Source organism: Hemicordylus capensis, chromosome 2, assembly GCF_027244095.1.
Source record: "Hemicordylus capensis ecotype Gifberg chromosome 2, rHemCap1.1.pri, whole genome shotgun sequence".
NCBI lineage: Eukaryota > Metazoa > Chordata > Lepidosauria > Squamata > Cordylidae > Hemicordylus > Hemicordylus capensis.
The window spans coordinates 382,051,089-382,123,177 of record NC_069658.1 but is presented as its reverse complement, the minus strand read 5'-3'; the positions used below and the strand labels follow the sequence as shown (position 1 = coordinate 382,123,177).

Genomic DNA, 72,089 nt, shown 5'->3' with positions numbered 1-72,089 from the left:
AGTTGTTATGAATATATATTTTAATGTTAGCAACATTAGATGTTTAAAAAAAAAAAGCAGGATACCAGTGTTTTACACAGCACATATCTTTGTGCCATACTTCTGCTCAAGGAAAGTAGTTTTGAGTAAGAAAGAATAAAATCCACTATCGGCAAGCATGCTTGAGTACAGGTAACCTTGCTCCAAAGCTGCTACGAGCAAGATACCTTTGACTTAAGTGCCCATATGACACTGCAAATAACACAGTTGCCCTTGCACAGGTATGTCAGTTCACACAGGCTGGCCAGTTTCCAAGGTAAGAACTGCATCCAGGCCAGAGCTAAAAACAATCTCTTCCTGCTCTATGACAACTGGAGTTGATCTCCAATCAGATCCCAGTCAGAAGCTCCAACAGTCCATGCCTGTTCTGAGCCTCTTCTGACCTCATTGGCCAATGCACAAGGATAAATGGTGTATAACTGTAACCCCCTTGGGGCAGGGACGTGTCCTCTTGCACTTGGTAAAGCACCATGCATATGGCACACACTGCAGGTGCTGGAGATAAAATACTTCTCTTTTGCAGCAACAGCTATATAGATTTTGTTTTTTATAAGCCATGCTTTTATTTTGCTCCAAACTTCAGCCGATTCAACTGAACACCAGCAAAAGTAGAGCAAAGTTGAGATGATCTTCCTGCAGGGCAGAATGAAAATAATTGCACAATTAAGAGTGGAATTATTTCTAAACTTGAAATCAATAGATTTTAGTAGGAACTGTCCATGTCTTCTTCTACCCCTCACCCCATAAATTTGCATAGTGATTTAAAAAAAACAAAGCCCTCCGGTTCCAGATAAGTACATCCATGCAATCTGATGTTTTTTAAAAAAACAAAATTGCCTTCCTTCTCAACAGGTGGCAGCATCAGTTGCTTCTACCTTCTGTTTTTGACACACACTAATTTGAATGGCACAGGAGGGGGCTAATCCAGTGGGGATGCTGGTTCTGGAGGTCCATATTCTTTTAATGCAAGAATGTAGACTTGCCTAAGGTTATCCAGCAATTTTAAGGCTGACAGTTTGAGAACCAGGACTTTTGAACTTGAAGGTCATGCTATTAATCAAGAAGCTGTATCATTCCGGGGTGCTTTTTTCCAGATCACCAGCCCAATCAAAGGCTAGGGAGACTTGAAGAAAAGAAAAGAAATAACACCACCCTGGCATTTTTCACAAAGGGCTTTTCATTCACATCTCCTTCAGAATGGAGATGTACATTCATGTATCGGCCAGATTTACTCCAATGTCCCCTGTGAGCTATCGGGGATCACTTCACACATGATTCGGGCTTTTCATTGCATGTTAAGAGTGTAGCCCGATTTATATCCAGGGTAAAAAAAAATCCACTCTTTGTGTTGGTTTTGGGGGGGGGGCAACTTCGATCTCACAGTAAAGCCTTGCAGTAAACTCACAGTAAAGCCTGCTGTGTGAAAAAAGCCCTGGAAAAACAAGACTTTCATGCTTTAAAATGGAACCAGAGATCTCCAAAGCAATTCAAAACTACCTGATGCATTTTTGCTAAGCAAAGAGAAATAGAACTGGACAAGATGAGAAGTAGTATTCGGTTTCCCCCAAAATCAATATTCCACAGAAGAAAATGGGATGTATGTGCAAAGTCTCTCTTCCCGCACAAGGTTATAGGAAAAAAAGAGAGTAATGCAACATGAAACCAGCCTTTTCAAAAGCAGTAGCACCGAGTCCCTACCCTGCTTGCCCATGAGGTTAAGAATGAGGCACAAGGCACAGCATCTCAGCTGAGGATGAGCTAGCAAATATTTGCTTACTCAGTCCTCTCATTTACATATAGGCACACAGCCTAAGGCAGTTCCTCTTGCTCAACTATTTTCGAGTGCCAATGAATGTGGTTTTTAAATCGGTTAAAGTGCAGATTTAAAAGACAACTAAAGCTATCAATTGCATTTGGGCAGCCTTGTTCAATAGGTATCTTAAAGTCTAGCACTGGTTACAAGATGAAGACAGGCAGAAGCAATTGTGTGCTCAGAGAAACAATGCAGCATAAAGGGGAGGACACCCATGTTCACGACACTCTTCTTCATAATCAAAACAAGAATGATACTGCCTGTAAGCAGCAGAATCTGTCTGCTGTGGCCCCACCCTAAAAAGCAACACAAAAATACAGCCCAGATGAGTAAATGAAGACATTTCATTCTTGTGTTGTAAGGTCATGTGAGCTTCAAATGAGTCAAAAAGGAAGAAACTCTGATTCAAAGCCTGTGTCAGTACAGACCATATACTTTTGCAAGTTTGAGATACAACAGCACATGACCTCTGTGTACTTGTATATGACACAGTATTTGAAATAGCATTACTGGGTAAATGAAATATACATGGCATGATGCAGCCCAAATGAATAATGTTAAGCATTTCTATAGCACTTGACTTGCAGGTGTTAAAAATGCTTCACATGAATAGTCTTGTCAATCACAGAGTTTGCATCCATTTTTATGAACCTAATTTCCAGTGCAGACTGTTTAGTGGTCCTTTATTCAGTCATTTAAGATAACAGGAAATAAGCAGGGGTAAGGAAGGGAAGTGTGTGTCATTCTTGCACACAAGCTTCTGCCCCTGCAGTTCCAGACACATGGTGAACGTAGAGGTTTGAAAGACACATCAAGGAACATACCAGGAAGAAAGCAGTAGAAGCTGAATCAAATCCAGCACGATCAAAGCAGCTCAAATCATGATTGCTGAGTAAGTCCTTTTTGGCATCTTTTGGACAACCTAAACTTTGTGGCAGATCCATAGTTGGATCTCCAGAAGAGAAATAATGGCCACCCACCACCCAACTGTTTGCTCAACTTTGTGCAACTGTGCACACGTTTTGTTCAAATACACATAGAACATCGCGCAGTATGGCAGCCAGTGCTTTCTCCTCCTTCTGTATCCATACCTGGCGGAGGTGTCAGTGGTTGCTCCTGCTCAGGTTGGGCCTCTCCTCTTCATCAGCTGCTTCTAATTTCCCAACACTCCCTGCCTCTTGAAAAGGCAAGGAGCAAGGAACAGAGCAACAAGAAGGGCAAGCCCACATTTCCTGTTGTGCTGTTCTTCACCATCTTTTCAAAAGGCAGGGAGAGCTGGGGAATTAGGAGTGGCTGGTGAGAAGACAAGCTCCACTTCCAAGACAGGTAAGTGGCAGTGGTGGTGCCTAGGCACCCTGGCCTCTGCCTTCTCCAGTCTGCTGTCTGAGGCAACTGCCTCACCGGGGCCTCTCTGGAGGATGAGCCCTGATAAGTGCAAACAAACTGAAGCTTAATCCAAACAAGATGGAGGTCCCCTTAAGCTGGGAGTTCCGCTGATTTGGTTGGTGATGCAAGACCCATCATGGATGGAGCCATACTCTCCTTGAAAAGATCAAATATGCAGTTGGGGGGGCACGTTCTCCTGGATCCAGGGCTGACTTTGGAGACCCAGGTTTGTTGGGGCCTATCAGGACCTGGACCCCTAAGAAAGCCTCCTCTAGGAGGGTGAAGAATAGGCCCTGGCTTGGCTTCCTAGCACTGGTCAGAGTCCCATAGGACAACTGGAGCTTGCCCTTACTTGCCCAAGAGTAAAGTAAAATCCATTGAATTCTAGAAGATAAGTGCAGCACAGAGAACAGAAAAATCAAGCAATACCTACCACACTGGGAGAAAGGCAGTCTAAGATATGCAACTTAGCATTTGCATAAAGCATAGTGCCAGAACTATGTACCATCCAAATGTAGCCAAACAGATCACCCACAAATAACCAGAAACAGAATTTTTTAAATATAAAAAATACTTTATTATAAAAAGTCCTGTATTTCATTTTTACTTTTCTTGTCAAGCACACATTTGAACGCATTCATCATACTCAAGTCCATACAAAAAGAGATGCCAAGGAGACTGCCTGTTCACTTGCACTTGTAGATCAACAACAGTCTCAGCTTTTAAAAGGCAGACCCAACTGGACAGAGAAGCTATTCTACAGTGTTATATACAACAAACGAGCCATGCCTATGGCAATTCTTCATGAATTCTTCAATTCTTTAGGATGACAAGTTGTCCCAGAGTTCAGCGTGTATCTCTACTGTGCAGGTATGTTCCTTCTTCTCCATAGGCTATTTTTTATGCAAACAGTACTCAGAGAGATGGAGATATAATGGCTTGGCAGCACAGTCTTTGACAAAACACTAACACCAGTCACAGAAAACCAGGCTTTCCCAGCAGTTGTGGCACAGAAAGCAGCTCCACCAGGCAGCTGGAACATGATTTACCTACCATGGGAACCTCCATACAGCAGTCCCACGTTGACCTTGAGCTAGGAAGAAAGAGAAAACATTACTGGCTCATGTCCACATCTGGAATTTACAAGAGTATATCAGAAAGCTGAGCGCTCATTTGGATCAAAGCCTAACAGGTGGCGACGAGCATTAGTGACCACCCAGTCCAGTCCACCCACCCAATATGCAAGTCAGGCTGTGTACTGTTTGCACAGTGCAGACATCAGCTCTCACATTCACTGCTAGTGATGCTGCTTCAGTAAACAGGTTCAGAAGTACTCCAAGGTTCTTGTTTTTCTAGCTTCACTGTCTGCCTTCAACTGTGTTTATCAGGGGTTGGTCTAAGCTGCCCAGTCTGCAAAGAGAGCCCTGCTGGTACAAGCTAGAGAACTTTGCCCCTCTAAGCAAAAAGGATATAAACAGTTGGATTCTAGCCAGACAACCCCAAATATTCCCACCACCTTCAGGTGTTGACCATTGCCTCAGACAAGTTAAAAAAAAACCTACCACTTCCTTGCCCACTCTTCATGCCTTAAAAGACCCTGCATTGCTATTAAGTGGCACAGTAATATGACAAAAGTAATTTCCAGCAATTGCCATGGGTGAGCTATGCTATCACAGGAGTTTAAAACTTGAACAATAAGGAGGAGATAACCTTAACTGGGGTTTTAAAACTGTTCTTGTCAGCTGGTTTAATTCACTAAACAGACAGGCTGCCCCTCACCCCAAGTTATCAGTGTATTTTTTTGCACAGAACATAATCAATCTATGGAATTCTCTGCCACGAGGTGTGGTGATGGCTGCTAGCTTGGATGGCTTGAAAAGGGGCTTAGACCTGTCCTCCATGAATTTGTCTATCAATGGCTACTAGTCTGAGGGCTATGAGGCCACCTCCATCCTCAGAAGAAAGATGCCTCTAAATACCAGTTGCAGGGGAGCAACAGCAGGAAGAGGGAATTCCCTCATCTCTTGCCTGTGAGCTTCTCAGAAGCATCTGGTGGACCACCTTGGGAAACAGGATGCTAGACTAGATGGGCTTTGGGCCAGATATAGCAGGACTGTTCTTATATCTATACCTGTCCTTCAATGAAACTATCTCAGTGTTTCTGGGTGGAGATACCATCCTCTCCCCAGAACTGTGTGAGAGAGAAAGTCTTCCTGATAGTATGGCAATGCATAGGAAAATTGCCTCTTTTTTTTTTTTAAGGCTGGAAGACAAGAAAAGGATGAAGTGAGGGCCTATTGCCAGGATAGGCAATGTGCAGCTTTCTAGATGTTTCTCAACTTCAACTCCCATCAGCCTCAGCCACAGTTTATTACAGCTGGGGATGATGGAAGTTGTAGTTCAGCAACATCCGGAGAGCCAAACATCATCATCATCATCATCTTTACATTTATATCCCGCTCTTCCTCCAAGGAACCCAGAGCAGTGTACTACATACTTGAGTTTCTCTTTCACAACAACCCTGTGACGCAGGTTAGGCTGAGAGAGAAGTGACTGGCCCAGAGTCACCCAGCAAGTTTCATGGCTGAATGGGGATTTGAACTCGGGTCTCCCTGGTCCTAGTCCAGCACTCTAACCACTACACCATGCAGGCTCACATTGCCTACCCCTGGCCATTATGTTATGCTGGTTTTGGATGTTCACAGAGGGCTCAGATTTTCTGCTAGGTAAGAGATAATTCAGCCTTTTCTTGCCTTCCACCCCTACCACACTCCTTTTTTAAATTATTAAAATGTTCTGAAGCCATTTTCCTATCCATTATAGCTGTAGAAGATTTAAGCCCAGCCTTTGTCTCAAAGCAAGCCCACGTGGGGGAAAGAAAAATGCAGAAGCATTCCCTCCATGTTTGCTCTACAAAGGCTGTTCCTTTTAAAAACTTAAACTGCTTCCTCAGTAGCTGATTCGCTGCCACCACACCCTAATTATTACAGGGTTTGCCCCCCGTGGATTTGGGTGAATGTCCAGGGAGAGCCTCCTTCCCTTTTCTATGAGAAAAGTCCAAAAACCCTTCCACATGCAGGCTACATGTGATTAACACACTTGGTAGAGTGAGTTGCTGAGCAATCAAACTTGAGATGTGTTTGCACCAAAGTAAAAACCCCTTTCCTGAGCTAAAAACCCACTCAGAGGCAGGCAAAATACAAAGAATACAAAGAGAAAACTTTATTCAAAATACTACAGACTGCTTCAGTCTGAGGCTTCCTCAGCTTTTAGTTACAGGAAAAAGGAACACTCAGTAATGACAAGAATACTTCAAAAAGCACCCTCAGATGATATTGGGGTGGCACCCTTGAAAATGGTGGTAACCCAGTTGCAAAGAACATAAATGTAAGAAAATTCCAAAAAGCACCTTTGAGTCTACAGAGACTTTTGCAATGCCCTAGTTGGAAAGGGGCGCTGGCTTGTTTTCCTTGTCTTAGTTACATTACAAAACAAAACAAAACAAACCTACAGAAGAACAATTTGTAAGGATTTGCAAAGCACAAAAAGAAAAGCAAGATAACATGCTCTAACTACAAATCAATCCTTGACTAAGCCTTTCCAAAGCCAAAGCCCTTGCTTCCTTCCCCCTTGAAATTCACCCTGAACTCCAAGAGAGATTCAAGCTTCCTGCAATCTTGTCTCTCAGGGATTTGCAGATGTCCTTCCATGAGATAATTCTTCAGGCTAGCTTTTGACCACGAGGCAGCAAAAGCGCCATTGCTCTTCCTCACTAAGCTTTCCGCCATCCTCTCTCATCCCCCTCCTAGCTCCTTCTGAGCACAAAGACATGCTTCTCTTCCCACTGCATGGCCCTCAAAATCTCACCCACCATGTGCTGAGTTGCTGTCTTCTAGCCTGTTAATCAGGCTCTTTACTCTTACTTTTTAGGGTAAGGGAGGGCCGATTGCTACAATAGCAATATCAAGAAGACTGTGTGTGCCCCCCATCTTTCAGCATAGCATCTGCACACTGTGTCTAAAAAGAGAGTGACCAAAATACAGACTAACGAGGTGCTGTTGCAGCAACAGTGCACATGTGCATTGGGGAGGGACAATTTGTATCAATCTCCTCTTCCCTCTGAAGCCAACTGTGATTCCTGAAAGTATGTCCTTGAGGGTCACACAGCTCTCAGGGATATATTTTTGGGAGTTATAGTCTGCTTCAGATACAAGCACAGCATTAACTGCATCAGCACTTCGATAGTGGCTGTTGCCCAGTCAGCCCAGTTCCCTGAAGAATTTTGCTGCTACTGTGATGTTGAGGAAAACCCTCTCTGCACTAAAGTGGTCTTGAAAGATTAGGACAACCTCAAGACACGTGGAACCTAGATCCCTTTTGAATCAGAGAGACTACGATATTCAAATCCCAAAAAGGTAAGCCCAAAGCAATGAGACCAAGGTAAAGGTAAGCCCAAGGGACAAACTGGATGTGACAAGGGTATGACCCAACTTGGGAAAGACTTAAGGGCAGCAGGTGAAAGAACCAGAGCTGAAGCCTTCCTTGACTTTCACACTTCTCATGCTCCACAGGGGTTACTTTCCATTTCTGAGCCCTACTGAGAGAGAAAAGGGCAAAGCAGCGGAGGTGAAAGTGCAGGCTCGAAGAGGATTCAGCTCCTGCTGCCATCCACGCTTAACAAAACAAAACAACCCTCACCCCAATTTACATTAATTTGGCAGCAACCTGAATCTTGCCCACCACTGCCACAATGGCTAGTTTGGGCACATGCTGCCATTTGTTACAGTCTGTGCAACCTCTTGGGAACCAGTCAGGGAGACATAAAGCTTTGTGCCTCTCAGAAGCAGGAAAATGGTTTGTTTGGAGAACATTACATACTGCTCAGGGGACAGCTGTCCCACAAAGAGCACTGCCTAAGTGCTTTTATTCTATTATACAATGACAGCCTGTAATAGGGGAGTGAAGCAAATGGACAAACACAGCATGGAGCACCCATGGGACAGTACATCCAGAACAGACGGAAGCAAAAGTCTCAGGAGCAAAGCAGTGTCACCACAGCAGGGTCATGAGAAAGCATCTACAGCCAAGCATATAGGCACAATCCCCTCTCAGGAACTGAAATCAGCACAAAAGGTGTCAACAATTATCTCTGTACTATTTTATAATATTATAAAATATTGACAACCATTGCACATATAATGCATGTCTCTGATTCGAGATGCTAGTATTTTTAAAGTAGGAGTGCTATTACACCACTCATTCACCCACAACATTCAGCACTGAACTGCATAAAGCAATGTTTGTCAACCTTTTAAATAACAAGTACCACCTAACTTCTGAAAAATTAAGAACTACCCAATTTTTGCAGTGGCTTTTAAATTTACAGGGATGTTGTGTTTTATGTTGGAAGAAGGACTGTGTATATAGCATGATGTGGCAAATGGCCAATCTAACATGGGTGGGGTTGCCACCTTTTACACCAGGGGTGCACAACTCAAATGTACGTATGTATTTCAGCTAGAGATTATTATATTGACCAAAGCTATGAGGGCTGAACCCAGTGTTGTGCAAAGCACAACATGCCAAATTATTGCTGGAATATGTAGAGCACTGTGTATTGCACAGTGCACTAAATTTATTTGAAAAGGAGGAATGGGCAAGGCAGAGAGACAGGAAAAGGTGGCGAGAGAGAGAGAAAGAAAGAGTAATTCTGGGCAGTACCCAGCAAAAGACTAAAGCAAAGGCAAGCAGGCACTCTTCTCTTCATCCTCCTTGGTGGGCTTTCCCCCACCCTCCCTCTTGTCTGGTGCCCCCTCCTTGTGTCTTGCGTACCAAGGATGTGTACCACACAATGAGAAGCTATGGCATAAAGGATCTCAATACCTCACCAGTTTGTAACTGAAATCCACTACACTGAGGGAAGAGTTCAAAGGCTATCTCTTACACAAATCACTCTGAATGGGGGCCTGTCCCTTGAAAGCCAGTCCTTTATTTTGTTATTTTCAGACTGGCACAGACTGAATATAACATGCACTCCATGGATCTAAATATTCTCTATTGTCCAGGTGGTACTATAAACCAGGATTAAATGGATGTACATTACAGCTTCAGGTAATGGCCTAGCAGTTGCAAACGCAATGCGTACTTGATGGGAGGGACCATGAGAAGATAAAGAAATTGGTATTGGAAATCATAGCAAAGATAACAGGGTACACTTGGCCTTAGTCATCAACTTACTGTAAACAAACAAAGCAAGAGCAAGCCATATTGATCTTGTGGGGAATTTGATAACAGCTGGAACATGTATAGCTAAAACTTGAAAATCAGTAAATATAACTTTGGAAAGAGTGGTTGCAAAGATAATAGGAAATTATGTTTATGAACAAACTGAAATCATGAAAACTAGAAGAGGAAATCAGGAGTTCAGTGAGTTCTTTTGAAAAGACATGGAAAACATTTCTTTGTTACTGGAATGTGGCAGTCAAAGAAGGACATGAAGCCCTAATGTTGTCATTATTAGATGCGTGCAGACCACATACCATGTTTATACTGTGTCTTTAAATAATAAATTATGGATTAAAAAAGAAAATGCAACCTGCACCTCATACCGTGCAAGTGGCAGTGCAAGAGTCTTCTCCACCCTAGCTACACACAGATACCAGAGCTATGATAGCTTTCTTCAGGCATTATTGAGATACTGTTCTTGTACAGTGTTCTGGGAGTGCACCAGCAAGCCCCACCCTGGTGCTGATGCACTGAAAAGCTTCACCCCTGCACTGTCCATGGTTACAGTGTTTGTCCGAAGAAGCAAATGCTGTAAGTGTGAAGGAGGAGGTTTCTGTGATAGAAACAACCTCCTTTACACTTGCAGCCTTTGCCTAGAATAAAGAGCTCAGCAGGAAGAGAACATGCAGGCCACTGTTTATCCAGGAGGTAGAAGTCAAGAGACACACAATTTGGTTCTGAAACAAATACTTAAAAATCACACCCAACTGAAGGAGTGCTTGAAGAAGAGCATGCGCAAGAAAATTAGTGCTTGCGTGTCTATCTCCCTCCTGCCCTTCAGGCAAAGCTTCTCAGGGACGCTTACAAAGATTAATCAAAACAATAAAAATAGCTCAACAAAAAGACAATAAAAACTGAGCAGCAGCATAAAAACACAAAACCAGTAAAACCACACACTAGAAGGAAAGAAAAAAGGTTCACATGGCACTGAAATGAATACAAATTCAATGCCAAGCATAGCTCCCTAGCGAGGCCATTCCATGGAATATCTCCCTAAGGAGGCCATTCTCTGCGCACCCACAGAGTCAAGGTCCTCTCATGAGTCTCCTCCACCAGTTGAATCTCAGATTCGGTGAGTACCAGAAGCTTGAGTCTATGGAGAATTTACTGCTCTTAAAGCACTTGCACTTGGTGAGGGCAGGGGAAGGTAGAGGGGAGACAGATCTCTATTCAGTTGTGGAAAAGAAAGCACAGAATTGCAAAGTCACTAGCAAAACATTTAACATCTGGGTGGTACCCGATAACAGGAGACGCTCTTAAGCAGCCTGTGATGTGCTATAAAGGCAATGGAAGTGACTCATGCAACTAGAGACCTTTCGCTGAGCGTAAAAGACAATAATGATGGATTTAGTGAGTCCCAGCAGATTTCGGATTCTGTTCTGATGAAGTCAAGCCCATTTAGAGGTCAGCATTGTCCCCAAATAGAGCATATATTCAAAAAGTGGTTTTAACAAAAGTATATATTAAAGTTTCCACACAACTTAAAATATAGAATTATCCCTAGACAAGGACTAGGTTGGGAATCTCAATTTTTATACAAAAATGGGTTGACATCCAGACTAAGTTACTCATGGGTAGGCCCACTAAAATGAATGGGACAAGTCAGTCATGATTAACTTGTCCAATTAATTTCATGGAACTGCATATGAGTAATCTAGTCTGCATATCAACCACAGTTTGCACAGTTTCTAACTTCCTTATTCCAGATCCTTAAGTTAGTTTCAGGATTTCGGTACCCTGTGGACAGCCACATCTTGATTCTCAGAAAACAGAGTGGTTCAGTGTTGTCTCCAGAAGACCTGGGGCCATTAGCCTGCCTACAGTTGCTTGGGTTGAACATCTGAAGAAGCCAAGTGTGACATCAATAACGCAAATCATCATCCAGCAGGGGAAGAGGCAAGGCAAGACCAAGTTATTTAGAAGCAGGAAACTGCTGCCTAGGGAAACTGACAATTTACATTCACTAAGCTAAAAGGGCTTAGCATTTTCTTCCCAGAGGCAATGAAATTTTTCACAGGAAGAGAGTGTGTAACTACTCTGCAGAAGCAGAAGCTGTGTCTTCTTTGATAGCAGTGCCAGTTGTACTTGCAGGGAAGAGGTTAAGTGCTAGATATGACAAAATATTACTGATTTGCTCTAAACAGTGGTAATAAACACCTTTGTGGCTATGTTTGCCTCAAAGTGGGGAAAATTAGCTTCAAATAGGTGCAAACCAGTATACAGCTATGTTAACCTTGAAGTGCTAGGGAAAGTTGAACTTGGCATAGATGCACTGGAAAGAGACAAAAGAATATAGACACTTGCCTTGAGAGTTGCTTTATTGAGGGGTAAAAGAATGAGAAAAGAGGGTGATTAAAGCAAAGATTAGCACCTAGCAAATTAGCTGAAAGCATTCTTCGCATAACGGGGTTTGTGGACTCTCTGGTAATGGCTTAGGTTGCCCCTAATACAAAGCACATATAGAGGCCATTCTCATGTGCAGCCTAACCCGGGGAAGGGACACCCAAGTCGGTTTAGGCTGCGTGTGAGAACCACCATGCTTGATCCCAGTGGGGCAGCACTGCCTATTCACTATTTACCCCAGCTGTTAGCCGAGGTTAGGGGAACGAGCACAGACGGCTTCCAGGCCAGCCCGGCCACACACAGGCCGGGGAAATCCCCCAATGCAAGTGTCACACGTTGCATTGCGGGATTCATGGCGGCTGGGACAACAGGTTCCGGTCGCGGATCCCTCCACCCTGCTCCGTGCTTCCTGGATCAGGACTGCTCTTGTGGGAGCGCACTCCCAGCACCAATCCATCAGTTGTCTGCGGGGAAGGTCAACATTTTGGAGCTTTCCTCACCCACCCGCCCACCTGTTCTTGGCAATCATGGGAATCACCCCATACTGTGCAGGGAAGGCAGCCCTATTTAATATAGTAGGGGACTAGGCTATTTTTTGAGTGGTGTCAGCTCCGGGCCACTCAACCCTATTGTCATATTTATTTATCTGAAGCCTTTGTATCTTGCCTTTTCATCCATATCAGCGGCTTACAAGAAGTCACTACAATAGTAATGTTATTTACCTCTCTCTCTCTCTCTCTCTCTCTCTCTCTCTCTCTCTCTCTCTCTCTCTGCAGGCTCTTCCAAATAGGACAACCAGATTTTATTTGTTATTCTCCTTCACCCCCAATAACATCTCTTCTGAATTGGCTGCAAGCAAAACATAGCATCTGATAACAGGAACATAGGAAGCTGCCTTATACCGAATCAGACCATTGGTCCATCTAGTTCAGTATTGTCTTCACAGACTGGTAGTGGCTTCTCCAAGGTTGTAGGCAAGAGTCTCTCTCAGCCCTGTCTTAGGGATGCCAGGAAGGGAACTTGGAACCTCCTGCATGCAGATGCTCTTCCCAGAGTGGCCCCATTTCCTAAGGGGAATATCTTACAGTGCTCACACATGTCTCCCATTCAAATGCAAACAGATGCATTCAATTGCAAAAAGGCAGAGGAGAGCTGGTCTTGTGGTAGCAAGCATGACTTGTCCCCTTAGCTAAGGAGGGTCTGCTCTGGTTGCATATGAATGGGAGACTACATGTGTGAGCACTGTAAGATATTTCCCTCAGGGGATGGAGCAGCTCTGGGAAGAGCAGAAGAAGGTCCCAAGTTCCCTCCCTGGCTTCTCCAAGATAGGGCTGAGAGAGACTCCTGTATGCAACCTTAGAGAAGCTGCTGCCAGTCTGGGTAGACAATAATGAGCTAGATGGACCTATGGTCTCACTCAGTATATCACAGCTTCCTATGTTCCTATGTTCCAAACCAGGGTGAACCCTGCTTATCAAAGGGGCCAATTCATGCTTGCTACCACAAGACCAACTCTCCTATGGGGCATGGGGAGAGAGAACAGGGCCATCTCCTCCAAAGGGCAACAGATCTAAAAGCAGCTCTTCCTCCCCACCTCTTATTCTGACAGCTGCAAGGATAAGATGGCAAAAAACCCTACATAACCTGTGACAAGCCCAAGAGTCATGTCAAGCTAGAATTCACTGCTCCTTGTCACAGTTTAAGCTAGCTGGGAACTGCCTACATACATATGATCAGATAACCTGTACCGTACTAGGCCTTTTGTCACCCAGGCTTTGAGCTTGGAGGATTCCTTAGCTCAGGGTATAATTAATATTAATATGACCAGTAAGGGCATTGCTTAAGTAAGGCTTAACAGACCCAGTATAATGGAACAGAGTGCCTGCAGCCTGCCTGGAAACTGCCCTATTACCAAGAAGCCATGGCTGAAAAAGGGAGTATAAATATACGAAAGACATTAAATAAAATAAGACATGCCCCTAATAATCCAAACATAGAAGGCAATACATCAGTGGTGACAAAGACACCTGATAAACATTCAGGGGCATGGACTGCTCTTTATTTCAGGGCCGCAGTGAACACAGGGTCTGAGTTCAGAGGTGGGCAAACCTGGCCCTCCAGCTCTTGTTGAACTACAACTCCCATCAACCCCAGGGAGTTGTAGTTCAAACACAGCTGGATGGACAAGTTTGCCCACCCCGGCTTAAGCCCTGCTTAGCTACAAGGAGGCCCAGCCAGTGAGGAGGAGCCTGGAAAACCCCCATGTTCACTCTTGTACAAATAAAAGTGCCGAAGCCCCTGCGGCTTGCCAGGTCTCCGCTCCCTTCGCCTACAGACCTCTCCAAGGCTGTGTCTGTAGGGGCTCCATAACGAGAGAAGGGCATCCCGCACATGCTCAGAGACCCGCCTCTCCTCGGAGCATGTTTCTGAGCACCTGCGGACTGGAGTACCTTTCCTACCTTTTCCTCTCCTTTACATTTTCTCACAGCTGAGAAAGGCGTACTTTAAGCTCGTATTAGACGACTCCCCCCCGCCCCCCAACGAGGAGAGCTCAGAAGAACTGAGCTGGTTACCTGGCTTCTGTCCGGATGTTTCATACCAGCCGCTCTGCCGTCGTCCCTTGCCCGGGATGCGCAGCCGGGCGGGGGCTGCTAAGCTCCAGAGGGCCCGCCGGCCCGCCTGAGGCTGCTACCGCAGCGCCCGCGCGAGGCAAAGAGGGCGCAGGCGCAAGCCAGCGGCGGCGGCGCTGGGACAGGCGCTCGGAGAGTTTGGCTGCCAGGCGAAGGAAGCTAGCGCGACTCCGAGTCGCGGCTGGGCTGGGGCGCACCCCGAGAGGCAGCTCTTCGTCCGGCACCCCGCGCAGGTTCCCCGAATACCAGAACAGCCAGCAGAGCAGCGACAGGAAGAGCAGCAGCGCCCCGGACAGCACTAGGAAATCCTCATAGGAGTGTCCGGCCAGCTCGGGTTGCCCCACGGCGCCCGCCAGCACCAAGGCCAGCCCAGCCGCGTCCAGCACCAGCGCAGCCACTAGGAAGACCGCGCAGCGCCCGTAACAAGCGGGGGCCATGTCCGGACCGGCGCCCCATGAGTATGAAGTGACAGGCGGCGGCAGCCAAAGTCCTGAGCCACGCCCGCTCAGGTGAGGCCCTTGGGCCACGCCCTTCCACCTGCCTGACAGCCGACCCACCTGTACACTTCAGTTTGGACCAAGGGCCGCCTTCTAGTTAATATTCCTGGGGGAGAATTAGTCCGTCTCCACGACCGCCGCCGATGGGCTAGTAACAATCGCGCACATGTTTATGTTCATCCGCACGTCTTCCTCCAGGGTGCCTAGGAACAGGCTCCCCCATGTTAGCCTCACAACACCGCTGTAAGGTAGGCTAGACTGAGAAAGTCTGGCCCGAGGAGGTCGCGCAGTGAGCTCTTAATGGGAGCGGAGAGGAACAAACTATTTATTTAGTATGTTAGTAGGTGCTAGGCTGTTTGTTTTTCATTTCCCAAATAGCAACAACGAGGGTTGCTAGGAGGAGCGGGATCACAGACAGGATTGTAACAGGGGGCCTTGGACTTTTTGCCCCCTCGCCCCCGATCCGGATTTCCAGTCCCTCACCACTCCCCTGCTGTTTGTCCCCAGAGGGAAATTCTCATCGGTACCTGGTGACTCTGGTCCAATTATCCACACACACTGCAATGATTAGCGCCAGTTAGAATCTTCGCGTAATCTCATTCAAATATAGGAAGTGGGCGGGCGCCGTGGAAACACCTCGCATTTTTGCCGCTTTTAGTCTCTCTGTTGTAAGACAGGCTTGACATCATCAAGTACACAGATCTTCAGAGTTTATTTTGGGGAGCAGCTGCCTAGCCCACACTTCCTTTTATTCACTGATCCATGCCACAGTCTTGGTAACCGCCGTTCTGTGCTCACCTTTGCAAACATAGATCAAGAATCTCCCATAAAGTGAAGTTGTTAAAGAAGTGTGGAAAAACCACTCCTTTGTCGTTTTTTCATCAACCTTGTTAGATGTAAAATTAGAGTGCTGAAAGAAAACTAATCTGTGTTAAATAATCTTAAATGTGTATACCTTGGAGGAAGAGCGGGATATAAATGTAAAAATAATAACAATAAAATAATAATAATAATATACCCTTAGTCATTCTTGTGTTGTGCTTCTGTTTAAACCAAAACTTTTCCTATCTGCCTGGTGAGGGTGGCTAACCTCTCATTCCTAACCATAGGTGGATAAGTTTCTTAATTTTCATGATGGAGAAAACCTGGAAAATACCTAAGGTTCTCACATCCTTTGCTGATGATGAGTCATAGAAGTAACTGTGTTGTCATATCAGATTGTGAGGAAAAATGTTTTTGTGAGGGAAACATTGCCCTTTTTTAAAAAGTAAACAGATAACATAGATTAGTCTCATCATTGGCCTGACTTCAGATACCTGTGTATTTTATTTTTTAAAAAAATACAATTTAGCTATCATGATGATGGCAGTTATTATCCCTTGCCCTTTGACGTTGTGAACTTCTTTGCCTTTCCTCGGGGCATAGACATCTCTTCGGTAATGTTTATTTCTACTGGGTTATTCAGGAGTGACTCTAACCAGGTGTCACTGGAGAGCACAGGAGAAAGCCTGTACAGGTGATTTCCTGTCCCCAAAGTCCAGACAGAAGAGATTTGCACACAAAAAGATAAGCTGGGAGAAGCAATGTTGACAAGCTGAACCTTTAGCACAGGGGTGGCCAAACTGAGGCTCGCTCTTCTGCTGTTGCTGGACTGCAATTCCCATCACTCTCAGATGCAATTCCTTGCAGCTGGAGGGGTGGGACTTGTAGTCCACAACAGCTAGAGAGCCTTAGGGTTGGCCACCCCTGCTTTAGAACTACAAAGCAAGTTAGGTTCACTCAAGGCACCCACTGCTCCAATTGGTGCCTTGCTAATGGATCTGCAGACAGAGCTTCTTTCTGTTCAGTAAAAGCACTGAAAAGTTCCTTCTCTGCTGTTTTTGGTTGAAATATGATCTTCCCGTGTCTCCATCCCTTCCTGTAACATCTTCCTCTGGATGGAGGGTATATTTCCAAGAAGTGTGCATGTGATGTGTGGGCTGTTGGGGGAGCTAACCAATGTGATTGATCTGTCATACACATTCCTCACTTTTACTCTTACATTTTACCTCTCAACTGTTTTTGTCTTGCCTAGAAAACCTTAGTCTGTCCCTAGCATTTAGCAGGAAAACATGAAGAACTAGCTTTTCTGGGGGAAGGGCATTGAACATACTTTGAAGTAAATGAAGAGAAAGAAATACTCAAGCCTTTTGCTTGTTTTAAGCAACACTTAGATGTGGGACTCCAGCACAGTCAGTTTTTTGAACAAATATTCTAACTCCAGTGTAATTAGAGGTAACATTGTGAACTGGTTGAAAATAGTTTCCTACTCAGGCCAGATTCAAGGTTTCTGGGGACTGCAGACAAGAGACAATGGTTGGATCATTTTAACCAGTATGAGGTGGAAGAAGATATTATTGAACCAAAACCATGGGGGTATTGTAGAGCCCTTTGCTCGGATTATGTATGTAAGTGAGAGTGTCACTGTCAGAACTGTGGATGCTGTAATCCCTTTTATTCAAATCCAGAACAACAAGCTGAGACTGACACAGTCAAGGTGAAGTGTGCCCTCGAGTGGGTGTCGACTCCTGGCGATCACAGAGCCCTGTGGTTGTCTTTGGTAGAATACAGGAGGGGTTGACCATTGCTTCCTCCCGCATAGTATGAGATGATGCCTTTCAGCATCTTTCCTGTATCATTGCTGCCCAATATAGGTGTTTCACAGTAAACCTGCCTGACTGATTGGCAAAGCAAATGAATCTTTATTGATTCAATAATCACCCTGTTGCAAAGCAAACTGCCTCAAAAGTATTCTTTGCGATAGCCATGGTTCTGAAGTTTGTTTCCAGGGATGGCCTTATCCAAAGGGATAAGTCTGTACAGTTGTGTAATTGCATGCTATCAAATGCTCAGAGTATTATACTATTTTGCTTAATGAAACTAGCAGTCATCCAAAAGCTGTTCCAGTATTGGGGGTCATTGAACATCTGGGGATGTTAGGGCATGAATTATGGTTTTCATGGATAAATTATTGACTTTAGTTTCCTTTCTAAAGAATACCAGAGGTCTGCACGATACTACTCACATTGTTCTAGTTCTGAGCTGAGAAATCAATAACAGATCACTTGAAGGCTATTTGCTAGATCCTGGTCTCTTTGATTGAGAAGGAAACAAAAAAGAAATGTATCCCTGATTCCTTAGCGAAGCTTTTTCTTTCTCCCATGGTTGCATTAGCATAAAAGTTTTAGTTAATAGCTGACAGGGCACCAAACACTGGGAAAATTTATTCAGAATGACTCCTATTGTGCTAATGTTCTGCCTGCCAATAATTTGCCACCTGCTAGGGAGCATTCAGTTTCATGGGGAGCATTTCACGGGCTACAAACCTAGCCATATGCCAAATACAATATTGTTACTTCTGTAGGTTTATATATGAATTTGGCATCTCTTTCTCCATGGCCCCTGAGTGAGGGTTTGTAGTCAAGATAAGCCAATGTCCCACAGAGCAAGAGCACAGTGAAAACATTTCTCATTTCTGCCATCATCCTGTGATTTCTCTATCTCATGGCAGTCCCTGTGCATAAAGGTCTGCATAAGTTGAGTGACAGAGAACCTGTTCTCATGATCAGCCAAGCCCAGGCTCAGGGCTTGGGTGTCCGTGAGAACTGCTGGGATCCACATGGATCCTGGTGGTACCGTGGCACCAAACCCAGTGCTGAAGCCTGGCTCTTAGATCCACTGCTGGGATGGTGTGTCAGTTCAGGCTACTTGCAGCTTGTGGTGACACAGAGATGGGCCTAGAGTTCCTGTCCCCTGGGGGAATTCCCCAGTGAACTGTTCTCAGCACACGGTGCACTGTGGGATACCTGGAGGCCATGCTGACGAGTCCCAGCCACAAAGTGATCTGCCCTGCTCCACGCATACAGGATGATCATCTTGGGGAAGGCAAGTTTTGAGAAGCCTCCCCCACCCAACCAGTAGGTTGTGTGAATGGCGCCAGAGTCTTTTAGAATGTAGGTGTCAAGCTGAGGGGGCTCACACTAGGGCACCATAGCACAACACACTGAGAGGTCATGGAGTCCTAGTGATCCACCATTTCTCAAATCAAATTAAATGTTTATTATGGTCAATGACCAGCTTCATGTAGTGAATACAATAACAGCACCAATAGTAACAGTAGTAGCAGCAGAGCAAGAAACTGTGCATACAAATATATAACACAAATATTTATACTAAAAATCAAATTAGCCAGAGTTTAATTGACTGCAGTTGTTATTAACACACAATTTACAAATTTTGCAAGCTGCTGCACAAAATTTAGTGATATAAGACTACTCATCAGAAATAATATATAAATCATCCGTTCTTCCTGGATACTTATAATGGAAGGTGATGATAATTCATATCATAAATCCCAATAGAAGGAGCAGTATAAGAGAACATGTCCCACTGTTTCAGCCTCCAAGCTTTCACATGGGCATGTTCAGTTCACATATCGGATGTTCTGATACCTGCCTTCCAGAAGGGCAGAGGGAAGGACATCAAAATGTGCTTTTGTGAAGGCTCTCCTCAATTTTGGTATTGTTAGATTGTAGATAGTTAACTGTCCTAGTGACCCCCAGTCTTACAAACCTAGGAACCAAATGTATCTTTTTGGCGGTCTACATTGTAGAACCATTTCTTGGGAAATGCCTGCAGAATATGGACCAGACTTGCAGCCTATCTCATGGGAGGAAGAGCTCTGTGGTTGATTGGTAGCCCTGGATCTCAGCATGTAGAAGGAGAGAGCAGTCCTTTTGTTCATGAGTCACAATCTAGAGATAGATGTGTAGGTATTGTGTAGGGATGTGCAGAACCAGTTTGCAATCAAACCGGACTGCTGCAAACCGGGCCAATTCTAGTGGTTCTGTCATTGACTGCTTTGAACCAGTTCGAGCTGGTTCATTGAACTGACTGGCCCAGCCAATTGGTTCGACTGAACCAGCTTGCATATTCGGACTGGATTTGGACCGAACCACCTCAACCTGTCTGTGCACACCCCTAGTACTGTATGCATCTAGGAATGTGTCCTGTACAAGGGCCCTGGAAAGGAATGGGAACACATCCCTTTTTTATCTGCATCAAGCTGAGAGGGCACATCTTCATCCATGTCATTTGGCATTCATGGGGATTGTATTCATGCAGATATGAACCATAAAGCCTGATCCTATGTGCATTTTGCCAACCACCATGAATATGTTTATATTGAAGGACAGCACACACTTTTTTTCAAAATGAACAAATTAACTTGCAAGTAACTGTTTAAAATGTGGCTTATACCTGGGTAAATGCATCTAGGATTGCAGCTACAACACAGATTGAATCTATGCACATCACTGTAATCATAGATTGGATTCTGCATGTATGATAGTCCAATGATATGTCCTAAGAGGCCAGAATCCTTCCTGCTGGGAATAACCCAAGGAGAGTTTTCCAGAAGAAATTTAACATTTTTTATGTATGCAACCATGGCGGCTAGAATAGTATATGTGCAGAAATGGAAAGACACTAAAATGCCCTCAAAAGAAGACTGGTTGATTAAAATTTTGGAATATGCTGAGATGGCAAAGCTTACAGCTGTTATAAGGTATGAAAATTTGGAATCTTCCAAAGAAGATTGTGAACCATTTTTACTTTACTTAAAGAACTATTTTTCTAATATGACTTTTCAGCAGGGTTTGAAATATAGTAATAACAGCAGTTTGGGTTGGGTAAAATCGAGTAGTAATGTGAAGTATCTGTGTTTTGAATTATTATAGCAATGGTTTATAGCAATGTGAACCATGCAGATAGGTAAGCGGGAAGTCAATATTTACTTAATTAGCTATTGTAAAAGCCAATAAAAAATTAAAATGCAAAAAAAGATTTTAAAAAAAAGATAGTCCAGTGATATGAACTCAGCCCAGATCACAGACACAGTATCCTACTGAGTGTAGAGATTCTAGTCTAGTAATGGGACCCACACATTAACCTCCCTTGCTGGATAGAATATTGGTGTAGAAGAATGGCCAGAAAAAAATAGTGGTGGAGCAGATGGATGGAAATGCCATCTTTTTTCTTATCGGCTGAATATGCCATCAGTGGGAGATGCATCGCCCACCTGAGTTCGGGGGGGGGAGAGAGGGAGAGAGAGAGAGAGAGAGAGAGAGAGAGAGAGAGAGAGAGAGAGAGAAGGGACAATAAGATTTCCTTTACTCAAGAGATGAAGTAAATGATATTCTGACTACTTTTAAGATTTAGGAGGACCAAGTGTGGTAGTGATGGTGGACACTCACTGAGCCTCAGTATCATGCTTTGAGATTTTTCTGAAATGGGGTGTGCAGTGTTGATGACTGAGAATATGAAACCTGTAAACAAAACAGGCAGCACTGAAGGTGCCATGTCAGGGTCCCAGAAGTTGCAGCTACTGGCATGAACAAAATCCTTGCTGTGTGTGGTTTTGGTCTCGCAAGCAGCTCAGGCTACAGGATGCATCTCCCTTTGCAGATGAGGATACAGGAGGGCCCCACACAATCCTCTCCACACAGATACCAAGAGTACAAGGTTTGTCAGCAATAGATTTTATTACTCATGTTCTCGAAACAACCACTGCACAGATACAAAACAAACATTTTTAGTAAAAGCACCAAACAGAATTGGTTCAGTGGGGAACACATGAAGGCTTTCCCATTTCCTGTTGAAAGGAATGGGAAAGTTGATGGGGCATGTGGTGGGGGGTAAAGAAAGGGAAAAAAGCACAGTGGTGTGCCAGGATGCATGCCAGTTCAGATGTCCAAATGTGTGTGTGTGGGGGGGGGGCGGGGGTCTTTCCCAACCTTGTCTCTGCAGCAAGAGCAACCTTGTCTGAAACACACACATTGGTGATTCTAATCCAGCAATTGTGCTACTTTGGAGTGTACAGTGGGACAAATGAGTGGGAGGAACTACTAGCTATGGTTTGAAGATACTTGGCAGAACTAGGAGATGCTCCTTAATATGTCTGTAGGGACAACTTCAGTAAAGCCAGTAACTGACCTGATGACGAAAATGACTCAAAGAAGTCCTACTGAAGCTAAAAGAGCAAGTGAGGCATTGCCTAATTTGTCCTTTAAGTTCAATGAGACTACTTTAAGTCATTTCCTTCATCATGTCAGACAGTGCTGGTTAGTTGGAGATGTGGCCAGAGAATCTGTAATGGGGAGGAATGGTTTAATTAGTGTTCCACCCCTGCATGGGTCACAGTCAATGGTTTCAAACCAGAGCTGCATTTCATTTTTGCTCAAATGGCCTGTCAGCTGCCATGCCAAAGCAAACATGACTTCCCTAGGATGCACAGTATGTCGGATGCCCCTGGCTCTGAAGATGCCCATTTCCGGAAGTTGTCTATCAGACTTGTGTCTTCTTGGGGTCGTTGGGAGTCCTGTTTGCTCCCTCCTCAAAGCATGGTTCTGGTGGGCCTGTGTATTTCTGCAAATCCCAGAAATGAAGAGTCTTCCTTAGCTTGATTTAATAACAGTAGACTTCACAGGCTGAACAGTGCAGTAACTCAAAAGCACTGATTCCCTGGAGGAGGGCAACAGTGCCAAGGCGATGAGTGTCAGGAAACACTTAGCGTGCTCAGATTTCAGCTACTGCTGTCCTATTGGATGGAAAGGGTCTCTAAGGGCCAAGTCTCATTATGCTTTCCAAATATGTTTCAGTAAATGCACCATGTACTCCCATTAACCTCAACCCGTTGCGCACCACAGGAGATATGTGTGCAGTGAGATCAGCTCCTTTAAGGGGTGATCGTAGAGATTGCTCCAGCACAGCACAGCTTTATAACAGCACAGGAGAAAGGACACACAATTATAGAATCACTTTTGAAAAGACAAAAAGTCATTATCAGTGTTAGGTGATCTGATGACATCCTGCACAGATCATTCCCTCCTTCTGCCCACATTTTGGAGTGTCTTCCGGGCCTTGAAGGCTATTTGCAACTAAGCAGGGCTTTGACGAAAAAAAACTTAGCTGTGTCTCCTTGGCAGCCATTTTGTCTTTGATGGAAATTGCCATGTATCAGGTGTACAGTTTTTGATGCTGTAATGGTCTTGGTGCATATTTAACAACAGACCATCTGTGGTTGGTGATGTCTAGACTAACAAAGCACTGGTGCTAAGGGAGAAGCAGTGGTGCTTCTGAACAGCCCAACTAACTCAGCTCCACTACTAAAGCAGCAGGGACGGTACATTTCAACAACCTCCCCTTCCCCTTGAAGCACTCTGTGCCACCCAAAAATATTCTCTCTCCCCACACAAGCACCAGTACAGCATTAGTCCGGTGTTATATCAGTGCCGAAGCTCCTCCTACAGCACCAGAGCTTTGCTAGTTTGCATGTCAGTCTGTCCTGATTTTTGGTATCCCTATTAAATCATGACCAAGGCTTGTAGTTCCTTTTTGTGCACAGTCTGGACATTTCCCTTTGTGGTTGTGCTTCTGTTGTGGAGATATTACACTTCCCCAGCTCTGGATACACTTGATTCTTCTCCCACCCCCACCCCACTCCCACAGCAGATGCAATCAGCATATAAAATGTGGTTCTATGAGTGTCATCAGTGCATGCTTGTTACTGTGTTTGATATCCTTAGCAACAAGGAACACACACACACACACACACACACAGAGTGCTGTTTTGTGCATGTTTTATTTACATTTGATTTCAGTGTCCATTAGCTGTGACTTCCCAACCTACATATCTTTTCAGTACCGTCTTCTTATCCCTGGCACTGCTGCATAATGATATTTGCAAGGTTTCCTTCCAGCTAGACTCTTCCCTGCTTTGCAAAAATGGTGCTAGAGTGCCCATCAAGACCACTTGTTTTTTTAAGTTGTTAATAGCAAAAGGGCTATTGTCCTGCAGCAAGGCTACCCATCCTTCAATTCATGGGTGGCCCAAGACATTTTGCTGCCTGAGGCAAAGGCCAATGCGATACCCCACCCCCCCACCCCCCAGTCTGAGGACAAGTGCTCAACCTGCTTAGGCCATAATGCCAAGGCGGCAGCAACGACACACGGACACACTCAGGCTGTGCCACCAAACCAGGCAGCAGAGATAGTGGCATTCCTAGCTCAAATCAGAGGGGAAAAAGAAGAGGTGCGCCCAGCAGGGTGAGGAAAATGGACAGTGTGTCCTGGCAGTGTATAGTGGGGTGACATGAGTGGCAGTGGGGACCCAGGACTTGCTGCCCCCTGCGTCCCTTCCCCCACCATGCCTGAGGCAACTACCTCACCCTGCCTCATGAAAGGGCCACCCCTGCTTCAGTTCCAGGAGGCTGGGGTATTATGCTATGTCATGACATTGCATCAGGGATTACAGGTGCATTGTGTTGAAGTGTAAAATATAGCTGAGGCACACTTGTTTGGTTGAGTTTCCGCACATGTGGAGAGGCCCTTATGACCCACTGACAGCTCTGAAATGAGGGGGGCTCAAGTAACATTGGTAAAACCCTAAGTAGGGTTCTGATAGTCAACTGGAGATGCCCAGAGACTGGGAACTAGTAAGTCTATGTCACTTAGACCTGCCACTCTCTACCAACTTGAAGAGGGAACATATGTTACACTGCAAGGGGGCAACTCAGTTCCTTCTGTGATGGACAGAGTAAGGCCTCCCTGGTATCCACATTATCTACACAGTTCTTGAGAAATACAGCCTGATTGCACAAACCAAAGTCCATCCTAAATGCGACTCAAGGGATAATGGAACAGAGATGATCCTCAAGTGAACAGGCTCTCCCCCTTCCCTATGCATGCACTATGCAAGCACAATCTAAAATGGATTGAAATGCAGAATGGCTGCTTGGAATCAGCTAGCATAATGCCAGGAAATCAAATGCTCTATCTCTGTGTGGCTCCACTAATGCCAGCAGGAATGGCTGAGAGATGCTGTTTGAAAGGGAAAGAATTCACAAAGCAGCTTTGCAAGGAGGCACTTTGGTTGAATCTGGGAGGCAGAGTGATAGCATTTCTGAAAGTCTGCTTCTGAAAACAGTTGTAAAATTAATCTAAGGCTTCTGTAATGAGTCATCTAAGGCCTCTGAGGTTTAGCCTCAGACTTGTTCTACATACATATCCAAATGCTTCCTCATAAGGGCTGTATAGTCAGCATAGTCCAGAAACCTTTGAAGCAGCTTCTGAAATAGTTCCAGTGATAATATGCGTGTGATCTCTGGGCAGATCAGTTTTCACTCCCATCTTTTTTTTCTGAGGCCTATAATTTTGAATTTCCTTCCCCAACACCAAACCAGTGCTTTGCTTACGCCTTGTGTCTGTTCTTGGTGCAGTGAAGTCTTCAGAGACTGAGGAACTTGGCTTGATCATCCCTTCCATAAAATATGCTTCACATATGGCCACAACGACATGGCCAGTGATGCTCATTCTCCCTGGCTAAGGGCATGCCCCACTAATAACATAAAGGTTGGGTTCCATGACAAACAGTCATGCCTATGGATGGAGCAAGCTGTTTTAAATGCTGGCACCTATACCTCTTAAGGTGCTTATGATTTCAAATGTTGACGTGTTCATGATTTGAAAAATCATTCCTATGTAATTTACTGCACTTGGCCAGTTCCTGATTCTTACTAGTTGTCCTTGAATTTACCCCACTCCATCAGCATTTGCCCACAGTTGTATTGCATAGTTACTAGAGACCATTTAGTGGTTGCCACCAGATTTGCAGTTAAAAAGGCTTTGTTTAGATGCTTTCCCCAAACAGGAAGCAAGGCATGAAGAAATACTATCAGTAGTCAAATACGATGGTTGCAATCGCTTATAACAGCAAGAGGGATCCTATACACACACCTAAGTTCCTTAAAGGCCAATCATCTGCCTCTTCTCCCAGTAGTACATCTGTATGGCAACCATTTCAAGGACTTTTGTCCATATAGTCTCTCATTTTGCTAACATTTGCTTCTGATCTGAAAGTTGGGAGCTGTGCCCAAAATCCATCTAAGAAACTGCGAACACTATCCTCTCATCTCAAGCCTGAGGCAATTAATATTTACTCATATACAGTTTGCTTGCAGTATGGCTTCTTTTCATGAAAAGTATAGTTAAGAATTTTTTAAAAAAATCAATGAAATGGTCTTGGAATCATCTGACTGCCATATTCTGGAAAGAGATGTGCCTTTTAAACAACCCCCTGCCCAAGCTATGAGTTGTAGGAAAAATATCAAATTGCTTTCTTGGAGAAGTTTACAACCAATAGGAGGCCCAGTGAGGGTAGCAGAGTGTCTCACAACTGAGGGTTTTATGGGCACAGGACTCAGCTTTCTGGTAAATACTGTTCAAAATCAGGTTCATGAGATACAGACAGTGTAGCCTACAAAGCAATATACTGTACTGAACAATGAAATACTGTACACAGCCAGGCTTAGTCCAAACAACTGTTCCGGATTCTGATCTGCTGATTTTAGCTCCTACTTTTCTAGCAACGTATATCCATGTGGAAAATGTGAAATTCATTCACTGGTAGAGAGCCCAGTGTCCTCCAATAATGTCGATTGGGATGGGTGAATCACAGACACACAGGAGGAAGAGGAAGCAATCGGAGTGGGCCCCCTTTTAGGACAGCGTTTATTTTACTTGCAGATCACCAGAGCAAGGCACGACCCAGCCCTGCTAACACGTCCCTCTTCGTCTTCTGTCTGAATCCGAGAGCTGTCTTCAGTGGATGAAGAAAGACTTAATGCTCTGGAGGAAGTGATACTGATGCCTTTGCCGCAGCTTTTTGCGGATAATGGGGATCCAGACAAGCCCACACACTAGCAGCATGAGACCCATTGACAGGAAGGCTGGTCCACAGAGTTTAAAAGCATTCTTGGTCATGTTGCTTGTGTCACTTGTGTTTGTTTTGTTTACGGTGAGGCAAGTCAGGCTGGTGATAGCCACACCGAAGAGGAAAACAGCCCCACCCACCGACAATACAATAACTGGCTTGTGATAAATATCCCACTTGTTCCGGGGGACAGCATTCCAGCCAGATTCACTGCGTGAGCTGATGCAGAGAGTGCTGGCTGTTTGGCTGGGCAGCAAGTCCTTGGATTCAGGGGTCTTCTCTCCCTCCTCCATGTCTTTGGGTTGGGTTTCCATGGCTGCCAGTTTTACAGTTTCAGGAATTAACTCCTATAGAAGAAAAGAGAGAGAGAGATAAAGCAGCCAGTTATTTGGACAGCCACAGATATGATTCATGATTAATCTATGTAACTAATAGATGAGACTGTCTCATGGCATTAAATATTCTTTGTTTTTATCACACATCAGGTCTGGCCAGCAGCAGGATTGGGCCAAATTTGCTGCCCCACAAGTTGCCTCCTTACAGCATCCACTTGGCCCCATTTGGGCATCAGTACTCTGATGTCAGCACCTCTGAGGACAGCTCCATATGTGCGTCATTTCAGGGATGAGTCTATTGTGAAAGAGCACACACCACAGTTCTGACACATGTACTAGGCCCATTCATATATTGAAGTCATTCACATAATCAACAACTGTGTTCTACCTGGGTTTGGGAGCTGTGTATGCTCCCAATTTTCAGTAGTGTGGAAGCAAGGTAGGAGGAAAAGCTACTCAGGTTTTCCTCCTACCTTGCTTCCACACAATCACTTTTACTCACGTTTTCCTCCTTGTGCTTCCACACAATTGAACATTGGGAGCTGACAGCTCCCAAACCAAGGTAGAACACAGTTTTTGATTGTGTGAATGACCTCATTTTGTTCAAGACTTTGAGCGTACCATGTACACAGGTAAAGATCTGTACCTAGGTACAGTCATTCACATGTTATGCTGAACACAGGTACAGAAGTACACTTCCTATCTGTACCATACATTTGAAGGGCCTATATCCAGGTTCACTTTTAAAACAAATAGAGGTACAGTTATTCACAGAAACACATGTATGAGTAAAAAGATATCTATGCACTTGCACAGCTACTGTCTTCCTCCCACACCGGGCTTGGGGGAACTGCTCTTTCTGGTTTGGAGCAGATTTGCACAGCCCAGACTGGATGGCCTTTGTGTCAATAATAAAGCACATTCCCTGCTTCTTGAGCTGGACTGTTCACAGTGCTGATTGGCTGGCACCTGAGTCAGTCATAAAGCTGCTTCTCCCTCTCCTTGCAGTAGTTTTAATAGCATTAAAAACAGAGTTAAAAAGTTTTCTTTTGAAAGTGTTGAACAAATGTTGCCCTTGGAAAAACGAATGAAACAAGGCAATCTGCTTGAAGAATAGGGGGGGGGGCAACAATCAGCTTTCAGTCTGGGGCCAGGAATGTCAACACTGGAATAAGGCAGATGGAAGCAGAGCTAGGCCTGCAGCAAGCTGCCTTCCACATGATGCTCTTTGTAGGTATGTCTGTACACAGCCTGAATGTTAAGCAAGTTGCTCTCATCACTACTGTGCTGGCCTTTACTTCTGGGGAACAACAGCATCGCCTTCTCTGACCCCAGAACTCTTCAAGTTGCCTAGGAAGAAATTAGGCAAGACCTGAAGCCTCTCTAAGCACAATACTAGCAAAAGTTGACTTGTCCGCAATTCTCTGATGCCACACTACACTTGGCCTCATCTGAATGAAATGGAGATGAAGGGGTCAATGAGAGATACCAGTTAAGTGGCCTGAGGAAAGAAGATGGATTATATTACTCAGCAGCACAGTGGAATGAAACCATGACCTTCTGGCCTACACTGCTTTGCTAGACTAGAAGAGCAAGCATTTCCTCCCAGAGAAGCAGCTCATGGAATGCTGGGCTATTGTTTTATGATGTACTGCCTGTCAAGGCCAGGATCCAAAACCAAGGTTCTCACTCAGATTTTTTGTTTTTAAAACCAAACACTGGTGGTTTCCGCCCCCATGAGGTCATTTTGTCTTCTGTGGGGAATGTCTGCCTCCAGCCTTTCAAACCAGTTCTGTCCAGGCCAAACATAACAGCTCTTTTACTCTCCTTCGATATTATGCTGAATGGCAGCTGCTGGAGGAACTTACCAGATACAAGAAATGCTAGTTTGGTCCAACTGCTGCAGGGCTGCGGAATGAATTTCTGGCCTGGTGCTTGCGGGGAAGCAAGGAAACCTACAGGATGCTGGATATACAGTAGAGGCTGGCCACACTTTCCCATCATCCATTCCCATAGCTCTAGGTCTTGTGAGTCTCAGCCAGTCTTCCCCACAGTCAAGATGATGCCAGCTGTGATTCTTAGCAGCCCTAGAAAGAGATAGCACTGTACTGCCACTGCTGGCATATGTTTTTGGGGGGCTCTCAGGCAAGATGTCCTCAGTGATGCTCCCCTTAAAGGGCTTCTCCAGAATCTTCTGGGGACGCTTCCCATTGGGATATAACGGCAGCAGGATGTGACATTTGGTGGCAGCAACTTCTAACTGTGACAGCACTAGCCTTCTAGCTTGAAAGCACTCTGAACAGGACCGTTCTCAGCAATCTTGGGATTGCTCTGCTTTTCAGGCTAGCTGGCCCTATACCATCTCAGTAGCCTCTCAAGTAATCTCCCATTTCTCAATGGATGGGGCATCTAGGCTGGCCCAGTGCAGCCACACTAGCCTGAGATTTGTGGTCTGCGGGGGGCTGGCAGTTTTTTTGGTGAGGAACAGCAGTGCGTTCACACCTCACCCTGGCATCTCACGTTGGCGGTGAGCGAGCCCCTGCTGGCCCATGGGTCTGGGCAGGTGCCTAGTCATGTCAGCCACTGATGCAGTGTCTGCTACTGCTTACAGGTCTGTTTCTTTGTTTGTTTATTAAATTTCTGTGCTACTTTTCAGCTGGGGTTCCCCAAGCAGGGTACAAAAGCAATCAGATAAAACCATAACAGTGGAACTGTTTGATACCTTGTATTATAGGACAGCTTCAGAGCCACCTAGTGATAGGCCTGAAAGCTTTCTTCCAAACACAACATGGGGTCACCTTGGCCTGCTCCAGAGAGATGAAGATACCGTGATGTGTCACCCATGACTGCTGCCCAAAGGAAGAGCCCAGGAGCGGCTCTTCCTTGCAGGGTGGTGACAGTGGGACTTTGTTTTGCTTTGTTGGTATAATAATTACATCTCATTCTGACTGCATTGCCAGCCAGGTGGCTGCTTTGTGCCTCATCCCCAATAGGGCTTCCATTCCCCCTGACATGGTGCCAGCATCAGCTGCTCAGTCTTTGCAGGAGGTACAGCAGCCAAGCCTTAAGGAAGTCGTCAGTCTAGTCTTTGCAGGAGGTACAGCAGCCGAGCCTTAAGGAAGTCGTCAGTCTGTTTCGCCCAACCACCTGCACCTCACTGCATCCTGTCCCACCTAGTGCTCTTCAGGCAGGATGCACACAGCAAGATTCATATTATCAACATGACCGCATAGGATAGACAATGAGACCTCATACCGTGAGTGTAGAGTATGTCAGCTCTCTAATAGGGAGCCAACGTTCAGGGTGCATTTCTGTGGGCCAGGAGCATAAAGGGTCTTTCCAGGCTAATACACAATGGACTCTTCAGACTCTCCAAACTGAGCCTCTATCTGCCTTGCAAAGTCTTTAGTTCCCTGAACACCTTAGTGTGCATAAGAGACCTCCACATACTCCATCTCCATACCATAGGGTTTGATAGGAGAAATATCAGCTACTGTACCACCTGTCTCAGCAATAGTCATCCATGATTCATAGCCCTTCTTCTCTGCCTGGTTAGCTTTAGAGCTTAGCTTTCTATACTTTGCCGCTCTGCCCTGCAGTTGTAGATTGATTCAATATCAAAGCAAAGGTGGCTATTCAATGGGGCTGGGAAATCATCTTTATCAGAAGAAGATTAATTTAATCATGCACACAGGCACACCTATTTTAGTGAGTATGTAATATGCACAAACACATATTCTTACACGTACACACCCTGCCCAACAGTAGCACACTAGTCTGTACACTAACAAATGCTAAAACCCTCTCCAGTGTACAAAACAGAAGAACAGTCCCTACTACAACTACGAGGTATATTTATATACCACTTTTTAACAGCAGTTCTCACAGCAGTTTACGTAGAAAAATAAACCATAAAAAGGTTTGCTGTCCCAAAAGGGCTCAGAATCATAGAAACACAAGGTAGACGCCAGCAACAGCCACTGGGAAGATGCTGTGCTGGGACTGGATAGGGACAAATGCTCTCTCTTGCGAAAGAGAAGAGAATCACCACTTTAAAATGCGGCTCTTTGTTCAGTTAGCATGGGTTCCTGCTCTCATTGTCCAAGACTTTAGTCTTTAGACTTTAGGTGAGGCTCCAAATAGAAGGCACTCTCCACCTTTTTGTGGCTTCCTTCATAGAACCCTGGGAAGAACCCTTGTAGGGGTGAAGGATGTCTTACAAGGAGTTCTCAGTCTCAATGCACTCATAAAACCACAATTCCCAGGATTCTATGAAGGAAGAAGGTAAGGTAAGAGGCTACCATGGGAAGAGGCTACTTCCATGGAAAGGAGAGGCTGCCACCATTTAGTGAAGACAAATGTAGTGCCTGACCGAGCAACAGCAGAACATCTAATGTGTGTTTTGTAGCTTTTTGGTGAAGAATCTTCCATCTGAAGAGTTTTGGTGAGGAATTTTGAAATTGAATCTTCCAGTATGGGGTAGTAGTTAGTGTGCCAGTCTAGGACTGAGAGGCTCAGGTTCAAATCCTCAAGCTCACTGAGTGACTAGTCACTCCTTCTCTGCCTAATCCACTTCAAAGGGTTATTGTTTCTGGGTGAAATACAAAGTGCTGGTTATTACCTATAGAGCCCTTAATGGCTTGGGTCCAGGCTATTTAAGAGAGCACCTCCTTTGTCATGAATCCTGCCGCCTGTTATGATCTTCTGGAGAGGTCCGGTTATAGTTGCCACCGGCTCATTTGATGGTGACCCATGACCGGGCTTTCTCTTTGGCTGCCCCGGGGCTTTGGAATATGTTCCCTGCTGAAATAAGAGCATCTCCTTCTCTGTTTGTTTTCAGGAAGACCCTCAAGACTCACCTATTCTCACAGGCTTTTAATTAGAATTAATTTTCATAATTTATTTTAATAATTGTTTTATGCTACTGTTTATATTTCTGTTTTATGCTACTGCTTTGTTTCATGTATTTTAATCTGTGCTGATTTTTAAATATGGTTTTAAATTTTGTACACCGTCTAGAGATGTATATATCAGGTGGTATAAACATATGATAGATAGATAGATAGATAGATAGATAGATAGAGAAGATACATGGTCCTAAGCTCCTTGGAGGAAGGGTAGAATGACATGTAATTTACATAGCCAAAGGAATGAGAAGATGGCTCCCGGTCCCAAAGGAGCTTAAAGTCTAAAAGGAAACACAAAGGGGGGTGGGGGGGACCAGGAGAGAGTTGCCACCTAGTGACTTTTATAGAGGACATGCAACCATTTTGGGGATCAAATGACTTTTTTTTTGGCATTAAGAGGAACAGAGACTATTTGGAGGACCAAACAAAGTTTTAAAAATTTGTTGTGGTGTCTGAAGTTCTGGGGAGCAGTTGCAACATTGTATTCACTCTGAATACCTTGCTCTCATGAGCGGTTTCTCTTCCTTTGTCTCCTTCCCCTGCTGGCATCCTACTGACCATCCATCCAATGGGGAAGCCAGAGGGGAGGTTCTGCTTCAGTGGCAGATCGCAGAACCATCTTATTTATTCATTATTTCTCTCTGTAAACTGCCCTGAGCCATTTTTAGAAGTGTGGTATAGAAATCGAATGAATGAATGAATGAATGAATGAATAGATAATAACAACATGGATAGGTGGGCCCAGCAGCTGCAGCTTGCTTCCTTCGTGTGGTGGCAGTGGTGGTAGCAGTGAGAAATTAGCAGTTCACTAACTAACTTTACTCACCAGTTACCCCTGCTAACTGAGTAAAAAAGCGTAGGGATGTACAGAACATTTTGATGGTGAAACATTCACTATTCAACATTTCAACTTGAAATAGGCCATTTTGAGTGTTTTGAGCTCAAAATACCCTTTAAATAAAGGACCTGTTTCGAGCTCAGGGCAAAATAACCGCATTTCAATCGAAACATTCCGATGTTCTGAGCATCATTTTGGAGGCCTGTTTTCACACCCATCCAGAGAACTGCCACTGTCCATTTCTTGCCACAATATTATCTCACAGACAAACCAAACCATTACTCAAGGAAGGCAAGCACCCAAGTTCTGCCTTTGTCAAATTGAGAATCGCAAAACCAGATAGTTAAAGAAGCAATAGCATAGCTTATTAGACTCAGTACTGAGAAAAGAAAACCACAAAATCAAACCTTCTTTCCTCCTCTCCTAATATATCCTCTTCTTCAAGGGAGGCACAGTATAAGGGCTCTGCCTCCCAGTCCCTTTGAATACATTTTTAATTTGAAATCCCCTTCTTTGCGTTCCCCCTCCCTTCTCCCTCCCCTCAGCCAATGGAGGCACAGTTGCCCATGACAACACTTGATTTGTATGATAACAAGTCAACCAAGAAGCAAGGAGATCTCAAGCCAATTGGATGTCAGTGCCAGAATACCAATCAGCAAGGGAAAAAACAGGCCTCCAAAATGGCGCCCAGAACATCGAAATGTTTTGATCAAAATGAGGGTTGTTCTGCTTTGAGCTCGAAACAGTCCCTTTATTTAAAGGGTGTTCTGTTTTGAGCTTGAAACAGCCTGTTTCGAGTCAAAACAGACCATTTCTAATCAAAACATTTCACTGCTGAAACGTTCTGTACATCCCTAATCATAAATGATTGAAGAAATAAATGAATAAAATAAACAGAAGAGAATCACCGCTTAAAATATGTCTCTTGTGTTCTGCAAAAAGACACATAACATTGGCCTTAGGGGTCTTATAGATTTATTTGTTTAGAGGGTGGGGTGAAATTTGTCCATTGTGGGAATCTATTCCACAGGTGTCTTGCTGAGGAACCTCATCTCTTTTGTTCTTGCCAGCTGTGCTGAAGAAGGGTATCCTGTAGCAAGACATGGTGTGCATGTCCTGAACATGCCTAATCAGAGACCAATTCACCCAGGAACTAGAACGGAAACATTTTATAGGATTGGGATTGAAGCCCTCTAGAATTAACTATTTTCTACACCAGGGATTCCCAACCTGTGGTACTCCAGATAGTGGTGGCTGGTTCGGCCGCCACCATGGGGGCGGCGGGAAGCACCTTTAAGTGTAAATTAGTAGGTGCTTACCTCCCATATTGCCACACCTGGAAGCTCTTCCCATCAGCGCCATGCCACCCAGCACCTAGTGCGGTGGAGGATCGGCTCTGCCACTCAGCTGGTGGAGACCATCTGAGTGGCCAGCATAGAGGCTCCATGCATGTGCCGAGGCCAGCTGTGTGGCGATGCTGTTCCTCCGCCGCAGCGGGTGCAGGGCAGTGCGCCGCTTCTAGGAAGAGCTTTCAGATGCGGATGTATGGGAGGTAAGCACCTACTAATTTACACTTAAAGGTGCTTCCCATCGTCCCCCTGGCAGTGCCTGCACTAGCCGCCGCTGACACCAGAAACAGCAACAACTGAACTACAAATCCAATCATTTGCAGCTACAATTTATTGTGATTGGGGATGATGGGAGTTGTAGTTCAGAAACATCTGGAGTACCACAGGTTGGGAACCCTGTTCTACATGATATTCAGCAAAGCAGTGGCCATGTAAACCTTGTAACAAAATCCTGGTTTGTTGCCCTACAATTAGACTCCATAAATTGATGATGATGATGACCACCACCAGGCGAAGCAAGGCCCAGGTGAAGCAAGAACTGGGTAATCACTTTAATTTCCCTTCTCCAGAACTTATTTGACACCATTTAGCTCATCTGCTTTGTTAATCCGGAGTAATGAATTTGGCATGCCCTTTATTATTTGTGGCAGACTTGTAGTCAGAATTGAATTCCACATCTCCCAGGTTCACAGCCTCAATACACACACAAGCAACTCTGGAGGTGGTCAGTTCCTCACATTGTACCAGGAAGTATTCACTGAGTTTGAAAACTGCAGGAGTTTCTTCTCTGTTGTTCAGACTTCTCCAGAAGTCCTTCATGAAATCAGAATGCCTTGCCCCCTGCTCAGTTCTCTCTAGTAGAGTTCATGGTTCAACCAACCCCTTATGGACTTCTGGGCTGGGACCCCCAAGTTCTGGTTTCATGGGGGGTGGGGGTCAATGGAACATAGAAAACTGTCTTATACCAACTGTTGATCCATCCAGCTCAGTTTGGGCTACAATGACAGGTAATGGTTTTCAAAGGTTTCAGGCAGAAGTCCCTCCCAACCCTACCTGGAAATGACAGGGAGAGAATCTGGGACCTTCGGCATGGAAGCAGATACTCTACCCCTGAACTACGGCCTCATCCTCTAAGAGAAATATCTTACAGCAGACAGTGTTAACATGTAATCACCCATCCAAATCCAAAAGGACCCTGCTTAGTAATGGGGGCAATTCATGCTTGCTACTGCAAGACCAGCACTGATGGAGGAGATGCTCTCCATGGTGCCCTCCCCTGAACGGGTCCACCTTCTCTTCACCCTGCTGCCCATTTATTTATTTATTTATTTGATTTATATACCATCCTTCCAAAATGGCTCAGGGCGGTTCACAACATGATAAAAACAATTAAAACAAATTACCAATTAAAATCAAACTATTAAAACACAATAAAACCAATAAAACATCTAAAAGCCCTGAAAATCAGGGCAACAGTTTAAAACAGTTAATCATTTAAAACTTTGGAAGGCCAGGCCAAAAAGGTAGGTTTTAAGGGCCCTATTGAAGGACAGCAATGATCTCAAATTACGAATTTCTGCCGGGAGTGCATTCCATAGCCCAGGAGCAGCTACAGAGAAGGCCCGCCTCTGTGTCGCCACCAGACAAACCGGAGGCAACTGGAGACGGACCTCCTCAGATGAGCTTAACGTGCGGTGGGGAGCATGTAGAAGAAGGCGCTCTCTTAGACGGGGTGGATTTGATTTAAATCAAACTGATTTAAATCACGATTTAAATCACGATTTAAATCACTAGCAGGGTGGATAAAAATCAAAAAATCCGATTTAAATCAAAAAAATCGGATTTTTTTGATTTAAATCAGATTTTTTTGATTTAAATTGGATTTTTTTTTTATTTTTATCCACCCTGCTAGTGATTTAAATAGTGATTTAAATCGTGATTTAAATCAGTTTGATTTAAATCAAATCCACCCTGCTCTTAGATAACTCGGACCTAAGCCGTTCAGGGCTTTACCAGCACTTTGTATTTTGCCCGGAAACATATCGGCAGCCAGTGTAGCTGTTTCAAAACAGGCATAATATGGTCTCTCTGGGTTACCCCAGAGACCAATCTGGCTGCCGCATTCTGAACTAACTGAAGTTTCCGGACTACGTACAAAGGCAGCCGCACGTAGAGCGCATTGCAATAGTCAAGCCGGGAGGTTACCAATTGATGCACCACTGTTTTGAGGTCATCCTATCTGAGGAATGGACGCAGCTGTCGAATCAGCCGAAGCTGATAGAAAGCACTCCTGGCCATGGCCTCCACCTGAGATACCAGGGTGAGGCCTGAGTCCAGGAGTACTCCCAAACTGCGCACCTACTCCTTCTGGGGGAGTGTAACCCCATCCAGCACAGGGAGATCTAATTCATCCCTCAGATTCTGAGCCCCCACAATGAGCACTTCCAACTGGCTTGGATTAAGCTTCAATTTGTTCTCCCTCATCCAGCCCATTACGGCCTGTAGGCAGGCATTTAGAGAACGAGTGCCATTTCCTGAAGATGAAAAGGAGAAGTAGATTTGGGTGTCATCAGCATACTGATAGCACCCAGCACCAAATCTCCTGATGACCTCACCCAGCGGTTTCATGTAGATATTAAAAAGCATTGGTGACAGAATGGAGCCCTGGGGGACTCCATATAACTGCTCCCGTTTTGAGGAGCAACTGTCACCAAGCTCCACCATATGGAATCTACCCGAGAGATAGGAGCGGAACCACTGCAAAGCAGTGCCCCCTATCCCCAACTCCCCCAGGCGATCCAGAAGGATATCATGGACGATGGTATTGAACGCCGCTGAGAGATCCAGAAGAACCAGCAGAGTCACACTCCCTCTGTCGATTCCCTGGTAAAGGTCATCCATCAGGCCGACCAAGGCTGTCTCAACCCCATATCCAGCCCTAAAGCCAGTTTGAAATGGATCTAGATAATCAGTTTCCTCCAAGACTGCCTGGAGGTGCTGGCCACCATCCTCTTAATCACCTTGCCCAACCAAGGGAGATTGGAGATTGGCCTGTAACTGTCCATCACTAAGGGATCCAGAGAAGGCTTCTTTAGGAGTGGTCTAATCAATCCCTCCTTCAAACAAGGGGGCACCCTGCCCTCCCTCAGTGATGCGTTTATGATATTAACTAGGCCATCAACAATCTCCCTGCTAGATAGAAGCAGCCAAGTCAGGCAAGGATCCAGAGAACAGGTGGTAGGCCTCACCGCCCCAAGCAGCTTGTCCACATCCTCAGGAGTCACAGATTGAAACTGATCCAGTCTAATACTACAAGAGGGATTGCTGGACACCTCCTCCATAGACCCTGCAAAAACAGTGGAGTCCAAGTCGGCCCGAATACAGGAGATCTTGTTTGTAGGGGTGTGCACGGAACTGAGGACGTGCGGTCCGGCACTGGGGTGGGGGGTCCCCTTAAGGGCGCGGGAGGGTTTACTTACCCCTCCCGTCGCTTTCCCCCCTCCGGTGCCCGTATTTCATGGAATAATTTCTCACTATTTTTTTGAGCGCCCCATCTCCAGCGCTCTGCTGCAGCAATTCTTTTAGTAATGGGGCGGTAGGATACCTCCCTGCCGCCGCTTCCCCCGCTTGGCGTGCAGTGCAAAAGGCTTTAAGAAGCCTTGTGTGTCTGCGCGCACACATACTTTCTTGAGTAAACGGAGTGGCAGGATATCTCCCTGCCACCCCTTCTTCTGCTTTGCTGCAAAAGGCTTTTAGAAGTACTAAAAGCCTTTTGCAGCAAAGCAGAAGAAGGGGTGGCAGGGAGATATCCTGCCACTCCGTTTACTCAAGAAAGTATGTGCGCGTGTGTGCACACACACACACAAGGCTTCTTAAAGCCTTTTGCACTGTATGCCAAGCGGGGGAAGTGGTGGCAGGGAGGTATCCTGCCACCCCATTACTAAAAGAATTGCTGCAGCAGAGCTCTGGAGAAGGGGTGCTAAAAAAATATAGTAAGAGAAATTATTCCATGAAATATGGGCACCGGAGGGGGGAAAGCGACGGGAGGGGTAAGTAAACCCTCCCACACCCTTAAGGGGACCCCCCACCCTGAACCACCCAAATCCGAACCGCCCATGTCCAGACCATTCCGGAGGCCTGTAGAATGGCCTCCAGACCGGTCCGGGCACATCACTACTTGTTTGCAAGAAACCCATTAAAGGCATCACAGCAGAATGACCCCAGGGACTGATTTGAAGTAGAAGGAGCAGAAATCAAACTCCTCACAACCCAGGATAGCTCTGCTGAGCGCAAACCTGCAGCCACAATGCGCGCAGACCAAAAGCTCTTTTTTGCCAAACTCACCGCAACCACATAACTCTTCAAATGGGTGACATGCTGTATCCTGTCAGATTCGAACCGAGTTCTCCTCCACTTGAGCTCTAGTTGCCTACCCAACCGCTTCAGCCCCCGCAATTCCTCACTATACCAAGGGGCCATTTTTGCAGCAGGTCGGAAGGGATGCTTAGGAGCAGTCATGTCTACTGCCCTGATGAGTTCCCTGTTCCAGGTTCCCACCAGGGCATCGACAGAATCACCGGCTGCACCAACGTCAAAATCCTCCAAGGCCTTTTGAAATCCCACTGGGTCCAGCAGCCTTTTCGGATGGACCATCCTAATAGGTCCACCACCCCTGCAGGGGTGGATTGCGGCTGTGAGACCAACCTTAACCAGCTAGTGGTCCGTCCATGACAATGGGGAAGCCACTGGATCCCCCACCCACGGAACACCCCCCTGATCCAAACAAAAGACCAAATCGAGTGTGTGCCCGGCAACGTGAGTTGGTTCAGAAACTAATTGGGATAGGCCCATAGTTGTCATGGCCGCTATGAACTCCTGAGCCGCACCAGACAAGCCAGTCCCAAAGTGGATATTGAAGTCCCTCCAGCACTGAAAGTCTAGGAGACTCCAACACCAACTCTGTGACCAGCTCCGTCAGCTCAGTTAGGGAGTCGGTTGGGCAGTGGGGTGGACGGTACACCAACAGAATCCCCAATCTATCCCTAGTTCCCAGCCGCAAAAATATGCACTCGATATAAGTCAGCTGTCTCACAGGGGCCCTGGTAAGGGAAATGGTATTCTTATGGACCACAGCTACTCCACCCCCCACCCACATCCTCTAGCCTGCTCCATGACAGAATAACTTGGTGGGAGAAGCTGAGCCCACACAGGACCACTTGCCTCCCCCAACCAGGTCTCAGTTATACATGCCAGGTCAGCTCCCTCATCCACGATCAAATCGTGGACAATTTTGGTCTTATTCTGAACTGACCTGGCATTACAGAGGAGCAAGGCCAGACTCTGCGGGTCGTTGGGGCTGCTCCCCGAGGCCTGAGAGTTGACAGCGCAGTTGGAAGTGGAAACAGTCACTAAGTTACTACTTTCCCTTCCCCTGTAACGGCCAGCTGCTCTGCCTGCGCCAATCCTTCTATTCCCCACCACAACAGTAATAGCTGCCCCAGAAATGCTGGGTGCACTCCCAGCACCATCCCCCTCAAGAGAGCCCAAACACATATTTGATAAAGGCCTGGCCCAACCCAACCCCCCAGCTCTCAGTCCCACCCTCGAAGGCCCAGCCCCAAAGGCCGGCCCCCTTTGGCGGCCAACTTCGGCGGCTGCCTAGAGGAGGCCCGATCGCTACGCCTTTGGCGAGCTTCTCTGCTTTTGAGCCAACAAGCCCTGAGAGCCACACCTCTCACGTGTAGATTTGCCCTCTTTTCCTGGGTCCAATCCACATGGCCAGCTTGAGGGATAGGGCAAGGCAAGCAGAGGCTGCTACTCCATCTCATTCCTCTCACTGCTCATTCACTTAGAAGGGGAAAGCAAGGAGGAAGCAGCAGCAGAGGGTCAGGGGCCTCAGGGGTTGGCAGTGGGTTCCTGCAGATGTGTGGACCTCAGCAGATGTCCATTGATCCCTAATGCCAATTCTGCTGACCTTGAACCTTAACAACCAAACCTTAACTAGGGAAGGTTTATGTAGGAAAGGGACGGATTCTAGTGGCCTGGCTGAATCTACCATGGTTAACTGCCCGCCCTATTGAGAGTCAGGGAGCAAAATCCACAGACATTCTTTTGCCCTGCCTAAGCCCTCCATGTGGCAGAGCATAGGAGAAATGAAGGATCAAGGACCATGGCCAGATGCCAATGCATGTGCACAAGAGACAACATGATGATAATTGGGGTGCATAATATGCATGAATGCTTTGCCTCATCTGCATGCCATAGAGCTGCCAAGCACATGTGAAGTACATAGGAGCATAGGAAGTTGCCATATACAGAGTTAGACCATTGGTCTATCTAGCTCAGTATTTTCTACACAGACTGGCAGTGGCTACTCCAAGGTTGCAGGCAGGAATCTCTCTCAACCCTATCTTGGAGATGTCAGGGAGGGAGCTTGGAACCTAGATGCTCTTCCCAGAGCAGCTCCATCCCCTGAGGGGAATCTCTTCCAGTGCTCACACATGTAGTCTCCCATTCATATGCAACCAGGATGGACCCTGCTTAGCTAAGGGGACAAATCATGCTTGCGACCACAAGACCAGCTCTCCACCCTATAAGGGATGGCTAAGACCCGAGTTCAAAGCAAAATGTTCTTGGCCTACACCAGGATAAAAGCTAATGAGAGCTCTCTGTGGTGCTGAGCAAGGTCTGGATGATTCAAAAACCCTGTAACAATTCTAAGGTCTGAGGCTTTCCAAAGGGGAATGCAGGCTATGTCTTAGAGCTGGAGAAGATCCCCACCCTTAGAATGAAGGCAGTTGCCTTTATCTGTTCCCTGCTCTGTAGCCCAGGATGCAGCATCCTGCTTAATCCAATCTTGAGGTGATGACATTAGAGCCAGAGCCAGAGCCAGGCAGTATTACCCCAACAAAGCAGTTCTATTATGGCAGGAGACTGAACTCTCTTAACTTCAGCATTGTCCAAAAGGGTCCCATTTGTGGGATCGTGAGTACAGTTTGGCACCTCCACAGTTCAGAAAGGCAGAGTTCTGTGCTGCTCTCTATGGACCCACACAGCCTCCACTAATCCCAAGCTAAGGCACACGTGCAAGTAAGGTAGACTGCACCCATAGCTAGTCTCCCATGCTTTCTTTGAGGGTGCCTCAGGAGGAAGTGCTCCTGTGTCTTCCTGGGATATTTCCTGTGCTTCTAGTGGAGCCCTGATGTGTGGGGTAACTCTAGGATAGGGACTACTTACACACAGGCTGAGCCCCTTGCTGCGGAGGTCTGCCTGCACTGAACACCACCGTGATGCCAGTGACTACAGGCAGTTCTCAGAGGCTGCAGAGCTGTTTATTTCAGTGTTTCCCCTGTGCTGAGAGCACTCCCCATCCTTGACCCTCTCAGCCTGTGTCCTCTCCAAACGTAATGTAATGGTTCCCTGCAAAAGAAAAAGTAATCAACTACTTTGGGTGGTGGTGGTGGTGGTGGAGGGCTAATATCCTATAGGATTCTGTAGGGGGTGAGATGAAGGCTAGTATTTTGGAAGGGGTTTCAAGGCCCCTCTCCTGCTCCCTGTTACAAGCAGCCCCAGTTACAAGAACAGCAAGTTTGACTACTTACATGACCAGGGGCTCCCTGCTGCCGTTGGCTGGCTGTTCCGCACAGGCATGGAATGTGCCCTAAGTGGATGTCGTGCTTTCCTAAGTAGCTTCACTCCCAGCCTCAGATATTCCCTCTGCTATCATCTGCACTGAGTGGCTCATAAAGCTTGGAGCATGTTCCAGCTCAGATGAGCTCACCCGCCTAGCAGCCAATGGCTTGCCTTAACCCTTCCCTTGCTGGAGCGCCAGTACATGGGATGAGCTGCAGCACAAGCCTTTGTGTAGAAAACCACGGCTGCACACTGCACAGGAGGATGTTCAGGGCTTCATGGTACAGCCTGGACAAAGGAGGGCGCATCAATAACATTGTGGGGAGTGGCTCTGAGGAATCAGGATTATTGAACCTGAGCACACGTTCTCTGCTTCTTTGCAAGTGATCCAAATCATGACATTCCCCATGTAACCACACATTCGTCTTTCATGTTTATAAAATGAGAACAAAGTTGATTCCTGTTTCACATAGCCGGCTAGAGTATGTGAGCTTTTGTGATGAAAAAGCATAATGGTTTAATGAAATACAAATGGGGAAATCTGTTTCAACTGACCATTTCTGGAGTGGAGTCAAGCAGTTCTGTCTAGATCTCAAAAAACAAAACAAAACAAAATAAAATGATTGAGCTCTTCATAACCAAACTTTCTCAAAGTCCAAATTACGATTAGCATATTTTGACTAATTTTGGAGATATCTCCTTTTTCCTTTTTTGTTTGTTTGTTATTAATAGTCAATTGTATTTCCATTACATTGTACAAAATGTAATTTATTATTATTTTATTTATTTATTTAATACATTTCTATACTGCCCAAATGCAAGTTCTCTGGGTGGTTTACAAAACAATAAATATAGCCAATACAAGAGTAAAACATTTCAACAATTAAAATTAAAAAGTTAAAACTATTAAAACAGTATCTAATTAAAAGGCTGGGTGAACAAATGCGTCTTGACTGCCCTTTTAAAAGTTGTAAGAGATAATAACGAGGAAGGTGGAAAACATATACAAAATTTGGGGACATTGTCTTTCTTCCCCAATCCCTGTCCAGCTCAAGCTTAGGGTTCAACAACTCAGAAGAAAGAAAGAGGGGGAAAGTAGGTGGAAAGTATTAATGTACCTGTTCAGATATTAACACTTCCTTTATTTCATTGACCCCTAGGGGAGAAGCATTTCAAGAAAGGTTGCCAAAAGCATTTGAATGCTTCCTGAGAGCCCTTAAAAAAATGTTATCCAGCATCAATAAGTAGAAACATTTCCACTCCCCAAGTCCCAAGAAGTTTTTTTTTTTTAGTTTTCCGTAAAATATGATGCATTCAGACTTGTATTTCATGAAAGTTCAAATTACTGGAAAATAGTCCAATTTTAAATAGAGAACAGAGTAGAAGCTACAAGGGCCACCTAATGGCGCAATGGGGAAATGACTTGACTAGCAAGCCAGAGGCTGCTGATTCGAATCCCCACTTGTATGTTTCCTAGACTATGGGAAACATCTATATCGGGCAGCAGCGATATAGGAAGATGCTGAAAGGCATCATCTCATACTGCAAGGGAGATGGCAATGGCAATCCCCTCCAGTATTCTACCAAAGACAACTACAGGGGTCTGTAGTCACCAGGAGTCGACACCGACTCGAAGGCACACTTTACCTTTACCTAGAAGCTACAAATTGAACACAGAAGTAGATTTACACACATAATAATTACTTCCTGCTGCAAAGTTCTGTTACAGGAAAAGCCCATTGGAAATATAATTTTACTTTCTCTGCATTATCAGCTGTAAGCAGAATGTCTTCCTTCTAGTTTGGCCAGTTGCATTGGGTGTTCACACATTTTCAGGAAAATTCTATACTGTATCAAATGTAGCTGAAGACAAAGAGATGAGAAAAGATACCCTTCCTGAGCAAGGTTGTCCTTAGTCCCTCCATTTTTATGGGTAGGAAGATCATCCAATGATTGTCTGTAAAGGCATTTATTTCATACCCATTGCATCTCATACGATTCTCAACAGCAAGAAGGGAACTGTATTTTACTGTCTATTTAACTATAATGACTGCTCTCATTTACCTTGTCCCCAATTTATAATCCACTGAGAAAGCATTTGAGAAAAGATGGGTGCATTTTATTCATCTGTTAAAACACTCTTGGGGAGTTTTTATTGTAAGCTGCCCAGAGACACAAGTTTTGGGTGGTATAGAAATATTTTAAATAAAATAAAATAAAATAAAAAGAGAGAGTCTGAACTGGGATAGAGAGGGGAGAAGATTTGAGCTCCAGGACTGAGTACCAAAATTTGGCAGCAGTAGAAGAATTCTGCCTGCAGAGCACTGTGAGAGGTGTAAGGAAAGTAGAGACGAGTGACTGGACCATTCCACATACAAATATATATGTATTTAATGTGTAACCCTCTCTGAGCTCTGGGGATGGGACAAGGTATACACAGAAAGAAGTGTTCCGTCCATGTATCCCTCCACAGGTTAAACACAGCCAGTGACAGTCCCTCCAGAATATCTGCATATGACTTGCACTGAAAGCTCAGCTGCAAGTGTTTGGGGACTTTTGGGCACCACAGAGGCAGCCCATTACCAGGCAATGGATCAAGCTGATGTCCTGACAAGAAGAAGAGATAGAGGAGCTACGTCACTGGAAAAAGCTGAGGTGATCCATCTCAGTGGCCATCATAAACATCCCTGGACAAACTGTTGCCTCCAGAACAGACCAGCCTGCTTCATGGACATAGGTTTCATGTCATCACCTGAGCAAAGTTCAGGTACAGACTACCAGCCAATTAATATATTACAGTCAACATGTAGGAATCTTTGATCATGCTTCTACATGGTAGCAGTGGCTGCCACCTCTAAAAACCACTAACTGCATGGATCAGATGTGCCCTCTTTGTTTGGAGGGTCTCCAGACTAGCACCTACTAGACTCCAGGTCAACCACACATAACATGACTATTGGCTCCGTTGCACAGTGCTGTGAAAAGCCTGAGCCTGTGCTGTAGACATATTATAAAGGCTCTTCATATGACTGGCTTGGGCAGCTACTGCCACCTCGTGGTCAGAAGTGAAGCAAAACAACAACTGGGCTGGGTCTGGAGAGGGTGGGGACTTTTCTGCACTGTGGACCTACAGCTGGGAATGAGTGTAGCATCAGTGTATTTGAAGATTCAGCTAGGGGGGTAGCATATAGGGGTGTGCATGAATCACTTTTTGAGATTAGATTCAACCTTGAATTGAATTGCAAAAATCTATTATATTAATTCTTCTGGGTGTGCCTTGGAATGTGCGTCCCAGAGCCCAGCTGATTGGCTGGGCGGAGGATGCACCTGATTGGCTGAGGCACACTCAGGAGGACTGGTTGCCGCCGCAGCGGCCCAGCCATGGAGGCCAGAGGTGGTGGGCCTGGCTGAGCCACGGAGGCAAGGCCCAGGAGGGGGGAAAGAAAGTGGGGAGGAGAGGTGTCTGGGCCTGGAAGCAGAGACTGGGGCAGAAGTGGGGGGGGGGGAGAGGTAACCACCGGCCCCAAAGAGCACACAAATGCTCTGTGCGGGGTCAGCTAGTTTGAATTAATTCCTCAACCCAGCTGACCACTGCTGACAGTGAATCAAATCAAAAATCTGCAAAAAAATTTGTGATTTGTCCATAGGCAACAATGGGGAACTCAAATCACCCCATTGTTCCCCTAGGGACACCAAAGTGGGTTGGGTGGTGGGCCTGATGGGTGCTACCTACCACCCATCCCACCAAAGAAATGGGCAAGCGGGCAAATTTTTAAACCCCCCCCCCAGAAAACCCCATAGGATCCTATGGGGGTTTAGGTTAAAAAAAATTTTTAGCCACCTGCTTGCCCACCTCTTTGGTGGTTTGGGCGGTAGGTAGCACTCATCACGCTGTACCACCCAGTGCATGTTGGTGTACCTATGACCTACCCATGGGGGACAATGGGGTGATTTGAGTTCTCCATTGTTCCCTATGGGTGAAACAAGCAGAGTGCACAAATTCTGCAACACTGCCTTGAAAAACACTGCAGAACAGTCCCTCAGACAGTCCCTCCCAACACAGAACTACACATTTTTACCAAACACACAGTCGAAAGAGGGCAAAAAAACCAACAAAAAACCCCAACCCCAAAATAAAAATCACTGACCCAGAATCCAGTGTCAGTCACAGGGCCTGCACTACAGTAATATCAATGGCACAAGTTGCTCTCACACACAATTATGTCTCCATCTGACTTGCAACAGCTGCCACAGCACAACGGCACCCTTAGCAGCCTGCAAGCATAGCCATAAGCTCAACTACATCACAGAAATCACCAAGAAATATCACACACACACAGCTGAGCTGCCCTGTCCATTTCTCGCCACAACACCATCTTACAAGCAGACCAAACCAAAACCACAACTTAAGGAAGATAGGCAGGCACCCAAGCTCTGACTTCAATCAATCAGTTTTTATTACAGCTGTTGGCCAGCCAAGAAATAAAAATCAGAATAACAAATATAACTAATATACACAAATAGTAACTGATAATAAAAGACAATAAAACAGTATACAAGCATCCAGGATAGATTACTTAAAAACAGTAAAATAGCTCCTAAAATTGAGACCTTAATCTCATAGCAATATAAAAAATAATTTGGCCACCACTTTTGTGATAAGTTCTGACTTTGTCAATCTGAGATCCAGCAAGCCCAGATAGTTATAGCAGTAATAGATAGCACAGTATTATAATATACTCAGTGCTGAGAAAAGAAAACCACAAAATTAAACCTTCCTTGATTCCTTCCTCCTCTCCTGATGTAAGGGCTCTCTCTACCTCTCAGTCCCTTTGAATACATGTATATATTTATTTGTTTATTCAGTTTTATACCTCCTTTCATAAGACATCCCAAGGCATCCTAAGTTTACACAAGTTAAAACTCAGTAAAACTCCATAAAATCACATTTAAAACCTTAAAATCAGTTAAACAATAAAAACCACGTTTTAAACAACACAATAAAAATACAAGCAGAAGCAGGAAAGCTGAGAGACCCAGCAGCCCCTAAGGGGTAAAAGCGCTGAACAAATAAAAAGGTCTTTAGTTGTTTTTTTAAAAGCAGCCACAGATATCGAAGAGTGGACATTCACTGGGAGAGCATTCCAGAGCCTGGGGGCAACAAAGAGAAGGCCCTGTTCTTTGTGCATGACGATTTAGCCTCTCTCAGCATCGGCATATGGCGCAAAAGCCCCTCTGACAATCTTTTTGTGTGGGCAGAAACCCTTGAGAGCAGGTGGTCCTTCAGGTATTCAGGATCCAAACTGTTAAGGGCTTAAAAGTAACAACCAGCACCTTGTATTCAGAAACAAAAGGCAACAGTGCAGTTCTTTCAAAATAGTTGTCATATTATCTGAGCGAGCAGTTCCAGAGATAACCCTGGCAGCTTCATTCTGCACCATTTTGAAATCCCCTCCTTTTTTGTTCCCCCTTTGTCAATCTGAGATTCAGCAAAACAGTTATAGCATTAATAGCACAGCATATACTCAGTGCTGAGAAAAGAAAACCACAAAAGCAAAACTTAGTTCCTTCCTCCTTTCTCCCTCTTTTCATGATGTATCCTCTTCTTCATAGGGGCTCGGGCTCTCTTTCTCTCTCTCTGCCTCCCAGTCCCGAATATACATTGTGAAATTCCCTCCAAAAGTGTTTTGTTTTCCCTCCCTCCTCCCTATCCCTAGCCAGTGGGGGCACTGTTGCCTATGCCAGCACTTGATTTGTATGGCAACAAGCCAACTAAGAAGCAAGGAGATCACAAGCCAATCGGAAGTAAGTGCCAGAAAACTAATCAGCATGGCGGTGGGGCGGGGGGGGGGGACACACACCTGCCAAAGTGGCCATGTGAATGGCACAAATCAATCTGTGCGGAATGAGGGCTGATTTGACTTGACCTTGAAACAGTCCCTTCATTTAAGGAATGATTCGATTCACAGTCAAATCAGCAAATTGACCCCCGATTCAACACAAATAGATTCACACATGAATCAAATTGCACATGCCTATTAGCATATCCTACAGCCATTCTCCCCATGGCTTTGACCCAACAACATTTGCAGAGGAAGATATCCAAACCCGTCAAATAAGAGGCTGAGGTTCAGCTAGGTCGGACAGCAAGGGAGCCAGGCAGGATTGGATCTTCCACCTTTAAGAACAATTTTGCTCACCAGGTCCTGCACCAGTAAACTGTCCCCTACAAGACAAATAGCATTTTAAGGGGGGAGGGCATATATCAGAAGAACTGTGCCGGGTGGTGGGGGGAATGCAAACCCCCTATAGCTTGTCTCTTTCTTTTGGGGAGACACTCCCAACATCCTTTAACAACTGATCTGAGAGTCCTATTCCTTTAGAGTCAATCATGGATCTCCTACCTTTCATATAGTTTGGCCTTTATGATGGAGAAGGCAGGGAAAGGAGGCTTACTCCACTCTAAACACACTATGAGAAATAAAGCACTCAGCTGCAGGACACTTACCACTTACCACTCCACTCTAAACACACTATGAGAAATAAAGCACTCAGCTGCAGGACACTTACCTTTTCACTGTTGCAGCTGCTGACACTGCCTCCTGCTGCTGGGAGAGAGAGTGTCCTGCAGCCAGGTCCTGAGACTGAAGCAACGCATCTCAAGTAGCCAGCTGCAGGAGCTTCATCCTCCCCCCCAAAAAAAAGAAAGAAAAAAAGAAAGGAGGGGGCAGAGGCAGATTTAGAGTTAGCGTGTGGTCTTGCTTTATTTTTGGGCCTCTCCCTGAACCCAACCCCCTCTTGGCTGTACCTAAATAAAGCAAGATACCTATCTTGATTGCTCTTGTAGTCTGACTTTTTTTTTTTTTTTTTGCAGACCACTTGTATGACGCATGAATGGAAAATGGAAGAATAAAAATAACTTTCTCTGGAAAAAGGACTGGCGTCACTCTCCAGTTGATTGTTGAAAGCAAGCCTGGAGATATGGAGAAAAATACTGGGGGTGGGGAAATCCAGGAAGGAATAGCCACAGACAGAGTTAGCAACCACTCATTTAGCTATGTAAACCATTATTAATTATTAAATTATTATTATTATTAGTAGTAAATAATAATAATAATAATCATCATCATCATCATCAACAACATACTGCTTTTCAACAAACCTTCTGAAAGTGGTTTACATAGAAAAAGATAATAAGGAAGATGGTTCCCTGCTCAATAGTCTAAAAAAGAAACACAAAGGAAGACACCAGCAACAGCCACTGGAGGGATGCTGTGCTGTGCTGGGGCTGAATAGGGCCAGTTGCTCTCCCTTGCTTGATAGAAAGAGACTCACTGGTTTGAATGGTGCCTCTTTGCCCAGTTAGCAGGGGACCATATGAATATCACTGTAATATACTGTTAGCACTAATGCTGCAATCAGTGGCACAAGGTGGACAAGCATGAGGAGAACTAGCAGTGATCATGATCACATATTCATCCACCAGTTCTCTGGCATGCATGTGAGCACAGGCACACACAAATGTGAAAATGGGTTCTTTTTGCCTTTTGTTTTTTCAAACCAAACCTCAGCTTTGGTGACAGTTGTTGCTGCTCTTGAGGAAGTCATTCACCCAACTGTCCCTCCCTCATTCTTTGAGGGTATGCATGCCTGAGCAAGGAGTAGGGGTATGCGAGCCAACTCGAATTGAGCTGGGCTCAAGTTTGAGCCGGCTCGGCTCGAAGGCCTGCACTTGAGGTGGACCGGCCCCATAAAGAGTGTAGCTGGGCCGAGCTCGGGTCGAGCAAGGAGAGCAGAACAGAGATTGTAGCCAGACAGGCTAGGTATGAGGCAGGGGCACAGATCAGACCACTCTGAAAATGTGGATGTGGCGTCTCTCCCACAGACTTATGAAGCAGGCTGCTGCTGCTGCTTGCTGCTGCTGGAAGAGCTATGTACAGCAGCCGCTGAGCAAGCCTCCACACCAGCTTTGCTGACAGAGGCGGGGGGGGGGGAGCTGTGGAAGCCTTCAGCAACTATCCCCCCCCCACCAGTGAAGATGCCACTGCCTTGCCTCAGTGTGTTTACTCTCAGCTCTCTCACACCAAAACATTATTCTCCTCCACAACTCTCTTGAAGAGGACGAGAGGGCGGGGCAGTGAGAGTGTTTTGCTTGACAGAGAGATTTAAGCTTGGTTCAGACTTAAAGAGTGCACCTGCAAGTCTGACCCCCAGCCCTGATGCGCCAGGAAGCCATCTAGCCCAACTCCTTGCTCAGAGCAGAAATTTTGGACATGAGTATGTAGTCATTTTTAGGATATAAGGCCAAGGCAAGAAATAATACTCACATTAGTGCATTGCTGTTCCCTTCTTTTCCCCACACACCTCTAAAATTATTGCCTGATCATTATCTGACCCAGTTTATCTCTCCACCAGTCTCAAGATAAACAGCATATATACAGGAAAGGATTGCCAGAAGCCTCTCCCCCTGCTGTTAGTACGGATGCTTATGCCACTTTCCATACAAAGCATCAAGAAAGCTTGGCATTTTACCAGAAGTCGGCTGCTGATGTCTTTCCTTGAGAGACTATTGAAGAGATTAGTTGCTATTTCTGGTGATCATGAGAGACAGTATACAGGAAGTGAAGGCAGACTCTGAAAACTGACCTTGACATGATATCATGGGGTCCCAGACATTCCATTTGCTATCCTAGATGCCAGCTTTCCCAGCCTCATGGGCATGCCAGCCACAGGTCTCCACTGCCACCTCCATTGTCTCTCTTCTGCCCATTTTGTTGCTAATTTCACTCCATGACCTGATGCAGCAGTGTCCCAAGACCTCAGTGCCCCACTGCATGCTGCTTTACCCCTTGCAGGTGGATGCACACACACACTTGGCTCCAACTCCTTGTTCTTTGTGGTGGTAGTATGCCGTGGTGTGCCCTCCTTCACCTCCTTCCTCACACACCACTGGACTGCCACCAAAAAGACAGGGAGGAAGTAGAGAAGGAAAGGACCGTAGAGTGTCTCTGGTCCTCTACTGCCCGTTCCTCATTTCTTCTGCTTTCTCCCCCTTTCCATAGCCAGCCCAGCACACAAAGGAGGAAGTGGTGATGGGAAAGGAGGGGGAAAGGGAGGGAGGAGAGGAGGAGGATCATAATCTCAGACCAGCTGTTGGCCACTTCTTGGCAAAGAGCTGCTCCAATGGTGGGTGGTAGAGAGAGGCAGATGGGGTGGCATGGGTGCTGGAGACATCTTGGTGTCCTGCCAGTACCCCAGTACCCCCGCCTGTCTTACCTTGCCCCTGGATGGATGATGGCATTGATCCAAGTTAGCGTGCCAAGGTCCAGGCTCAGCTGATGCCACCACAATAATCATAATCACCACCACCATGGAGAAGAAGAACGCTTGTCTCCCCCTTTTTTTTTTATTGGCAGTGGTGGCAGTTATTCCTGGGCCTAGCTAGCCCCTAGCCAGAATGGGCACACTGTTGCAGGTTGATGTTATCAACCTGTGCCAGTGCACCAGAGTTCATCAGACTTCAGCTTGAAAGCAGAAGAGGAGATGGGTCAGACCAGAAGAGATCTTTGAAATTCTCACCAGACATCCTAAAGAGATGTATATTTCAGTGTTGGTCAGAGAATCCTCCCTTAAAATGCTGCACTGATGACATCTTATAGAATCACAGAATGCTAGAGTTGGAAGGAACCTGGGAGGTCTTCTGGTCCAATCCCCTGCTTAGTGCAGGGATCTGCTACAATATCCCTTGCAAATGGCTTACTCTTGGGAAATATCTAGAGGAGGAGGCAGGCTGCACTACTGCAGAACAGTAATTACAGCTCTCACCCCACTTTGGCTGCACCACAGGCACAAGCACGTTACCACATTATGGACTAGATTAATAATACTGGTTTTCCTGACGATTACTATTAATTTTTATTTATTTTTTCTGGTTTATACCGGTGCATTTGGGGCTAGCTCTCTTTCATTTCAAGTTACTATACTTTTATCATAACAATAACAAAACCAAAACCAACAACAAAACCACCACCACCACCACCACCACCACCACCACCACCACCTAAGTGTTGCATGGATTGACTACAAGAAGGCCTTCAACTCATTACCTCATACATGGATACTAAAATGTTTAGAAACAACTGGTGTCAGCAAAAACATTCAGATATTTATTTAAAAAGCAATGAGCATGTGCAATGCACAGTTAACAATCAATGGCGAGACAATTGGACAGGTTAGCATTAGAAGAGGTATTTTCCAAGGGGACTTACTATCCCCTCTGTTGTTTGTAATCGCCATGAATCCACTTTAACAAATACTAAACAAAACAGGCCTCGGATACCAAATATCTAAAACATCAAGTCAAATCAACCATCTGCTGTACATAGACGATTTGAAGTTGTCTGGAAAGTCCCAATCAGAAATCGAATCACTGCTAAACACTGTCCTTATATTCAGTAGTAGTGATATAGCAATGGAGTTTGGACTAGACAAGTGTGCTGCATTAATAATGAACAGAGGGGGAAATAACAAAAACAGAAGGAATAGAACTGCCCAATGGAAGCAACATCAAGAACCTGGAAGAGAAAGAACATTACAAATACTTGGGCATTCTCCAGGCTGATAACATCACACACACTGAAGTTAAAAGAAAAAATTGAAGTGAATACATCAGGAGAGTTAAAAAAAAATGCTAAAGTCCAGACTCAATGGTGGGAACACTGGGCTATATCCATTATTAGATACACTTCAGGAATAATAGACTGGACCCAGGCAGAGCTAGAGATGCTAGATCGAAAGACCAGGAAAATAATGACCATCAATCATGCTCTGCACCCCTGCAGTGATGTCGATAGGCTATACCTCCCTCGCAGCTCAGGTGGAAAAGGAATGCTGCAAGTCCATCAAACAGTAGAGGAGGAGAAAAGAGGCCTTGAAGAATATATCAAGGACAGTGAAGAAGATGCACTTAAAATGGTCAATATGAGAAACTATTCAACACCAATGAAACAAAGCAGGCCTACAAGAAAGAACAAGTCAAGAAACAAGCAGAAAAATGGAAAAAGAAGCCACTGCATGGTCAATATTTGCACAATATAACTGGAAAATTAAACATCACCAAGACCTGGCAGTGGCTTAAGAATAGCAACTTGAAGAAAGAAACAGAGGGTTTAATACTGGCTGCACAATAACAGGCACAAAGCACAAATGCAATTAAAGCAAAAGTAGAAAAATTATTTATTTATTTACTTACACAATTAGACAGGTGTTATTGACTAGTTTGTTTTATCCAGACATCGAGTCCATCCCAAGGACCTGGGATGGCTGGATTTTATTGTCAGTGTTGTTGATGCTGTTATAGATATCATCGCAGAATATAGGCTGTTCCCAGTAAAGTTGCTTTTTGTAATTGGCTGATGGTGATTTCTGTGGCCCCTATGGTGTTGAGGTGCTCTTCAAGGTCTTTTGGAACTGAACGCTGGGCGCCAATTAACACTGTGATTATTTTGGTTTTTTCTTCCACAGCCTTTCAATTTCAATTTGTAGATCTTTGTATTTGGTGATTTTTTCTATTTCGTTTTCTTCTGTTCTGCTATCACCTGGTATTGTTTGACTGTCTGTTTGTAGTTGAAAGTCCCATAATATTTTTCCATCTTCATTTTCTACAACTTTTTCAGTTTTATGGTCCCACCAATTTTTGGAACAGCCTATATTTTGTGATAATATCTATAATAATAACAACAATATTGATAATAAAATTCAGCCATCCCAGGTCCTTGGGAAGGACTCGATGTCTGGATAAAACAAACCAGTCAATAACACCTGTCTGACTGTGTAAATAAAAAATAATAATAAAGTTTAAAAAATGATATGGGGAAAGGTGGATCCAAGATTGTGATGCTGATTCCACATTTTGATGCTGATTCCAGGTATTTTCAGAATTTATTGACATCTCTACTTCCACTGATTGTTCTCTCTTTTTCCAGGAGCTGCGTCATCCAAAGAGGTAGGAAACTGAACCAAAAGGCCACACTCATACTACTTGCTTGTACAGGGGAACACATACTGGGTGTGAAATCCTCCTGGACTGATTGAAACAGTCTAGATGTATCTTCTAGGAGAGAGAAAAATCTGTATGGAGTTTCCATGTTGCTGTAGCCTAAAAGCTTAATGGGGGACCAGTAGGAAGCCTTGCCAGTCATATGGTAGCATCAGGAGAGTTTCCCATTTCATGGACAGATTTTTAATACTAGTTGGTGTGCATCTGCTTCTGGTGCAAGATATATTCTTCTTCTTTTTATTAATGCAAAACATGTGATTTGTGCACAGCAACATCATCCAGTAAAATAGTAGCCAGCAAAGGAGTGTTGGTGTTAACTTTTTAAATCCCCTAGCTTTGGGACAAAGATTCAAGTACCTTTGAGACTTGTCAACAACAGTGAGCTTCTCTTCCCAGTAAAATGTGAAGCACCTTTGGATGCAGGAGAAGGAAAGCAAAGCAAATACCGGAGGTTATGAAACATGAGTTGGACACCAGGTGGTGGTGTTGCTCCACTAAGAGGTTTCTAATATGGCTGGGATGGAGAGTGCAGGACAGGCCAACCTGCCCAGAGGGCTACTTGGTCTGAACAATGCCTTGGCCTTGCACTGTCCTCCCTATGCAGGATGGCAATGCAACTGAGATGCAGAGGTTTGACCAAAACAAACAAACAAACAAACAAACAAACAAACAAACAAAGTCAGTGAAGATCAGGCCACTCCCAATAGCTATCCCAGCTAGCAATGCCTACTCAGAAGCTCTGCTTCAGGTGACTCCAAATGGTTAGATCCCAAGGGAACAGAACCCAACAAAACATGTTAGGAAAGTTTCAGAGGAAACCTAATGGTGGGTGGAATGGGCTCGATGGAAATGATTTATTTCGTCCCTCAAATCTGACAATAAATTGCCTGCCTCAGTGTGGGTGGGTGAGCTACCTGACTGCTAATGCTAAGGTCCCACCAGCTGCATTATTCTGTACTAGCTTAACCCGCACAGAGCATCTGCACGCTAGTACTTGATTGCTCCCCTCACCCCCTTCCATAGCCCTCCTCACCTCAGAGATCTCTCCACCTTCACCGGAGTCACACTTCTGCTCCTCCTCCACCATCCAGTTGCTTCCATCCCCCTCACCCCTCTTGGTCACTCCTCCATTCCTTTACTCCCCTCTGCACCCCTCTTGGTTGCAGCTGTAGCACTGTGGCACCTATTGGCCAAGATGCAGCCCCCTGTCCCCAGAGACCTCCTCACCATCACCCAAGTCCTCACTCCTTCTCCTCTCCACAGGAGCAGCAGCCGCAGCCGCAGCAGCAGTTAATCAGGCTCTTCCTTGCTGCCACCACCGCCAGTTGCTTCCATCCACCTTACCCCTCTTGGTCACTCCTCCATCCCTTTACTCCATCCCCCTCACTCCTCTTGGTTCTGGCTGCTGTGCTGCTGGCACTTATTGGCCAAGCTGAAGCCTCAGAACTGAACCCCAGAGACTTCCCCACCCTCATCCGAGCCCCTCTCCTGCTCCTTCCCACAGGAGCAGCAGCGGCTGACTGGGCCCTTCCTCACTGCCGCCACCGCCATGGCTGCTCCTTCCCTTCAGGCTGCTGACAGGCCCAGACCTGTCCCTTACCTGCCGACCTGTCTCCCTCCCCCAATGGCCTTAGTAGACCCAAACAGCAGCAGTGGTTGACAGGGCCTTTCCTTGCTGCCAATAGGTGCCGCTATGGCTGCCTGTTCCCCTCAGGCCACTGACAGGCTCGGGCCTACCCACCTCCCTTCCTACTTCCTTGCTCCCCCTCCCTTCTTTTTCCTCTCTTTCTCTCGTCTGTCCCCTCTGTCTTTCTTTCCCTCCCTTCTCCCTCCCTCCCTCCCTCCCTCTTTTCCTTCCTTCCCTCCCTCCCTGAGTTAACAGATCTTGTTCTTCTTGTTTCCTCATCTAATTCATGCAACAGCAGCCTCCTTCTCCTGAAGAGGCTCTTTCCTCCTGCCCTGTCACCACGGTGCTTCTGCTCGTGAACTCTCACACGATCTACCACACACAGGATTAGCCACGGTTACGCCTTAGAGAATTATATATATAGATTACTCTCCTAGCTAAGCAGCCCAGGTCCAGGTGAGGTTTTCTGAGTGATACAAGGATTTATCCTGTCATTATTTTATTCGGAAGTTTGTAACCTGCATAACAAAAATATGCCCACTAAATCTGATCGCAAAATATGGATAAAGTACCTCTGCAATCATTATTATACACCAACAATAGACTGATCCTTTTGAATATCCCTAGGGGTTTATTTAATTCCAGCAGTACCTGGCAATAGATCCATGCCTGGCTTTTCAAACACCACCTTCTCTTTCCTGATGACTGTGGATGATTCATAACCCAGGTGGCTAGATACAAGGGAGGACTGGCCCCCTGTACCTTTTCTAGTTGTGCAGACGCAGATCTTCTTACTCCACCATCACAAGACACACCTGCCAAATGTCTTCTATACAGCTGTTCAAGGAAGATAAGTCTTCCCTTCTTGTATGCTTGCTGCCTGAAAGCCCACTCACACCTAGGCCTACAAATGAACAAGCAGCCATGGTCTGTTTTCTAAGTAGTCAGCTTAATCAGTTGATTGCAATTAATGTCCATCTGGTCCTTTACAGATGAGAAAATCCATAATTTCCAGCCTATTTGACTATTCACAGAATGCCATCCTCTCCCTGCTGTAAAGTTCTTCCGCTGCAAGACCCAGGCTCCTCTTATTACTGATGGGAAGGGGAAGTAGCTCAGCAGTAGGGCAGATCTGGTGGCTCATGTGCCTTTAAAGCTTGAACTTGGACATCTGGCATGGGGGGCGGGGAATGCCAGATATACAACACAGCAGGATTTGAGATATGCTGCCTAGGAGACTATACGATGTTAGATGGGGTCATTTGCCTGGTGGGCTACACATATGGGTGGCTCCTGATCTCTGTGGTGTGAATCTTGCATTTTTCATTAAAGTCACATTTGCTATGTTGGTTTGGTCCTACAGAGCAATACAATACCTTGATTAGAGCCATGTTGTGTTTGAAATGCAGGATGCAATTTTTTTAAAAAACAACAACACTACAGAGGTTGCTCTATACACCCCCTGATCCACATGTCTGCAACAAGACATTTTGATCCCAGAACTCAGAGGGCTGCAATGCCAGATGAAGGATTTCCTTCTTACTACTACTCTCAAATGAGAGCAGGAGCTGCACAAATTCTCTACTAATCACCGGCCGATATACTGCACAAGGGAACGGCTGCAGCACTGCTGGTGCCCCTCTGCACATGCAAGCACCACTGACAGGGCTGAGCTTCAGGGCAGCAGTGCTCTCTGGTAAGTGCTGCTATATAAATGCAGTTGCGTGACACGAAACGCATTATTTTCAATGAGTTTTGCATGTCACAACTGTTTTTATGGAGCACTGCTGCCCTGCAGCTCAGCCCCATCAGCAGTGCTTACACGTAAGCAGGGCACAGGCATTGTTCCAGTCACCCGCATTCCCTTATTTGATATGGCAGTCACCAGCATGATGAGCTAGGGAGGAAGAAGACAAAGTATGGATGTGCAGAATGTTTCATTGGTGAAATGTTTTGACTTGAAATGGGCCATTTTGAGTGTTTTGAGCCCCATTTCAATTGAAATGTTTTGACATTCTGACCACCATTGTGGAGGTCTCTTTTCCCCTTGGTGATTGGTTTTCTGGCACTGGTGTCCAATTGGCTTGCTATCCCCTTGCTCCTTGGTTGGCTTGTTATCATACAAATGGAGTGTTATCATGCACAACTGTGCCCCCATTGGCTAGTGGGAGGGAGGAGGGAGAGGGGAACACAAAAGGAGAGAATTTCAAATTCAAAGTTTATTCAAAGAAAAGCAGAAAGAGCAAGCGCTTATACTATGCCTCTTTCAAAGAGGATAAATCAGGACAGGAGGAAGGCAGATTTGATTTTGTGTTTTTCTTTTCTCAGCACTGAGTAGAATGTGCTGTGCTATTGCTGCTATATATTTGGTTTTGCTGGATCTCAGATTGACAAAGGCAGAACTTGGGTGCTTGCCTTCCTTGAGTTGTGGTTTGTTTTGTTTGTGAGATAGTGTTATGGCAAGAAATGGACAGTGGCAGCTCTCTCCGTGTGTGTGTGTGTGTGTGTGTGTGTGTGTGTGTGTGTGTGTAATATTTCATGGTGATTGCTGTGATGAGCTCCATATCTGTCCTTGAGACTAACTTGTGCTTCACTCACTGCTCTGGTCTGCTCTGCAATTGGCATTACAAGGTGTTGTCAGTCAAAATGTGACTGAAGTTGCTCTAGTTGAGCTTATGGCTATGCTTGCTTCTAAGGGTGCTGCTGTGGCAGCTATTGCAATGCTAGGAAGTGAGGAGTCATAATTGTGTGTGAGAGAGCAACTTGTACCAATGCTGTTACTGCAGTGCAGGGTGGCACTGTGACGGGCAGTGGAATCTCACTCAGTAATTCTTTTTTGGCAATTTTTGGATTGTGTTTGAAATGTGTGTTCTGTGTTGGGAGGGACAGATTCGTTTTCACAGTGTGCTTCTGCAGTGATTTTCAAGGCAGGGTTGCAAAATGCATTGCAAATTGCAATGCAAAACCTGTGAGCGCAGCTTGTTCTGGCCATAGGGAACAAGCTATGGGGGATGTTGGGGGAAAGGATTCTATGGGGGTTTGGGGGAATGGAGAGCCAATGTGGTATAGTGGTTAGAGTGCTGGACTAGGACTGGGGAGACCCAAGTTCAAATCCCCATTCAGCCATGAAACTAGCTGGGTGACTCTGGGCCAGTCACTTCTCTCTTGGCCTAACCTACTTCACAGGGTTGTTGTGAGGAGAAACTTAAGTATGTAGTACACCGCTCTGGGCTCCTTAGAGGAAGAGTGGGATATAAATGTAAATAATAATAATAATAATGGTTAAAATTTTGTTAAAAATCACCCACTTGTCCATTTCTTTTGTGGCTTGGGTGGTCAGTAGCACCCATCATGCCATACCACACAACCCACTTTGGTGTCTGTAGGAGCTACCCATGGGGTAGCTCCCACAATGAGGTGTTTCGAGTTCCCCATTGCTCCCTATGGCCGAAGCACTCGAAACATTTTGAGTTTTTCCATCGAAACAGCCGGCTCAGTTGCTGTTCCGATGGAACATTTCAGCTGTTCTGCATTTTGTTTTGAGCTCAACAGAACACAAAATCCATTTCGTGCACATCCCTAAGGGCAGTTTGCATCCAGTGTCAGTTTCAAGCAGCAGACACCTTTTACTCTGTGCCAATGAGGCACAGCCATCGCATCCGTTAGTATGGACCCTTTCTGTGTTACAAAATGCTGCAGTGTCATGCATGCAAGCATTGTGACACAAGTGCAAAATCCGTATTTGTGCACCGTCAGACTGCAGTCCCTGCAAATGTCAGGGATTTCCAGAGGCACCCAAGCAGTTACCCGTCTCAGTGTAGTGAGGTCATTCTGGCCCATTTGGTTTCAGCCACTGAGCTGAGCCCTGTTCCCTTGGTGTGTCCCATGTATCTATCTTTTTAATCGCTTTTTAAAGCAACCATGCTTTATTGCACTATTGATCAGGCAAACCCCAGAATAATCAATGAGGCATAAAGAATTCTCTCCAGATGACAGAAGAGCAATTAACTAAAGTATATGGCCAAAGCGTTAGCCCATTTAATTAATTAATGAGGTCACTTCGTCAAGTGTTTCATAAAAGCCTTTGGGAAGGAGGCTGCAGTTTGCAGGGTCCCTCGAGAGAGGCTGTTTCCTGGAGAATGATTCTGTGCTTTCAGCCATTTGACAGAGATGGTGAGCTTTTAAAACTGACATTCATCTGCCCTCCAGCACCACTGTGTGACCAAGAAAGGAGGAGATCAGTGTCAAGGATGGAAGAATTATATATCTATTTATAAAATGGACTCCAAACTAGCACAGCATGGGATTTTGTCATACCTATTGGTAAAGAAACGTGCAGACTTTTAAGTTACACAGAACTCTTAATCAGCCAGAATGGAAAGACATGGTTACCACTGGGATTGTACATTTTCCATTATAGACCTCCATGATGCTCCAGGGACCCAAGAGCTCTAATTCAATTCAGTAGTTCTTTGTTTTCAGAAAGGTAGTGACATTTAATCCCCAGGTTTGTCTTTTAATGGTATTGTACAAATATGCCTTTTAGAACAAGCTAACTCGCAAGTGGGAGTACTAAACCTTATTTATAAGGGCTCCACCATACTACACATTGTTGCGAATCTACTGAGAATGCACCACCCCCAGGAGAGGTTTTAGTAGACATGGAGGACTGAGCATCTTGGGAAAACCGATCCCTGGGGGTTCAGATTGTGGTGTGTGTGTGTGTGTGTGTGTGTGTGTGTGTGTGTGTGTGTGTGTGTATTTTGGTGACAAAATGAAATGCTGAGCTCTTTGAAGAAATCTGTATTAATGGAAAAGGGCTGACTCATGCATTGAATGGATGGAGATTTGTCCCAACTGCACGTGTAAAAGAATACTTCTCTCAAGAACCAGTTGCTGGGCATATCTAGCACATCTACTGTTACAGCTTCTCTGGTCTGGTCTGAAGACAGGTAAGGCAGCAATTTTGGTGAAGTTAAGCAGGTCTGGGTCTGGTTAGTACCTGGATGGGTGACCACCTAGGTGTCTCCAGGAATTGGCATCAATCTCCAGGTGACTGTCAGAAGCCAGGAGATTGTAACAGTTTGATATTGTGAAAAACTTTAGGCAGGGGATGGGGGTGGTGGATGGGGGGTGGGGGAGATATCCAGGAATAGCTTCAGTCAGAGTAGGCAGCTCTAATTTGATGTTGACGGGAACACTGGCAGGGAGGGCAGCAGCAATGACAGAGTTCAGGGTTAGAGGTTGAAGTGTGCAGTGGGCCTGGAGGTGTGTGGGGCACTGATGTGGCTAATTGGAGGGGAGTGTAAAAGGGGCAGGGATAGAGAATATAATCCATTTGCAAAGATGGGAGGGGATGGATCTAGAGAGGAAGCACAGAGCAAGGCTAGTGAGGAAGATCTGCTAGGTAGTGGCCAGTTCAGTGCAAAAAAGAGCTGCCCAGACCATATATTTATGTCACACTTTTATTTATTCATACTCTAAAAAGTGACTTTTAAGTCCCCGCTGTTGCCTAATGAATAATGAAGGATGTCCCATTCCAGTGTACACATAGGCACGGAATGTGTTTGACTGGCAGTCTGGCTGATGGATGCTGTGTATTACAACCATCCTGTGTGTGGAGAAATCAATCCATCTCCTTTGGGAAATTAGCCACGTCTGAGAAAGAGGCCAGGTGCAGGCAACAGCTTGGCAGGAGCGCAGCCTTAATCCCCCCATCCATCTCAGGTATGGACTAAGGTGCTGGCAAATGGGAGAGGCTGAGGAAGGAATGGGCTTGTGGTGGGGCTGGGCTTGCCAAGAGAGGAGTTGGGTCCTGAGAAAAAAAAGGGGGGGGGTGAGCAAAAAAAGAGGCGGCGGGGGGGTGGGGCGGGGCGGGGCGGGGAAACAACACCAGCATGAGCCCAGCATCACAGCTCCAGGCAAAGGGTCTCCAGCCTCTGCTAACTGCACGGCTCAAATCCTTGAAGGGGACGAGGCAGGCAGAAGGGTTAGGGTGCAAGACCAGAGCCCAACTTGGAATCAGGCCCAGGGAAAGAGGGTGGGGCTAGGGGAGATGCCTGGGAGGGGTCCAGAGGAATGAGGGGAGGAGGAGGCAGAGGAAGCCAAAGGGGACGCTGCCGAAGGCAAGGAGAACTGGAGAGAGATCAGGCAGAGAGAGGGCAGAGGTGTATGTGTCCAAAAGCTGCACTGCACACAAGAGGGGAGGCATCACATATTGATCTGAAATAACCAGCCAGCTCTCTGACTTCAGGCTTCCGGATTCTGGCATCCCCATATGCTTGGTTTTCTTCTTCATGTTTTAATTTGAATCTGCAATGGGGGTCACCAGATTACCAGTTCTGACATCTACTGAAAATGTCTAAGCTTTTTTTTTTAAATTAAAGCCTGTTTTTGACACATTATTCAAGTCAAGTGAGTAGCAGCAAACCTAAAATACTAAGATTACAGAGACTGAAGTATAACTCACATTGAACCTGCAGAGATGCTTTATATCAAGTCAGACCATTGCTCTGTCTAATTCATAGGAACATAGGAAGCTGCTTTATACTGAGCAGGCCTTTGGTCCCAAGGGCGTAGCTAGGTGAGAAGGGGCCCGTGTTCATCCCTCTCTCTGGTGGCCCCCCAGAGTGAGGGAGATAATGAAGAAAATAGGGAGGGATGGAGCTGGAGGGCCCTGAGGAGCTGGGGGCCCGTGTTCTTTGAACCCTTTCGCTCAATTATAGCTATGCCCCTGTTTGGTCCATCTAGCTCAGTATTGTCTACACTGACTGGCAGCAGCTCTCTAAGATTATAGGCAGGAGTCTTTCCTGGCCCCAGCTGGAGATGCTACAGTGATTGAACCTGGGACTTCTGTGTGCAAAGCAGATGCTCTGCCTCTGAGCTACAGCCTCATCCCCTAAAGGGAATATCTTATACAATCAGCGCTCACATGCAGTCACCCATCCAAAGGCAAATCAGGGCCGACCCTGTTAAGCTCAGAGGAGAATTCATGCCTGCTACCACAAGACCAGCTCTCCTCCCAATAGAATAGGTCAGTATTGTTGGCATTGACCGGCAGTGACTCTCTAGGGTTTTGGACAGCCATCTTTGTGAGCCCCATCTGGTAATGCCATGGATTGAAACTGGGACCTTCTGCATGCAAAGCGTGTGCTCCACCCCTGAACTATAGCCCTTTCCCCAGCCTCCCCTCTTGCCTTCAGCCCAGCAGTTTGATTGAGATCTATCAAAAAAGATTGAGATTTTTAAAAACTGCTCTAGTGTGTATTTTTGTTCTACAACCAGATCATACATAATACCTTCATAGCCCTTGTTATTTCTTATCTATGTTTGTAATTATATCCATAATCATAGTCATTTTTGTCATGAGTTGTGAGGGACATGGGCAGAGCTATAAAGCCAGATTTCTGAAGACCTTGGGTTCTGTCCTGGGCTTCAGTTTTCCATCTGTGTTACCAGTGTCAAATGCCTCCAGGGAGGAGCCCAGAAGACTTGACCACACCCCCAGCATAGTACCTCCAGTGACTGTTGCTGGTGTCTATCTTATGGTTTTTTTTAGATTTTAGATTGTGAGCCCTTTGGGGACAGGGATCCATCTTATTTATTTGTTATTTCTCTGTGTAAACCACCCTGAGCCATTTTTGGAAGGGCGGTATAGAAATTGAATAATTAATAATTAATAAATTAATAATAATAATAATAATAATAATAATAATAATAAAAGCAAAAGTAAAAAAATCAACCACAAACAGCAAGTGCCGCCTTTGTAAAGAAGCAGATGAAACCGTGGACCACCTAATCAGCTGTTGTAAAAAGATCGCACAGACTTACTACAAACAAAGGCATGACAAGGTAGCAGGGATGATACACTGGAACATCTGCAAAAAATACAAGCTACCTGTAGCCAAGAATTGGTGGGACCATAAAATTGAAAATGTGGTAGAAATGAAGATATAAAAATATTATGGGACTTCCAACTACAAACAGACAAACATCTGCCACACAATACACCAGATATAACTGTAGCCGAGAAGAAAGAAAAACAAGTTAAAATAATAGACATAGCAATACCAGGGGATAGCAGAATAGAAGAAAAAGAAATAGAAAAAATTCACCAAATACAAAAATCTACAAATTGAAATTGAAAAGCTGTGGCAGAAAAAGACCAAAATAATCCCAGTGGTAATTGACGCCCTGGGTGCAGTTCCAAAAGACCTTGAAGAGCACCTCAACACCATAGGGGCCACAGAAATCACCATCAGCCAATTACAAAAAAGCAGCTTTACTGGGAACAGCCTATATTCTGCAACGATATCTATAACAATTGACAATAAAATCCAGCCATCCCAGGTCCTTGGGAAGGACTCAATGTCTGGATAAAACAAACCAGTCAATAACACCTGTCTGACTGTATAAACAACAACAACAACAACAATATCAAGATGGACACAAGCCTCCAGAGCAATGCTCCTGCAGTGATGAGGAGCTCCCACATTCACACTCCCTGTCTAATAACTTCTTATCCCTCCAATATTATCTCCCGTAACATTTGTCACAATCAACTCATTTAGCTTTGCTGTGGCTTTAATATCTAATCCAACAGCCCTTTACGACGTTGGGACAAAAGGCTTGATTGGAGAGTGGTTAGCCCCATTTTATGCATCATTTCTTTGCACTTTTTAAAACTACATTGAACAATGACCTTTTAAAATTAATGTATGGGGTGCAGGAGAGCTATAAAACTTCATCGCCAGCCCAGCACACAGGCTTGTTTAGGGATGTGCTCAGGCAGAAAGGGAGTGGAAAGGTATAAATACCAAAGCTGTGGCATAAGCTGCCCGGGCAGCACATCTCTGCACTAGACCCCAACAGGGCCAGGCAGGACCCACTTTAGTTCCTGTTGCATGTTAACAGAGAGGCATAGGCTTGTTGCCCATCCTTACAGTCTTAAGCAATGCTGAGGAAAGTTGTTTATAGTAGCATTTCTGTGCCGCTTTTTGGCCAGAATGGCCCCCATAAGTGCTCATCAGAATGAAAAACAAGTTAACATTAACATCAAAACACCGTCATTCAAAAACCCAGCACAATGAAAATATCAACCATAACATGAGCCAGCCAATTAAAATAACCATCCAGGAGGAAATCGATCTTCATTAAAAAGCCTGCTGATAAAAAGTGCATGAATTTAATGGCAAAGACTTGCCCGGTAGCAGAAGACATTCCCCATTACAAGTAAAGGGCTTTCCAGATACTAAATGTGGGGGAAGCGGGGGAGGAAAAAAGTAGATCTTATCTTTTAAAAGGTGGCGGTGGTGGGGAGGGACTCCTCCAACCACTAGCCTCCCAAATGACCGGTTCAGGATTCTGAGCCTTCTGGGTGGGTATGTGTGTGTGTGTGTGTGTGTGTGTTCACATATCGGCCAGATTTACCCCTGAAGCCCATGCAGTATTTCAGAGAGCACTTCACACACGATTCGGGTTTTTCTCTCTGTATTGAAACTTAGCCCGATTTATGTCCAGGGTTAAAAAAATCCTCTTTTTGCATCAGATTATTTTGTTATGCCCCAAACTCATGGTAAACCCGCAGTAAAGCCTGCTGTCTGAAAAGCCTCCTGTCAGAGTCAAAATTTTAGTTGACGTTTATTAATCTATTAGCAAAAACTCTTGAAACCAAAAAGTTCACCAGTATCATTTCAAAATCAGAAAAATGTGTTGGGCTTTTTCAGATGTTTTTAAAAATCTCGCAAGCTTAATTCATACACTTACATGCATATGCAAACACACACATTCACATTTTCTTTCAGGAGTTCTTCATATTTTTCTTGAAAAGGTAGGGATGCCAGCTTTTTAATTGGCCCCTTTTCAGTGCCTTTAGCAGCTGCCTGACACACAGAAAATAAACAGTAGTGCTTCCTTTCTCCATTTATTGGAGTACACAGTACTCCATTAAATGTCTTCCTCTCCCACGGGTCACCCAGCCTGCTCTCCCGAGCCAGGCCAGCTCTTGGCTTGAGGCTTCACCTCTTGGCTCGAAGCCGGGCAGCCAGCTAGCTGCCAAGCCAGCCTCTTTGCATGTTGGTGTAGTGGTGCGTGCACCGTCTTCCACTTGCTTGCTGTTCTCTGTTTATATATGGCTTTTCAACAGAAGGGTTCACAGTAGTTTCCAAAGAAAGATAAACAATAAGATGCTCCCCTGTCCCCCACAATCTAAAATGAAATGCAAGGTTACACCAGCATCAGCCACTGCAGGAATGCTGTGCTGGGGTTGGATAGGGCCAGTCAGCAGGGATAACTGCTAACTGAGTGTTAGCTAACTTGTCACTGCCACCACCACCACCACCACCTGAAGCAAGCAAGCTGCACCGGCCTGCATCACGTGGCTCTGCAACCTGCCACTGAAGCAAAACCTCTCCTCTGGCTTCCCCCATTGGATGGATGGCCAGTAGGAAGGGGAAGGAGACAGAGGAAGAGAAGCTGCTCATCAGAGCAAAGTGTTCTGAGCGAACAAAATGTTCCAGCTGCTCCCCAGAATTTTGGGCACCACAATACATGCAAAAAGTTGTTTGGTCCCCAAAACAGCCTCTATTCCTCCTATAGCAAAAAAGTCATTTGGTCCCCAAAATAGTTGCATGTCCTCTATAAAAGTCCCTAGTTGTCAACTCTAGGAGTGGGGCATAATCAGCCTATAGGAAACCCAGCTGTGCAGCATGGACACCAGATTCCTTTAGTCAGCTATGCCAGGGAAAGAAGCTTCCCCTGATGTGTTTCAGCAGCGAAAGGAGGCAGAGTGTAAATCGGGTCACATCAAGAACAAGAAGCAGGCAAAACATCTCCAGCCTCCCTGCCTTTATGCCCTGCAGTCTCCATCATGACCTGAACTTCATTAATGGAACCTACCAGGTACCTCTGGAAATGGGAGCAGACTTGGCTCAAGCCCTCCTGCTACCTGAAGGGGCCTGGGAAGCTGTTGCCCACCCCACCCACTGCAACCGTCTCACCTGCAGCATGGAAAGCATGCTGCATGCCAGTCTTTCCCTCCCATCTTCCCACTATGATCCTCTTCTCCCCACTTTGCCCCCAGTTTCCTTGCTTGCAGCACACACAGCATGCCAATCTCCTTCCCCCACCCCATCTCCCTGCCTCATCTCCCTTCCTATGACATATGCCAATCTCTTCCCCCCCCATCTCCCATGACATGGCAGTGGTGGCCCCAACAGCCATCGCCATGCCTCCTTCCCCTTGTCCTCCGGCTCCCTGCTTGTTTGAACAGAGCCGAAGGAAGTGTGGAGGAGCGGAGGGACACTGCTCCACTCCATGCTTCCTTCCAGTGCTTTGCCCACCTCTGCCTTTTCAAAAAGCAAGGAGCAGGAGGACAAGTGGGAGGAGGGAGGAGGAGGGAGGAGGAGGAGGAGTGGCTGTGGTACTGCCACCGCTGCTGGACAAGGTAAAGGCAGCTGCTAATGGAGCAGTGAGGCAGACAGCTGACCGAGTTGAGTGTGCAGTGTGTGGTCAAGCCTCCCTCTGCCAATCTTCCACCTGAAGAAGCCACCTCACCGTGGCACACTTCATTAACAGACCGCCCTGGCTTGCTCCATGCAGTTCTTGGTTCACAAGAGAAAGGGCAGCATGCATAATAAATTGCGACACTGTATGCGGAGTCAAGCCTCTCCCACAGGCTTGTCCTTTCTGCAAGACGGTATCATTGTTGTTGTGCTATTAAAGTTGTTCTTTGTGTAGCATTTCCTGCCTGGGGTCTGCGGCTGCATTTTGCTTAGGTTTAGTATTAACAAGCATCCCCTAGTGATTTCTGGCTAATTGGTGGATTTAATTGGGCTTCAGCGGACGCCTGCAGTTTGGTGAGTGGGCTGTTCCTGGTTGATCAATTCTGTCTGAAGCTTCTTTCCCTTGCTTCCTTTTCCCTGACTGTGGGACCAGTCAAATACATCACCCGAGAAACTCCCAGAATCAGCTAAGGAGTAACAGGAGTTTTGCAGCTGCAGTTGCACTAGCTTGTGTTGGAGACAACATATCTATCTATCTATCTATCTATCTATCTATCTATCTATCTATCTATCTATCTATCTATCTATCTACACACACACACAGAGCATATATTATTATTACTGTTATTTATTTATTTATTTATTTATTTATTTATTTATTTATTTAATTTGACATTCTCCTGCTACATATACTGAAGTGGTTTATAGAGAGAAATGAAAATATGTTTCCCTGTCCCAAAGTGGATCATAGTCTTTAAAAAAGGACCCAAAGGAGATACCAGCAAACAGCCACTTGGAGGAAGGCTATGCGGAATCAATAGAGACAGTTGCCCCCTGCTAAATATTTGAGAAGCACTATATTAATAGGTGCTACTTTGCTCAGTTAGTAGAGGTTGGTATACTATAGAATACATTATTATCAACGAACTGAACAGGAGTGGTGCTTTGTCTTATATCTGTGGACAAAAGGTGGATGCCTGTAGTGGATATGAGAGAGAGAGAGAGAGAGAGAATGAACAGCTGTATTCACCACTGAGTTGTTAATCTCAGAGGTTTATCTTGTTTGCAGCAGCAGAGATGTGATGCCTACCATGCTCTTGTCTAGTATGATTGTACCTAGAGATTGAGGCCCTCAATCTCATATGGTGGAAGTCTGGACACATGATTCATGCATCCAGACTGCACAGGGGTGGAGGCTTTATTCACTTATCCTCAGGACTTCACCTTCTTGTTTGTGGACACACCTGCAGCAGCAATAAAATACTTTCTAATGGCATTAATTCTTCGCTGAGCAAAAGAGGGGGATTACAACCTACATGGTCTGCCTGGCACTATTGCTTCACTGAAGCCAACATCTATGCATATGGAAAGGTGCAGAGCCTGTACCATACTATAGGGATGAGTTGCTTCTGCAGTGTCAGAATCTGAATCCGAGCATCACATCTTCCACTGGATTCATTGGGGTGTGGCCAATTTGGTTCAGGGTTTTTTTTCTTTTCTTTTTTTTCTTTTTCTTTTTAAACCCCACATGAATCTCTCTTGGATCAGCTTGCCTTTTGTGCAATTCAAACAATTAATGAAATCCTCATCTGCTCAAACCAATTTTATGTTCTTGCATTATTAATGGGGAACATACATTATCCTCCTGGGTGATGATTCCAAGGCAGATTCCAGGGAAATTGATTTTCATTGAGCTGAGAAACGTACAGAATGTGAAAGCACAGGACATATAAATCATGCTGTTGGTTAAAAAGCAGAGCCCATTAAGTTCTTCCATTGAGTAATGCTGATGACACCCACATGGGCTTCCCAGTGTAAATGGAGAACAAAACCAGCTTCAGAGATGGAGCTATATCAGCCACATCCAGACTGTTCTGTACTGGAAGACATGGGTTGCATACAGATGATGATTTCTGAACTGCAATGGGAGCAAACCCCCCACCCACTGGGTAATATTATTACAACCCCAGCCCTGATCCAGCACTGGTAGCTTTATAACTGTGCAAACATAACAGGAAGAAGTGATGGGGGAAGAGAAGCTAATTGCAGCTGCTTTCTCTAGCCTCATATAAGACAATTAAGTGGTGAAATTGACTAGACTGGATCACAGTTTGTGGTCTAGTTAATTCCAGTCATAAAAGAGAGAGAACTTTCATAGCTTTGTAATTAGAATAAAAAACCTTTTAAACCAGTTTCAAAATCACTCTGGGCATAGGGTTGAGTTCGATTGCATTGCCAAAATGCTGCTATGGGGGGCTTGGGGACGTGTAGGGGATGCGCTGCAGTCGTAGGTACAGTAGTATGGAAATAAATAAATGAGCACTTTTATTTTCATGTAAAAAGAGGGTTTATTACGTTTCTCTCATTGGTATCCTGTTTAGTCTCTCTGAATACATCACCAGGAGGCTTTATACACATGACTTTTACTTCAACTCTCCTCTGGAACGGAGTGTGCTAGTCCACATTTTAGCTGTATTTACCACAAAGTCCCTGCGGACTATCAGGGACCAGTACAGACATGACTCTGTTTTGCCCCCGGATCAAGGTTGTGCATTCTGGCTTACCACAATGTATGTCCGGCTTTAAAAAATCCTCTAGTTTCAGCGGCTTTTCAAAAAAAAACCCCGAGGCTTCTGTTGTGCCTCACTGCTTCTCATATGATGTGTTCAGTGGTCATGCCAGTAATTTGGCATTTCAAAACCCAATGTAGGGGAGTTTACATAGGCTGTAGATATGCAGAATAGATGTAACCTGAGCCTTTTTGTCTGAGCTGATTCCATTAGCCTGCAGTTTTCTTCATGACAGAGAGCAAGCTCTGATTTCTGCTTTAAACTTCCCTGCCTCTTAAATTTTTGTGTGTGTGTGTGTGTGTGTGTGTGTGTGTGTGTGTGTGTTGTGGGGACATGAGGTGATGAAGGCAATCACTCACAAAGGCAAGGTTTAAGCGTTCTGCTGTTTGATCCAGCTTTTGGCAACTCAGGCTCCTTTGTAGCTGTCAAACTAACAGCAACAAAAGAGCTTTCTCACTCTCCTCCTCTCTGATGTGATTTGTGATTGGTTGGAGGAAAAATCCGGAATAAGCCAGTGGCAACGCACAGGAAGAAGATCTGCTAGGGAGTGTGGAGAGGAGCCGACCCTATGTGAACTGTCCATTTAATCCCCCAAATTAAACATCTTGCGAACCTGCTGCAAAGCAGATGCGTTCTGCAGAACCCCGAAGGCGTGAAGGCATGTGTGAATAATTCCCTGGATTGCTTTTACACCAGTGTCTTGCCATTGTCCCCCCAAAAGGTTTACTCAAATTGAGCAAGGACAAGAAGTCCAGCTTGATGAGGGAAGGCAGTGACTACACAGACAGGCGCTGAGAACCAAAATGAGCACAGCCCTTGTGAAGAACAGACAGCCCACCATTGCCTTTGCTCCCCCAAGGAAAGGTTCTGAGGTAACACTGCCAACACATATTAGTTCCTAGTGATTATAGGCACATCTTGTCTGTCAGCTTTTTATGCACAATCTGCTGAAGATATTCAAAGATCTGTCACCGTCTGCATTCTAATTCTTGGGGGAGTGGAGCTGTATGTGTGCAAAATCTGGGAGCTCATTATAGATGGAGTTCTCATCATCTCTCTCCTTCCGGCCTCTGACCCTTCCTTCTCCCAACATCAGAATGCTCCTTCCTTTTTAAAGAATTATGAATTTGCACCATTGTTCCCATACATACATAAGGCACTTTTGTTAATTTCATCTGCTAATTTCTTCTAGTAAAAGTGAAACCTAGGGCATACCCCAGTCAGAATTGTGTTTTTAAGTCCTGTTGATATATCAGTGTGGCACTTAGGCATGTACTTAAGTCTCTCCTAGTGAAATAAGTGAATTGAAAAGTGCTTCACTTTGACTGAATTGTGTCCTTGGCTGCTCTGAGCCTGGCTACTTCACAATCCCATCCCAAAGTCCCCCTTCTTTTTAGGCAAATTGGATGAAATCAATTATATTGTGTGTGTGTGCTGAATTGGTTTATAGGTGCAATTGAACAGATTCAGCATTTGCTGAGAGGAAAGAGGCTGAGCCTGCAATTCTGAGAGAAGGAAGCATACAGAACAGATCCAAGTGGTGGTATTCTGGGTGGGACAGTGATGAAGAAAACTGAAATGAGATGTGGCAAGAATTCTAATCTGGGCATAGGGCTCAGAACTGCAATACCAGGTACTGGCATGGGAAAAAACACCAGGGCAGAGTAGCTTTACCAGGAAAACATCAATAGCCACAGAGTTTGGGTCCATGGTCTGCACAGATGCTAAAGGTAAAGTGTGCCGTCGAGTCAGTGTCGACTCCTGGCGACCACAGAGCCCTGTGGTTGTCTTTGGTAGAGTACAGGAGGGGTTTACCATTGCCATCTCCCACGCAGTATGAGATGATGCCTTTCAGTAAGTTCCTATATCGCTGCTGCCCAATATAGGTGTTTCCCATAGTCTGGGAAACATACCAGCGGGGATTTGAACCAACAGCCTCCTGCTTGTTAATCAAGTCATTTCCCCACTGTATCATTAGGTGGCTTGCACAGATGCTGCTCATACAGTATTTGTTGCCTCCAGGGATGAGTTCCACAAAGTTACAGTGCTTCTAGACCTTCTTATGACCTTTAGCTTGACAACTGGACCAATTACCTAGCAGCGGGCTAGGCTCTGCCTTGCTGCAGATCTTCAAGTAGAGTCTGGACAGCCATCTATTTGGGATGCTCTAGCTCTGTGGATCTTCTGTATCAAGCTGGGGCCCAAATTAGATGGCCTGCAAGGCCCCCTCCAGCTTTATAATTGCACCTTTCATATTTGGTGCTCATCTCTGCAGGTTCTGCTCATGTCCTGACCTTCCATTTGCCTAATCACACCAGTAATATATTTTAACTATGTGGATAATTATGATATTCCATATTTGGTGCTCATCGCTCAGTGCTGTTTTCTGTGGATCATGTGCAAAAATCCACAGACTGAGGCTGCCCTCCAATGAAGCAGTCCCCCTAGAGTGCTGGTTGCAACACACTGT

General features: G+C 45.3%; 2 protein-coding genes across 6 annotated transcripts; both read right to left on the bottom strand.

Moving 5' to 3' along the window:
• Positions 1-3,791: 3,791 nt before the first annotated feature.
• Positions 3,792-15,027, bottom strand: TMEM238L (transmembrane protein 238 like). The gene is made up of 2 exons (XM_053299745.1): positions 14,440-15,027; positions 3,792-4,331 (listed from the first exon to the last, which is right to left on the bottom strand). Exon 1 carries the CDS (start codon positions 14,931-14,933, stop codon positions 14,460-14,462), a length of 474 nt encoding a protein of 157 aa, XP_053155720.1. The 5' UTR covers positions 14,934-15,027; the 3' UTR covers positions 3,792-4,331; positions 14,440-14,459.
• An 8,630-nt stretch (positions 15,028-23,657) lies between these two features.
• On the bottom strand, positions 23,658-56,419 carry PIRT (phosphoinositide interacting regulator of transient receptor potential channels). 5 transcript variants are annotated; one of them, XM_053288421.1, is made up of 4 exons: positions 41,833-41,957; positions 41,468-41,650; positions 29,006-29,224; positions 23,658-27,149 (listed from the first exon to the last, which is right to left on the bottom strand). In XM_053288421.1, the coding sequence occupies exon 4, from the start codon at positions 27,114-27,116 to the stop codon at positions 26,691-26,693; it is 426 nt and encodes a 141-aa protein (XP_053144396.1). In that variant the 5' UTR covers positions 27,117-27,149; positions 29,006-29,224; positions 41,468-41,650; positions 41,833-41,957; the 3' UTR covers positions 23,658-26,690. The 5 variants fall into 5 exon arrangements, with proteins under 5 accessions (XP_053144396.1, XP_053144397.1, XP_053144398.1 ...); XM_053288422.1 differs by lacking the exons at positions 41,468-41,650; positions 41,833-41,957 and adding an exon at positions 56,364-56,419; XM_053288423.1 differs by lacking the exon at positions 29,006-29,224.
• Positions 56,420-72,089: the final 15,670 nt, after the last annotated feature.

What these genes read in the sequence shown, in the direction of transcription:
- TMEM238L (XM_053299745.1), bottom strand. Translation starts at nt 14,933, where the DNA reads ATGGCCCCCGCTTGTTACGGGCGCTGCGCGGTCTTCCTAGTGGCTGCG.
- PIRT (XM_053288422.1), bottom strand. Translation starts at nt 27,116, where the DNA reads ATGGAAACCCAACCCAAAGACATGGAGGAGGGAGAGAAGACCCCTGAA.